General features: G+C 38.7%; 1 pseudogene; it reads left to right on the top strand.

Moving 5' to 3' along the window:
• The first annotated feature begins 2,584 nt into the window (after nucleotides 1–2,584).
• LOC101319743 (synaptotagmin-like protein 3 pseudogene) lies at nucleotides 2,585–32,098 on the top strand (annotated as a pseudogene).
• Nucleotides 32,099–60,948: the final 28,850 nt, after the last annotated feature.

Below are 60,948 nucleotides of genomic sequence, written 5' to 3'. Positions count from 1 at the left end.
CTCCTCCTAAGCAGCTCCCTGGGCTCTGAAAAATTGGTAATAATTGTCCCTACTTCTTCTCTTGTGCACAGCGTAGGGTGCAAGGGGTCCAGAAAGAGAGTTTAAGTACCTACAGCTGTTGAGATCAATGCAGTAATGAATAAAAAACAAAACAAAAAAATCCCTCAGCAAGTCAAAATTAGCACCATTTGTGAGTGATCCTTGTTGCTTTAAGATCATTTTTAAAGGTCTTTACAACTTTCATTGTATAAAGGACTTGTGTTCACAAAGAAAACTATTGATTATTGACCAAAACAAAAAAATAGGCTTTTCTGTTAGCGGTAAAGGTTCACTTTCTCTCTCCTGAAACTACCAGCCTAGCTAATTATTTCTTTAAGGTGTTTCCTAGAAGAAACACACAAACTCCGTAGAAGTGCTTTTGTTCATCAAAGGAAGAAACAAGCAGTCTCACAAAAAAGTCAAAACTGCTGTGTTCCCAAGTGATAATTTCCCACACAAAGCTTAGTGCTGTTGGCAGCTGCAATGAAGACAGGTGAGATGTGAGCATGCAGAAAAGAGAGAGAATCCAAAAGCTCAAAACATGTTATTAAAAAAGAGAAAGAACTTGAAAATGTACGTATTTTATTAATAAAAATACACTCTAGTATCCAGTGTCTAGATAACTATACTTTCCTTTCTGAAATTTAAGCACATTCAGTAATCTCCTTCATAGTCTCTCTTCTACCTGCCTATGCAACGTCCTGAAGGATGAAATATGGCATGGCTTTGAGGTCATTAGCATAACAGAAATATTCTGCTAAGTGTTTCCCGTAACTCTTTACAAAATTCCACATAGAATGCTGCAAATGAAATTTATATGGAATAATTTAGACTAATATTTATTTTAATCTCTCCATTCAAAAGGAGTTACATATGGATCCTTTTTAAAGAATGTTTTCTAATTAAACTAAGGACATAATTTCATATTATTTGCCAGGTTTTATAGGTTTTCCTTCCCCTTCATAATTAAAATATATAGGGAGCTGCAGGGGGAAAATGGTATTGTTGCAGTTAAGACGTGAGTGAATAGGAATTTTTAAAGATTGTTTTAAAACCATGAGGCACAAGCATTTGAAGTAAATTAGGTTCATTCTTTATTTATTATATCAGAATAAGATAAAGCAACACTGAATTGACTTTCCCAATGTTGGGGGGCCTCCAGAGCAAAATGTTACCTTGTGCTAAATCTATCATTACCTGCCTTGGTGTACTGTGTGAAGTCCTGTTTTCTTCAGAAGTAATTCACTCACTCTAGGGTCTGACTCTGTTGAAATCTGTGGATCTTTGGGGCCCCAGGGACTTATAAATGTAAACACATGGTACTTTGTAGACTGATTCATCAGGGAATGGTCCCTGGCTTACCCTAATTGGGTTTTGCCATGCTAATCTCTCTGGAAGGGTGATTTCAAACATATTTTCAGAAGGACATGAAACACATGGTTCTTTGATTACCATATTTGTACTAATGTCCATATGAAGGGGTTGCTTTTAATCAATGATGGTTTTCTTTGATCCATTGAGGTTATTCCACTGTAAATAATTTCAGGTCATCTCAGCACTTATTTTCTTCAACCTGAAACCTAGAGGTGAAATCATGAGTCTCTGGTACTTACACAGATCTACAGAAAGTAAGGACATATTTCCCTGTTACATTCCTGGAACCTAAATTATAATAGGTGTTCAAAACTATTGAATCCACAAAATTTTGATTCTTAAAAATGATTGTGGTGCAAAGTGTTTGATCAGAATGATTGTGTTCCTGTCCTCCCTTTTAGTTATAAGTTCCTATTCTCCTCCTCTGGCTAAGGAATCTTGATCCAGTTTACACCGGACCTCCAGTCTTAATTTCACTCCTCATAAATTTAGGGGGCTGCAGAGTTTGTAAAGGAAACGCTGTAAACGCTAATTTTCCAAAATCTTCAATCAACTTTCTCCTCAAGACTAGATCAACAGAATTCTCTTCAACCTTAGTTATTGTTTCAGTAATCTTATCAATACTTGTGTATATCTCAGTGACCATGATTTTAAATAAGCACATATTTATCACCTCCAAGAGTGATGTTTAATCTATACCTTCATTTGTTCTTTCTCCATTGTAGTTTGCTCATGGCCACTCACTTACCATTCCTTTTTCATCTTTATAATTGCTTATTATAGAGTAGTTCACACAGAGTAGCCATGCAAATCTACTTTTTGGTAGAAAATAGACAATTTAAGAATATGTAGTTTCTTGTATATAGTATCTCTGTATCACTTTTCTTTAGCCGTTTGTGTCTTATATTTATTCATTAAATTCACAAACATTTGTTGAGCGTCTATAAATAAAATAGATTTGGACTTATGAAGTTTACAGTTTAGAGGTGGATGCAGAGAGTTTAAAAAAAAACTATTATGATAGAACTTGATTAATGCTTTTGTAAGGGAAATTTAGGGGCTATATGCACACATGCCTGGGGCAGATCAGGGCAGGCTTCCATAAACTGGAACTCGAGGGATAAGTAAGAATTTGCCAGGTGAAGAAGTGTGGTGTGTTCTACAGTGTGTAATGCGTGTGAAGACCCCGAGGCAAAGAAAACATACTGCGTTTGAAGAATTGAAGAAGGCTGAGTGTGACTGGAGCATCACTCATGCACGGTTGATGGTGAGGCTGGGAAATAGCACAGGCTAAACCCTAAGCACCCTATAAGCCATGTTGAGGAATGTGGACACTTTGCTAAGGATAGCAGGAAACTGTTGAAGTTAAGTTAGAAGGTGACATAATTACTTTAGCATTTTGGAAAACTCACTTTGACTGCCGAACGGAGAATGAATTGTATGAGCCAGGATTGGAGGCAGAGACTAGTTAAGAGGTTAATGCAGTGATCTGGTCCAGGACAGAGAGAGAGAGAGACAGAGAGAGAGAGAGAGAGAGAGAGAGAGAGAGAGAGAGAGAGAGGGAGAGACAAGCATCACTTGGACTGGAATAGGAAAGAGAAATCAATTTGAAGAATGATGTATTTGGGAGAAAGAACTGTCACGATTTGTTTGGATGAGTGAGAGGGGTTACTCAGATTCAGAGCTCCATGTTTGCCTGAGCAAATAGGTGAGAGATCATGTGATATTTTTGGCATTAATAAACACAGGAGTTAGTACTGGGTTTTGGTTAAAAATGATAAGTTCTGTTTTAATCACGAGAGTTTCAGGTGTCCATGAGAGGCAGAATGGAAATGGTGTGTAGTCAGTGGTTAAAAGCCAGACTCTGGAGCCAATCTTCTTGGGTTTGAATCCAGGCTCTTGACACTCAGTAGCTGTGTGATCCTGAGCAGCTTATTTACATTTTTCAAACTTCAGTTTCCTCCATAAAATGGGAATAATAATCCCTATTCATAGGCTTGTCATGATTGTAAGATTGAGAAAATGAAATTAGGTACTTCAAATACTGCTGGGTACAGAGTAAGTGCTATGGTAAGTGTTAGCCATTATTTTCATTGTTGTTGTTGTTATTGTGATGGAACATCTAAATGGAGATGTCTAGCGGGCAGCTCTATATTTAGTTTTAAAGATTGGAAAGATATCGCTTATAAGTAAGTACATAGCTTATTCAATATCTATCATATACTGGGGGAAAAAGAGCCCTAGAAGAGGAAATTCTAATAGTTATTATTAACCTCTTTGCAATATAAAAATGAAATTCATGCAATATTAAAATGTTTTGAAATTTCTGAACAAGAATGTCTTCTAGGAAGACAAAATTGCAAATTGTTATTTTTCTTGGTTGATAAGAAAATGTAGTTCAGTGTCATACTACTTGGACTAAAATAACAAGTTTTAATATTCTGCTAATCAGATTAACCCAATCTGAAATAACTTTGATATGTCCATCAGAAATAATGTAATCATATTGAACAAAACCATGAAATTATAAAGAGTAATTTGGTTGCACAAATTTGGGTTTCTGGAAGGACATCCGTGACAGTTTGACAGATAGTTTCTCTGTATTCTGGGGTTGGACATTATACTTATTCATACCATGGCAAGCTCTGATTTTCTGGGAAGTGTAGTTACTTTGATTTGAAGGTTTTGATTATGATTGAAGTGGTCCTGAATGAGCCCAAATGGAATTTAGATTTTTATGGGAAGGGGTGACGACGTGTTGTAGTAGTTGGTAGTCAGACAGGTGTTTATTGGCATGAGTTGACTGCCAGGGCCACTATTGCTTTAGGCTGAAGGATAATAGTAATGATCTTAATGAAGGTGAACATATTTTGAGCACTTACTCTGTATCCTGTGATATGCTAACATTGAAATTATATGACAATTTTAATGTTCACTGCATCCTTAATTTACAGATGTGAAGAGAGGTAAAGTGACTGCCCAAGTTCACACAGAGGTGAAAGGAGGAGGTAGAAAGAAGCAGTAGGTCTGGGAAGGAGATGGAGCTGCAGGGGAGAGTCAACGAGAGCAAGGGGAAGATCAAAGAAGTTGAGAGAGGAGGTCAGGAGGAGTGGACAAGCAGATGAAGGAAGAGTTGGGTGTTGTCCGAATACTTATTTGGTCACATGAACTGATTTTGGGGTCCAGGTGAAGATGTTAATGAAAATGTGAATTATGATCAGAAGCTGTGGGAGCTTTCAGTGGACCCAGGGGATAAAGAATTCTGTCAGGTGAGCAGCCAGTGTGCATGGACTCATTTATGAATACAAAGGAGAGGCACTCTGAGGGGCCGGTAACAGGGGAGCGTCAGAGATCCATGTTTATTGATCTGGATCCCAACACGGAAGTGAAATCTGCTTATAAATGTGAAATGACTTCTTTAGAGCCTGGGGACTTTGAGGTTATGTGATGACAGAATGTCAGGTTTGATTTTTCGTGGCAGAGCCGTCCATCATTTTCTGCTGTGGTTATTTATCCATTGCTGTATAACAAACTACCCCAAAACTCAGTGGCTTTAAACGACTTTTTTATTATATCTTACAGTTACGTACGTTAGATATTTGGGCCAGACTTGGCCGTATGATTCACCTGCTTTTGTGACGTTGGTGGGGTCATTTTGTATACTCAGCTGGTAGTTGGGTTTGTTTTGAAGTTCCAAGATGGCTTCACTCACATATAGTGCCTGGGAAAGAATGAATGGAAGCGTGGCTCCAGCTGAGACTGTCGACCAGAGTGCCTACATTTGGCATCTCCAACATGGTGAGCTCAGGGAAGTTGAACTTCTTACATGGCAGCTGGCTTCCCCCCAGAGTAAGCATTTGAAAGACCTAAGTGGAAGCTGCAAGTCTTATGACCTATCCTTGGAAGTCTCAGAATATCACGTTCTCCACACTGAAATTGGTCAAATACACCAATAAAGCCAGGTCAGATTCAAGGAGACAGAGACATGAAACTCCTCCTATCAATGGGAGAAGTAGCAAAGAATTTATAGCTGTATTTAATGAATCACACATCCCTCACTCCAATTAGATAACTGGCAAACAATTTCAATTGATTCAAGAGTCTGAAGACTTCTGGGCATCGTCACCATCATGCCTGTAAATGCCACTCACAGTGCAAACCTCATCAGCACTGTATGAACAGCATTATCTTATTTGAAGACATACCTGGCTCTCCCACGGCACAAAGTAATATTTTGCTGCTGAAGGCTAGGTGGTACTTTAAAGTCAACCGAGGTCAAGATCTGTAATAATAGTAATTCTGACTGACTCAAAAGGAAAACAGAGAATCATTGCCAGAAAGATCTATTTGGATGAGGTTTAGACAAGAGAAAGGCAGGAATTTCTGAAGCAGCTGTGTAACTACAACTAGGAGCAGACTTGTCATCCTGGCAAGATGATGGACATGATCATCCTTTGGACATGATCTACCAAAAAGGCACCTACATACAGTATACACACATATGAGATTTTATGGTATTGCGATATCACAGTGCTAACAACAGTAAGCGTGTGATAGGTTTTAGAGAAATGAGTGTACATGTATGTGTGCATACTTTTGCACCCTTTAGCCAAGCAAGAGTACTGGAGTATCACGATTAAAATCTGGATTTCTTGGGCTAAAGTATGTCTTCACCGCTAACTGGCTGTATAACTTTGGGCACGCTGTCTAAACTCCTTGTGCTTCAGTTTCCACATGACTAAAGAGGGGGCAGTAATAGTACCTAGTTTATAGAATTGTAGTTCAGGTAAATAAGATAATCCATGTAGACTGCTATAGAAAATTACCTGGTACACTTAATGAAAGTACATTTATTAAGCAAAAGTTTAATAAATGTTAGTTCTTATAATTACTTTTTAAGAATGAACAGCTGATTTCTGGGGTCAGCTTAACCTTTTGTGGATAGAAGGGTCATTAAATCCATAATGTGCTTGTTAGTACACTTTCAAGGGATGATCTCACTCATTTACAACAGTCAACTCACAACAGGGTCTGACCAAATCAGAATGAATTTTGAAATGTTTTGTCATGTTCGTGCTCTCAAGCACAGAGGTACCTAAAAATCAATGAAAAGACAGATATATACGGCTGTTCAGAGATGAGAGGGAAATACTTCTCTTAATAGATAATGAAGAGAGAAAGTCTCTAAGGTGCAGAAAATGACAATTATATAAAGACACATCCAGGAAGTTAGTTCCTAACTAATGTTTCCCAAAATACAGGAATTAAGCTGAAGTTAATGGGTGTATTTGATCTACCACTAAAAGCAATGTTATATCAAAGCTACTTAACTAAAAATGAAACGATATTTAAAAAATTAACTGTTGCTTCTGGGTCATCGCAGGGCACCGAGCTGATCTCCCTGTACTATGCTGTTGCTTTCTACTATATTTTAGCAGCATTAGGATGCAGGGTGAAATGGAGTGTATGTGGTAATATAGGACAAATATTTCATAGAGTGTAGCTTATTGATAATCACCACACGATCCTGTGTGATTTACATGCCTCTTAAAAATATACAGGAGAGAGATGAGGGGAAGATGGCGGAAGAGTAAGACGCAGAGATCACCTTCCTCCCCACAGATACACCAGAAATACATCTACACGTGGAACAACTCCTACAGAACACCTACTGAACGCTGGCAGAAGACCTCAGACCTCCCAAAAGGCAAGATACTCCCCCACGTACCTGGGTAGGGCAAAAGAAAAAAGAATAAACAGAGACAAAAGTATAGGGACAGGCCCTGCACCAATGGGAGGGAGCTGTGAAGGAGGAACGGTTTCCACACACTAGGAAGCCCCTTCGCGGGCGGAGACTGCATGTGGTGGAGGGGGGTGGGAAGATTCGGAGCCACGGAAGAGAGCACAGCAACAGGGGTGCGGAGGGCAAAGTGGTGAGATTCCCGCAGAGAGGATCGGTGCCGACCAGCACTCACCAGCCCGAGGCTTGTCTGCTCACCCGCCAGGGCGGGAGGGGCTGGGAGCTGAGGCTAGGGCTTCGGTCAGAGCGCAGGGAGAGGACTGGGGTTGGCGGCGTGAACACAGCCTGCAGGGGGTTAGTGCACCACGGCTAGCCGGGAGGGAGTCTGGGGAAAAGTCTGGAGCTGCCGAAGAGGCAAGAGACTTTTTCTTCCCTCTTTGTTTCCTGGTGCGCGAGGAAAGGGGATTAACAGCGCTGCTTAAAGGAGCTCCAGAGACAGGCGCGAGCCGCGGCTAACAGCGCGGACCCCAGAGACGGGCATGAGACGCTAAGGCTGCTGCTGCCGCCACCAAGAAGCCTGTGTGCAAGCACAGGTCATTATCCACACCTCCTTTCCGGAAGCCTGTGCAGCCCGCCACTGCCAGGGCCCCGGGATCCAGGGACTACTCCCCGGGGAGAACGCACGGCGTGCCTCAGGCTGCTGCAATGTCACTCCGGCCTCTGCCGCCGCAGGCTCGCCCCGCATCTGCACCCCTCCCTCCCCCCGGCCTGAGTGAGCCAGGGTCCCTGAAGCAGCTGTTCCTTTAACCCCGTCCTGTCTGAGCGAAGCACAGATGCCCTCCGGCGACCTACACACAGAGGCGGGGCCAAATCCAAAGCTGAGCCCAGGGAGCTGTGAGAACAAAGAAGAGAAAGGGAAATCTCTCCCAGCAGCCTCAGAAGCAGCGGATTAAAGCTCCACAATCAACTTGATGTACCCTGCATCTGTGGAATACATGAATAGACAACTAATCATCCCAAATTAAGGGGGTGGACTTTGAGAGCAAGATTTATGGTTTTTTTCCCCTTTTCCTCTTTTTCTGAGTGTGTATGTGTATGATTCTGTGTGAGATTTTGTCTGTATATCTTTGCTTCCACCATTTGTCCTAGTGTTCTATCCGTCCATTTGGTTTTCTTTAAAAAAATGTTTTTTTCTTAATAATTATTTTTTATTTTAATAACTTTATTTTATTTTATCTTACTTTATTTTACTTTATCTTCCTTCTTTCTTTCTTTCCTTCCTTCCCTCCTTCCTTCCTCCTTCCCTCCCTCCCTCCTTTCTTTCTTTCTTTCTCTCTCTCTCTCTTTCTTTCTTTCTCTTTTTCTCCCTTTTATTCTGAGCCGTATGGATGAAAGGCTCTTGGTGCTGCAGCCAGGAGTCAGTGCTATGCCTCTGAGGTGGGAGAGCCAACTTCAGGAAACTGGTCCATAAGAGACCTCCCAGCTCCACATAATATCAAATGGCGAAAATCTCCCAGAGATCTCCATCTCAACACCAGCACCCAGCTTCACTCAAAGACCAGCACTGTCTACAGTGCCGGACACCCTATGCCAAACAACTAGCAAGACAGGAACACAACCTCACTCATTAGCAAAGAGGCTGCTTAAAATCATAATAAGTCCACAGGCGCCCCAAAACACACCACTAGACATGGACCTGCCCACCAGAAAGACAAGATCCAGCCTCATCCACCAGAACATAGTCACTAGTTCCCTCCACCAGGAAACCTACACAACCCACTGAACCAACTTTAGCCACTGGGGACAGACACCAAAAACAACGGAAACTACGAACCTGCAGCCTGCAAAAAGGAGACCCCAAACACAGTAAGATAAGCAAAATGAAAAGACAGAAAAACACACAGCAGATGAAGGAGCAAGATAAAACCCCACCAGACTTAATAAATGAAGAGGAAATAGGCAGTCTACCTGAAAAAGAATTCAGAATAATGATAGTAAAGATGATCCAAAATCTTGAAAATAGAATAGAGAAAACGCAAGAAACATTTAACAAGGACCTAGAAGAACTAAAGATGAAACAAGCAACGATGAACAACACAATAAATGAAATTAAAAATACTCTAGATGGGATCAATAGCAGAATGACTGAGGCAGAAGAACGGATAAGTGACCTGGAAAATAAAATAGTGGAAATAACTAATGCAGAGCAGAATAAAGAAAAAAGAATGAAAAGAACTGAGGACAGTCTCAGAGACCTCTGGGACAACATTAAATGCACCAACATTCGAATTATAGGGGTTCCAGAAGAAGAATAGAAAAAGAAAGGGACTGAGAAAATATTTGAAGAGATTAGAGTTGAAAACTTCCCTAATATGGAAAAGGAAATAGTTAATCAAGTCCAGGAAGCACAGAGAGTCCCATACAGGATAAATCCAAGAGAAATAACGCCAAGACACATATTAATCAAACTGTCAAAAATTAAATACAAAGAAAACATATTAAAAGCAGCAAGGGAAAAACAAAAAATAACACACAAGGGAATCCCCATAAGGTTAATAGCTGATCTTTCAGCAGAAACTCTGCAAGCCAGAAGTGAGTGGCAGGACATATTTAAAGTGATGAAGGAGAAAAACCTACAACCAAGATTACTCTACCCAGCAAGGATCTCATTCAGATTTGATGGAGAAATTAAAAACTTTAAAGACAAGTGAAAGCTGAGAGTGTTCAGCACCACCAAACCAGCTTTAAAACAAATGCTAAACGAACTTCTCTAGGCAAGAAACACAAGAGAAGGAAAAGACCTACAATAATGAACCCAAAACAATTAAGAAAATGAGAATAGGAACATACATATGAATGATTACCTTAAATGTAAATGGACTAAATGCTCCCACCAAAAGACACAGACTGGCTGAATGGATACAAAAACAAGACCCATATATATGCTGTCTACAAGAGACCCACTTCAGACCTAGCGACACACACAGACTGAAAGGGAGGGGATGGAAAAAGATATTCCATGCAAATGGAAATCAAAAGAAAACTGAAGTAGTAATTCTCATATCAGACAAAATAGACTTTAAAACAAAGACTACTACAAGAGACAAAGAAGGACACTACATAATGATCAAGGGATCAATCCAAGAAGAAGATATAACAATTGTAAATATTTATGCACCCAACATAGGAGCACCTCAATACATAAGGCAAATACTAACAGCCATAAAAGGGGAAATCGACAGTAACACATTCATAGTAGGGGACTTCAACACCCCACTTTCACCAATGGACAGATCATCCAAAATAAAAAGAAATAAGGAAACACAAGCTTTAAATGATACATTAAACAAGATGGACTTAATTGATATTTATAGACATTCCATCCAAAAACAACAGAATACACATTTTTCTCAAGTGCTCATAGAACATTCTCCAGGATAGATCATATCTTGGGTCACAAATCAAGCCTTGGTAAATTTAAGAAAATTGAAATTGTATCAAGTATCTTTTCTGACCACAACACTACGAGACTAGATATCAATTACAGGAAAAGATCTGTAAAAAATAGAAACACATGGAGGCTAAACAATACTTAATAATGAAGTGATCACTGAAGAAATCAAAGAGGAAATCAAAAAATACCTAGAAACAAATGACAATGGAGACACGACGGCACAAAACCTACGGGATGCAGCAAAAGCACTTCTACAAGGGAAGTTTATAGAAATACAGTCCTACCTTAAGAAACAAGAAACATCTTGAATAAGCAACCTAACCTTGCACCTAAAGCAGTTAGAGAAAGAAGAACACAAAAACCCCAAAGTTAGCAGAAGGAAAAAAATCATAAAGATCAGATCAGAAATAAATGAAAAAGAAATGAAGGAAACGATAGCAAAGATCAATAAAACTAAAAGCTGATTCTTTGAGAAGATAAACAAAATTGATAAACCATTAGCCAGACTCATCACGAAAAAAAGGGAGAAGACTCAAATCAATAGAATTAGAAATACAAAAGGAGAAGTAAAACTGACACTGCAGAAATACAAAAGATCATGAGAGATTACTACAAGCAACTCTATGCCAATAAAATGGACAACCTGGAAGAAATGGACAAATTCTTAGAAATGCGCAACCTGCCAAGACTGAATCAGGAAGAAATAGAAAATATGAACAGACCAATCACAAGCACTGAAATTGAAACTGTCATTAAAAATCTTCCAACAAACAAAAGCCCAGGACCAGATGGCTTCACAGAATTCTATCAAACATTTAGAGAAGCGCTAACACCTATCCTTCTCAAACTCTTCCAAAATATAGCAGAGGGAGGCACACTCCCAAACTCATTCTACGAGGGCACCATCACCATGATACCAAAACCAGACAAGGATGTCACAAAGAAAGAAAACTACAGCCAATATCACTGATGAACCTAGATGCAAAAATCCTCAACAAAATACTAGCAAACAGAGTCCAACAGCACATTAATAGGATCATACACCATGATCAATTGGGATTTATTCCAGGAATGGAAAGATTCTTCAATATATGCAAATCAATCAACGTGATACACCATATTAGCAAACTGAAGGAGAAAAACCATATGATCATCTCAATAGATGCAGAAAAAGCTTTCGACAAAATTCAACACTCATTTGTGATAAAAACCCTGCAGAAAGTAGGCACAGAGGGAACTTACCTCAACATAATAAAGGCCATATATGACAAACCCACAGCCAACATCGTCCTCAATAGTGAAAAACTGAAAGCATTTCCACTAAGATCAGGAACAAGACAAGGTTTCCCTCTCTCACCACTCTTATTCAACATAGTTTTGGAAGTTTTTGCCACAGCAATCAGAGAAGAAAAGGAAATAAAAGGAATCCAAATTGGGAAAGAAGAAGTAAAGCTGTCACTGTTTGCAGATGACATGATACTGTACATAGAGAATCCTAAAGATGCTACCAGAAAACTACTAGAGCTAATCAATGAATTTGGTAAAGTAGCAGGATAAAAAATTAATGCACGGAAATCTCTTGCATTCCTATACACTAATGACAAAAAATCTGAAAGTGAAATCAAGAAAACACTCCCATTTACCATTGCAACAAAAAGAATAAAATATCTAGGAATAAACCTACCTAAGGAGACAAAAGACCTTTATACAGAAAATTATAAGACACTGATGAAAGAAATTAAAGATGATACAAATAGATGGAGAGATATACCATGTTCTTGGATTTGAAGGATCAACATTGTGAAAATGACTGTACTACCCAAAGCAATCTGCAGATTCAATGCAATCTCTATCAAACTACCACTGGCATTTTTCACAGAACTAGAACAAAAAATTTTGCAATTTGTATGGAAACACAAAAGACCCCGAAGAGAAAAAGCAATCTTGAGAACGAAAAATGGAGCTGGAGGAATCAAACTCCCTGACTTCAGACTATACTACAAAGCTACAGTAATCAAGATAGTATGGTACTGGCACAAAAACAGAAATAAAGATCAATGGAACAGGATAGAAAGCCCAGAGATAAATCCATGGACATATGGTCACCTTATCTTTGATTAAGGAGGCAGGAATATACAGTGGAGAATGGACAGCCTCTTCATAAGTGGTGCTGGGAAAACTGGACACGTACATGTAAAAGTATGAGATTAGATCACTCCCTAACACCATACACAAAAAATAAGCTCAAAATGGATTAAAGACATAAATGTAAGGCCAGAAACTATCAAACTCTTAGAGGAAAACATAGGCAGAACACTCTATGACATAAATCACAGCAAGATCCTTTTTGACCCACCTCCTAGAGAAATGGAAATAAAAACAAAAATAAACAAATGGAACCTAATGAAACTTCAAAGCTTTTGCAGAGCAAAGGAAACCTTAAACAAGACCAAAAGACAATACTCAGAATGGGAGAAAATATTTGCAAATGAAGCAACTGACAAAGGATTAATCTCCAAAATTTACAAGCAGCTCGGGCAGGTCAATAACAAAAAACCAAACAACCCAATCCAAAAATGGGCAGAAGACCTAAATAGACATTTCTCCAAAGAAGATATACAGATTGCCAACAAACACATGAAAGAATGCTCAACATCATTAATCATTAGAGAAATGCAAGTCAAAACTACAATGAGATATCATCTCACACCAGTCAGAATGGCCATCATCAAAAAATCTAGAAACAATAAATGCTGGAGAGGGTGTGGAGAAAAGGGAACACTCTTGCACTGCTGGTGGGAATGTGAACTGGTACAGCCACTATGGAGAACAGTATGGCAGTTCCTTAAAAAACTACAAATGGAACTACCATATGACCCAGCAATCCCACTACTGGGAATATACCCTGAGAAAACCATAATTCAAAAAGAGTCATATACCAAAATGTTCATTGCAGCTCTATTTACAATAGCCCAGAGATGGAAACAACCTAAGGGTCCATCATTGGATGAATGGATAAAGAAGATGTGGCACATATATACAATGGAATATTACTCAGTCTTAAAAAGAAATGAAATTGAGCTATTTGTAATGAGGTGGATGGACCTAGAGTCTGTTATACAGAGTGAAGTAATTCAGAAAGAAAAAGACAAATACCGTATGCTAACACATATATATGGAATTTAAGGGAAAAAATGTCATGAAGAATCTAGGGGTAAGACAGGAATAAAGACAGAGACCAACTAGAGAATGGACTTGAGGATATGGGGAGGGGGAAGGGGAAGCTGTGACAAAGTGAGAGAGTGGCATGGACATATATACACTACCAAACGAAAAATAGATAGCTAGTGGGAAGTGGCCACGTAGCACGGGGAGATCAGCTTGGTACTTTGTGACCACCTAGAGGGGTGGGATAGGGAGGGTGGGAGGGAGGGAGACGCAAGAGGGAAGAGATGTGGGAACACATGTATATGTATAACTGATTCACTTTGTTATAAAGCAGGAATAACACACCATTGTAAAGCAATTATACTCCAATAAAGATTTTTTAATAAATTAACTGTTGGAAAAATAGCCTCAAAAATTTAACTCACTAGCTACAATCAAGAAAAAGCTTAACACCAATTGGTGGGTCCTTAGCTTTTAAGAATATATAATTAAGTTTTATTACCTTATAAGTGATTTGGATTAATTATGTCCATAATAGGCTGATGTTTATTCTCCACTTTAAGGGAGGAGATGGCAGTTTCATAGAACCCAGTCATTTATTGCAATCCTCAGCATTTCGTTTCCTGCCAAGGCAAATCTGCTACAAAGCCCCAGTTCCTCTTAGGAATTACTGAAATGTGACAGGTGTTGATTTGCTGGTATCTTTCTCAACACATCCAAATGAGCTAAACAAAATGACTTTTCTACCCATTTAGGCAGAAAAATAAATGGGGGCACCAGCTAATGAGGGGGGATGTAGAGTTAGCTGGACTCGAAGCATTCCAAGCTGTTGGCAGCTGGAATCAAAAGAGGAATCCTGCAGACAGTTGTTCATGTTTATTGCTGAATGTGAAATTAGAAAGATGCTTCATCTTCCCCACAGGTGCAAGAACATACAGTTATTAATTACAGCAAAACATATTTATTGACAACCCCAAGCATACAAAATCCCACACTCAGCAAATGGCTTCCAAAGTTCATCCAAAAAGCACTTTAGAATCAATACAAAAGCACTGCAGGGTTGACACATCTGTGTCTAGTAAAATACTGTATCCTGGAAGCATGGCATAGACTCTCTTATTATTTATATAGTTGAACATCAGCAATGCTTTCTTTGTTCTTGTAGGAAACCTATAGACAAAAAAAAATCCCCTAATTTCCCATTGTTTTGATTGGTAGGATTACAGAATATTAGAAAGATTGAACTGATTTTGCTTTTTTTTTTAGAGGCTTTAAAAACAATTTTATCCCTTCATTGAGCCATGGGACTGATTTACTCATTTGCTCATTTACTAATTTAATAAAGGTCTATTGAATACCTATTATGTGGCAAGTACTGTTATAAGTGCTATGGAGAACATACATAAACAGGTAAGGATTTAAAATCTTATAGAATCTATATTATGAAGCAACTAAAACATACTATAAGAGAGTATTTGATCAAATGCTGAATTGTAACCAATGGACCTGACTGTAACCGATAGACCAGAGCCACCTTAATTCTGAGAAGGGTAAGCACTTGAGAAATTTGCAGAGGAGGACATCCTGAGTGAGGTTGCCTACAGACACTGAATGGACACACATATTTTATATAGTTCTCTTTTTTTTTAACTTGTCTCATTCCAAATAGAATTTGAGACAACTTACAAAAATGCATGCAGGACAACATGATAAAATAAATTAAAAAATAAAACAAAATAAAATAAAATAGAGATGGAAAAAAATGACACCATGCAATGATTCTAGGGCTGAGCTCAGGACTCCAAATATGCACCATAAATTTCAGTCTGGCTTTTGGAGATGGGTCTCAGATTTGGTCCTTTGTTTCTTGGCAGCAAGGGATAGAAACAAGATAGGGTACAAGAGATATATGATCCCAGATCAGAGCACACAAGTTGCTAGTTGCTCCTGTATATAAATATGTAAGATAAATAACTCCTATAAATCCTTTAGAGGAATACTGTAGGGTATAGTGGATTAAATCCTCAAACTTGTATATGATATAAACATTAGATTTTATGGCTGATTGTAGGTCATTACTCTCAATGTAGGTCATTAGTCTGATAATCTAGCTTTATTTATTCAGTTAGGAAATACTCAAAATACTGAGCATTTGCCATGTGCTGGACTCTGCACTCTGAGATGGATAAGGTTTCAGAGATGATGTACTGTTTGAAAATAGCCGATAAAACAAACAAATCACTAAACTTGTTTCAAATAGTGGTAAGGGTCATGAAAATTATACAACAGGATTATGTGATGGAGAATAACTAGGAGGATGAGGAAGCCTCTCTGAAGAACAATAATTGAAGCACATTTAAATGATGGGAAGGAAACAGTCATGACAAGATTAGGAAGAAAGTTATTAGAGAACAACAATTTTTAGGTTTCAGAGAAAGAAACAGTTCTGGTGAGTTGGAGAGATAACAAGGAAACTGGTGTGGCTGGACTATAGTGAATGGGTGGAGATGGGATTAGAAGGCATAGTAACCTGTGGTAAGACATATGGGTTTTATTCTAAGAGCAGTGGGAACCAGGTTATAGGATTTGGAATGTCTATAAAAATGGGTAATTGACATCCTCTTTGAGTTTTATTTCCTGTCAAACAATTAAAAAATATTGAACATTGGATGATTTGACCATATCTTCTCTGGCAAACCCTGGAAATTAGAAGAAATTCCCTTAAGGTCAGGACTGCGACTCACTTCTACTTGTTATCTGAATTTGGGTAGAATATTTGACAAGCCATATGATCTCAAAGCATTTTTTACTGTCAAGTCTATTTCAACAAATGAATAAAGGGGCATTCAAGTTCCTCAAATTCTATGACAGATAACTATATAACATGGTCATAACCATTTTATTCTGAGAAAAAAGAAAAGCCAAAGCAGGTGTTGCCAGTTGTTCACAGTAGCCATAAAAATATCAACAAGGCAACAATAGAATGCTTAATATTAATCAAAGACAATTTCTGATATATCTCCAAGATAAACTGGTTAGAAATATATACCCCTAGGTAACTAAATGAATTGACCTATGATATAAACTTCTTAACTATAAGCCAGTTAAACTTTGCTAGTGTGCCAATTGATTTTAAAGCTTTCAAGTAGGTGTTATTAAGCCATACTTTCTGTCAGTAATTAGATGACAGAATCAGTTATCCACTGAGTCCACTCTTAGTTGATGACAATAAAACACATGATCAGTATATACAGATACTCCCTCTCCCAAACTTTTGGTCTTCTCTTGGGGTAGCGAGGAGACTGATCTTTCTCACCAGTCAAGTCAGCCAGTGTAGACAGTTTGCTTTCTATAACCTGGGTCCTTGAGTCTTTTTGATAGAGAGGGTTGCCTTGGAAATAAGAGTTTGATAATTATTCTCAAGCTGTTGACAGCCTCATCAAGCCAGTTGAGAGGAAGGTCAGGCTGGGCAACAATAGAATTTTAGATTATATCCCAGGAGCAATGGGAAAATGTTGATTTAAACAAAATACCATGATCAATTTACTTTTAGGATAAGTAGTTTGTGCACATGGTACATATGATGAAAAAGTATGTCATCCGGCCACAACCGTCCCCCAGGATAGTCATTTCTCTTCTCCAGAGCAGGGTAGACAAAAGCAATAACAGATCTGCAGAAGAAAGCAGACAATGACTACTTGACCCTTTTATGCTTTTAATTACTGTATGCGGCGAGCCGTTTCTGACCGGCAGAATAACGAGCCGCCACACGCAAGATTCTTCTCGTATCACACTTTATTGGAGCACAGCTTGGTTGAAGAAAGATGGAAGGAAGACCCCGCAATCCTATAGCAGTCTGCTTATATAGGGATTAAGAACATGTGTCGCTCTGTGATTGGCTTTCGCCGATGGTGCGATTTGTGAGCCAGCATCGGATAGGTCGCTACTTTAAAACCTCATTAGTATACTTAGCGCAAGCGCAGTGGCCACAGGAAGGATGACTCAGCTTATTTCAGCTTCCTGCCGCGTAGCAGTTAGCTGACCGCGCCCTACATCTCCCCCTTTTTTATTTATTAGAACACCAAGCGGAATGTAGCCCGTACAAGTGTTCACCTCATGATGTGCTCACTGTTCGAGGGCAGTTTTTCCGTTGGCATGTCTGAGACACCTTCCTGCGTGCAATGCCAACAAGGGCTGCAGGGTGCAAAGGCTGACTCAGAATAATGGCTGATTCCCTATAGAGGTGCAATGGCAACAAGGCCTCTCTGTGCAAGGGCAATCAGGACAATGGCTGACTCCCTATAGAGGTGCAATGGCAACAAGGCCTCTCTGTGCAAGGGCAATCATTTCGAATTATTCAGGGCGGAGAGCCAGGCTGCGGGAGAATCTCCTTCCTTAATAGCCAGAAGTGCCTGAGTGAGCAGGACCCTATCTCGATGTGCCCTGATGCGCACACGACAGACCAACCAGAGACACAGCATAATCCCAAATACACAGCAGACTCCAAAGATTCCTACCCCCACCCACTCCCCAAAGGAGGAAAAGGCAGAAGAGAGCCAAGAGGCAAAATCTCCAAAGGCAACGGGCTCCAGCCCGACAGCACTCAGTTGCACAATTTGAATAATCCTTTGTGGAATTCCAACTAATACAAAGACTTCGATTAAGCACAATTTGAATAATCCTTTGTGGAATTCCAACTAATACAAAGACTTCGATTAAGAATCATCAGGAACATCCAGCTCAGCATCTTCTCTGAAGTTTTCTTCAACAATTCTCGTCAGTCTTGATGGCACCCAGATCGGATCTTGATCCAACGGTTACCACTCCGTGTGTCGAGTTCTGAATCGGTCCTCCATGCAGGGCGCGAAGTTCCCGGGTTTCGGCACCACTTGCGGCGAGCCGTTTCTGACCGGCAGAATAACGAGCCGCCACACGCAAGATTCTTCTCGTATCACACTTTATTGGAGCACAGCTTGGTTGAAGAAAGATGGAAGGAAGACCCCGGAATCCTATAGCAGTCTGCTTATATAGGGATTAAGAACATGTGTCGCTCTGTGATTGGCTTTCGCCGATGGTGCGATTTGTGAGCCAGCATCGGATAGGTCGCTACTTTAAAACCTCATTAGTATACTTAGCGCAAGCGCAGTGGCCACAGGAAGGATGACTCAGCTTATTTCAGCTTCCTGCCGCGTAGCAGTTAGCTGACCGCGCCCTACAACTGTAACTTTGAAATATGATTTAATAAAAGACTTGTCTCTTCTTGTTATACTTCAACTATTATAATGTCCCAGCTAATTCTTTTTTTTTTTTGTGGTACGCGGGCCTCTCACTGTTGTGGACTCTCCCGTTGCGGGGCACAGGTTCCAGACGCGCAGGCTCAGCAGCCATGGCTCAGGGGCCCAGCCGCTCCGCGGCATGTGGGATCCTCCCGGACCGGGGCACGAACCCGTGTCCCCTGCATCGGGGGGCGAACTCTGAACCACTGCGCCACCAGGGAAGACCCCAGCTAATTCTTGATGTTAGTTTTTCTATATAAAGTTTACCATATCTTGTTCTAAAAGTTTGCTTTAGTAACTTTGTTTTTGAAGTATAACATATACACAGAGAAGTGCGCATATCATACATATACAGATTAACAAATTTTCACAAAGTGAACATACGCATATAATCGTCACCCAAACCAAGAGACAAAATATAACCAGCTCCCCAGACGTCACTTCCGGTCTACCTCCTCACAAGGGTAACCATTACCCTGTTACTAACACCATAGATTCATTATGCCTGCTTTTGACTTTACAGAAACAGAATTGTATACATATATTCTTTTGTGTCTGGCTTCTTTGGCTAAAAATATGGTAATAATACTCATCCACATTGTTTTGTGTAGCTGTAGGTTGTTCATTCTTTGTTAAATCATAGTCTGTGGTGTGAATATACTATTTCTTTTTTATCCATTCTACTATTAATTGGTGTATGGATTGTTATTGAAATAGTTGTTTTATTGGCTATTCTGAATTATACTGCTGTGAACATCCTTGTCCATATCTTTTGGTGGATATGAGTTATGTTGGGCTTTTATCTGAAAGGAGAACTGCTGAGTCAGAGAGTGTGCATACATTGTCAGCTCCTGTAGATACTGTCAAGCAACTTTTCAAAGCTGTTGAAACTGTTACACTCCCGCCAACAGTAAATGTTTTATTCTCTCCACACCCTCATCAACACTTGTATGTTTTTAAATTTATTTATTTATTTTGTATTTTAACTCTCCTGGTAGATGTGTGGTGATGTTGTAATATGGTTTAAATTTGTGTTTCAGTGATGACGAATGAAGCTGAACAACTCTTCATGTTTGGTCATTAGGACACCATTTATTGTAACTGCTTGTTCAAATCTTTTATCTATTCTCTATTGGGTCATCTTCTTTTGTCTTACTGATTTACAGGAGCACTTTATATATTCTAGATTTGAGACTTTTGGTGACTATAGTTGAATGTATGTGTTTGTGTTGTATTACAAATTTCTCCCATTCTGCGGTTTGCTTTTTTCAGAATTTAATGAAATATTTTGATAAATCTTAAGCTCAAACTATTAAATTTAACAATATTTTACTTTTTTTAAACATCTTTATTTATTTTTGATCAGACATTTTGTACACCATTTCAGAATTTTTTTTTTCTAACTAAATGTCATGATGTGTTTGCCTTAAATTTAGAAACTTTATATTTCTCCCTTTCACATTTACATTTACAATCCATCTAAAATTTATTTTTGCATAGAGTATGAAGTAGGAGGTAGGGTTTATTGCTTTCCCAGCCTTGCTCTTTGAAAAAACTGTCCTTTCTCCAGTGTACTGCTTGTCTTTTTTTATTTAATGAGGTCATCTTAAATTTATAAATTAATTCATTAAGCTTTGACATCGAAGAATAAGGATTGCTTTTCCATTTATCCTAGGCTTCTTTGGGTCTTTTCTAAACCTTGAAGTAACACTTTAAGGTTTTTCTACATAAGGATCTTTTACTTCTCTTAAGCTTGTTCCTAGTTATGTTATTTTTTTTTCATGATCACCTCCATAAAGAACATGTTCTCTTCCATTACACCCTCTAATGGACTTTTATTTGTATATATTGAGGCTATTATTTTCACATATTGATTTTGTATCCAGCCATCTTAACTGAAGTTTTTCATTATTTATAGTTATTTTCAGTTGCTTGAGTTTTCTAAGTTTTCATCTGCAAATAATTACTTTTCCTCTTTCTGTTCACTTTTCACTTTTTTTCACTCCTCTTTCTTCTAGTTATTTCTCCAAAAGAATTATAAATAATAATCGTGATAGCTGATGTATTTGTGTTTCTGATCTTAAGGAGATGCTTCTAGGCTTTTTCCATTAAGCATAATCATGTTAAGAAAAATATCAGTTACCTCTTATTGTATTTAGACTTTTTATATCCATATTAATAAACAAAATTAGACTGTGGTGTTCGTTTCTGTTTTATCTTAGTCTGGTTTAATGTCTCTGATATACTAAGAACTTAAAAATTAAAGGCATGATATCAATCCAATGTGAAGTTGTCCAGCACTGGCACCTTTTTGTGGAGGAGGGGTTGACTTTTGAACATCATTTAATCTAAAATAATTGTTCTATTTAGGTTTTCTATCTCTTTTTGGGTTATTCTTGGAACTTTATATTTTTCTAGGAAAGTTATTCATTTAATTTAGGCTTAGAGTAAATTTGTTTAGAGTTAAGCAATATACCTCCATGTTTTAAAATTTATATGTGGTTGGATCCCCATTACTATTCTTTTGTGTATTTGTGCTTTCCCCCATCCTTTGTTTCTTCATTAGATTAACTAATAGTTAATGTGTTGTATCATTTTTTCTTCCTCCCATTCACAATTAACCTACCCAGATTTATTCATAGTTTTAAATGTTCCTTTTTTCCTGTCATTGAGTTCTGCTATTCCCTTGACTAATTACTTCCTCCAATTTTCTTAGGTTATTTTGTTACATTTTGTTTGTAACATCATTCGCTGATTGATCTATTAATTTATTTTTATTCTTTCTCTATAATTAATATGTCTCCAATGCTAAGAATACTACTCTAAGCCACCATTTTATCTGAATCCCATAGGTTCTTATTGCAATTGTTTTAACTTTAGTTATTTCCTAACAAATCTGCAATTTGAGTCCTGATTTTTAAATCAAATAATTCTGTAATAAAAAAGCCCTACATTTCCAAGTATTTGGATTTTAACTGTTTTTGAGTTTTGTTATTAATTCCTAGACTTATTGCATCTTGAAAAAAAATCACATTGTTTGCTATATTTGTGCTTTTTAAATTTTAATGAACAGTTTTTTGTGTCTTTACATGTGGTGAATATAATTGAATTTCCAAGAGTATATACAAACAAGGTATGTATAGTGACTGATTTTTTTTAATATTTTTCACTTGATATATCATGGCTAGAGATAGGCAAATTTATTTTTGTGTATTTCACTTATTGTCCTTATAGATTTTATGCTTTGAATTTTAATGCTCTATTTAGTACAAAAATATTCAGGGTGGGATGATCTTTATTGCATATTGTATATCATATTTTGTATATGGCATATTGTATTGATATGGCATATTATCATTAAAAATGCCCTACCTTATTTTATTACTTTTGTCTTTGTATTCAGCTTGGTTAGCTATTATGATTATGGCCAAATTTTGATTTTCTTATTTTTATTTATTTACTGATTTTAAATTTGCATGTGCCAGGTAAGTCTTTGTTCATAATTTTGTTTTCAGTCTTCAAAGTCACATTTATTTAAATGCACATGCATTTATTTTATGTAGCCAACAGTTAGGTTTGGTTTTTATGTGTCCACTCCTGTTTTTGTTGTCGTTGTTGTTTTGGGTTTTTTTATTTTTTGGTTTTTTTGGTAAGTCAACCTTTTCTTTCAGAACACTTTTAGAGTTACCCAAAAATAGCAAAGGTTGTACAGGAATTTGACATATAATTTATACTCAGTTTCCCCTATTATTATCATCTTATATTAGTATGGTATATTTCATTAATGAACCAATAGTGACATATTATTATCAACTAAAGTCCATACTTTATGCAGTTCCTTAGTTTTTACCTAATATTCTTTTCCTGTTCCAGGATCCTGCTGACCTAAAACAAATAAACTGCCAGCTATTCCTCCTGCAAAGCAGGGTTTATTTAGAATCAGCAGAGGATTGTAATACAGGGTCTGCAACCACGGCAAGCCACACACAAGTCCAAGCACAACAAAGGAAGACCTCTTTTATGAAGAAGAAAAGGAAATTTACAAGGTTATAGTAAGTAAAGAATCCATGGCTTTTCATTAGCTGAGTGTTGCTGGGAAAGAAGAGGAGTATTTCTTCCTGTTTTTGGACTCTGCTTTCACAGAGCTTGAGTGCTTCCCCTTCTGGTCTCTCAGCTCTGTTTAATTGAGGCTTCTGTTTATTTTTTACAGTCCCATCCAGGATACCAGGTTACATTTACTTTGTCTCCTTAGGTTTTTCTTGGCTGTGAGATTTTCCCAGACTTCCCTTGTTTTTGATGAACTTGACAGTTTTGAGGAGCACTTGTCAAATACTGAAAGTTCTTCAGTTGGGATTTATCTGAAATTTTCCTCATGATTAGAGTGAAGTTATGTGTTTTGGGGAAAAGATACTACAGAGGTGAAGTGTCATTTTCATTACATTGTATGATGGGTATGTACTATCAGTATTAGGTATGACTGTTGATGTTAATATTGGTTCCCCGACTGAGGTAATTCTTGTCAGTCTTCTCCATTGTAAAATTACTCTTCATTTCCCCCATTCTATGCTGTACTTTTTGGAAGAAAGTCACTATGTGCAGCCCATATTTAAGGAGTGGGGAGTCATACCCCATTGCTTTGAGAGCAGAATATTTATATAAACTATTTGATATTCTTCTGCAATGAGTTGTCTCTTCTCCAGAATTTATGAATGTAATCACTTATTTACATAAATATGGGTTCAGGTCTTTTCATGGTTTCACACTGTTATGGGTTAAGTTGTGTCTCCTGAAAATCTATATGTTGAAGTCTTAACCTCTAGTGCCTCAGAATGTGACTCTACTTGGAGATAGGGCCTTTAAAGAGGTGGTTAACTTAAAATAAGGCATTTGGCGTAGGTTCTAATCCAATCTGACTGATATTCTTGTAAGAAGAGGAAATTTGGAGAAACAGAGTGGTACCAGGGATGTGAGGACATAGCAAGAAAGTGGCCATCTGCAAGCCAGGGAGAGAGGCCTTAGGAGAAACCAGATCTGCTGACACCTTGATCTTGGACTTCTAGCTTCCAGAACTGGGAGAAAATAAACTTCTGTTGTTTAAGCCACCTAGTCTGTGGTACTTTTTTATGTGATCCAATCAACCTAATACAGATACTTCATTTCATTTATTGCTGAATATCCATTTTATGGGCATACCACAGCTTGTTTATTCATTGGCCTATTGAAAGACATCTTGGTTGCTTTGAGTCTTTAGTGATTATAAACATTTGGTGCTATAAACATTCACATGCAGGTTTTTCTGTGGATATAGAATTTTAAATCAGTTGTGTTTCCTCTGCTTCATCCCTGATAGTTTTCCTTGTTCTTAAATCTGCTTTGTTTGAAATTAATATACTGCTTCCGCTTCTTAAACAGTTAGTATTATCATGAGCTATCTTTATTTTTTTTTATATAAATTTATTTATTTTTGGCTGTGTTGGGTCTTCGTTTCTGTGCGAGGGCTTTCTCTAGTTGTGGCAAGCGGGGGCCAGTCTTCATCGCGGTGCACGGGCCTCTGACTATCGCAGCCTCTGTTCTTGAGGAGCACAGGCTCCAGATGCGCAGGCTCAGTAGTTGTGGCTCATGGGCCTAGTTGCTCCGTGGCATGTGGGATCTTCCCAGAGCAAGGCTCGAACCCATGTCCCCAGCATTAGCAGGCAGATTCTCAACCACTGCGCCACCAGGGAAGCCCCAAGCTATCTTTATTTTTAACCTAAGTCTTTATATTTAAAGTGGGTTTCTTGCAGACAACATATATTTCAGTGTTGTTTTTATAGCCATTCTGAAAATCTCTGTCATTTCATTGGTATATTTAGATCATTTATATTTAAAATGATTACTTTACTAGCTTTGTCTTTTAACCTTTATACTTGCTTTTAAGTGATTGATCTACTACCTTTACTATATATTTGCCTTTCCAGTGAGGCTTTTTCTTTCTTATGTTTTCTTATTATTACTTATTGCCTCTAATTATTAATTATTGCCTTTAATTATTGCCTTTCTTATTATTAATTATTGCCTTTCTTATTATTAATTATTGCTAAAAATTATTCTTTTTAGCTTAGAGAAATCCTTTAAACTTTTCTTGTAAGGATGGTTTATTGGTGACGAACTCTTTTAGCTTTTGCTTATCTGGAAACCTCATAATCTCTTTCAATTCTGAATGACAACATTGCTGGGTAGAGAATTCTTCATTGGAAATTTTTTCCTTTCAGCACCTTGGATATATATATCATGTTACACTTTCTGATCTGTAAAGTTTCTGCTGAAAAATCTGGTGATTGTCTTATGGGGTTTCCCTTGTACATAATAGTTGGGTTTGTTTTTTTTTTTTTTTGCTGCTTTTATAATTCTCTCTTTACCCCTAACTTTTACCATTTTAATTATAATGTGTCTTGTTGTATTTCTCTTTAGGTTCATCTTTTGGAACTCTCTGGGCTTTCTGAGCCTGGATGTCTGTTTCCGTCTCCAGATTAGGGAAGTTTTCAGCCATTATTTCCTCAAATAATTTTTCTGTCCCTTTCTCTCTCTCTTGTCCTTCTGGGAAGCTAATAATATGAATGTTATTCTGCTTGATATTGTCCCAGAGTTCCCGTACAGTATCTTCACTTTTTAAAATTCTTTTTACATTTTGTGGCTCTGTCTGGGTAATTTTCATTGCTCTTGTAAGGTCGGATCTTAACAAACGGCACCGTGAAACAGAGGAAAGCTTCAAGTGAGCTTTATTAGGAAGCGCTCCCGGGTGAGGTTCACTGGTCCGAGAGAAAGGGGCCAGAGAAGTCGCGTCCGGTACTGGATGAGGGGGATTTTTATTGGGGTAAAAGCAGAAGGCGGCTTGCAAGGGGAGGGGGTGGTTTGCTATACAGGGTAATTCCTTATTTGGTGAGGATACAGCAGGGCCAGGTGTTGTTGGTTGGTCTGTTGTGGGGCGTAAGCCCATTTTCCCTTCCCGTCAGCCCCATTGTTTTCTGGGCAGGAAGTTAGAGTTTCTTGTTGATTCCCAGAACAGGTGAGGTCGTTATGTCCCAATGCCTCTCCTACCTCATACTGGTCGATGTTTTCTCTTACCCCCCGGGCCTCCTTTCACCCGGGCCTACGGACCTTACAGCTCTGTCTTCTAGCTTGCTGATTTGTTCTTTTACTTCATTCAGTCTGCTGTTGAATTCCTAAAGTGTATTTTTCACTTCAGTTATAACTTCTGTTCTATATTTTATTATAGTTTCTATCTCTATGTTGAAGCTCACTGTGTTCATCCATTCTTCACCTAAGTTCAGTGAGCAACCTTATGACCATTACTTTGAACTCTTTATCAAGTAGGTTGCTTATCTCCATTTCATTAAGATCTTTTTCTGGGGGGTTGTCTTGTTCTTTAGTTTAGTTTGGGATTTGTCTGTCACCTCATTTTTCCTAACTCTCTATTTATATGTATTAGGTGAAACAGGCTACCTCTCTCAGTCTTGAAGGAGTGTCCTTATGTAGGATATTATCTGTGGGGCCTGGAAGTGAAGTCTCTCTTGGCCACCAGAGTCAGGCACTAAAGAGATGTCCCTTGTATGGGCTGTGCATACCTGCCAGCTATAGCAGGGCTGCAGCTTCTGTGTAGGGTGGGTGAGGCACACAGTGCTTGCCTGGCCTAGTTGTGGTGTGGCTGCTACATGGGGTGAATACGGGTTTGGGGCACTCACCCAGCTGGGTTGTGGCATGGGGTGGGCAGAGCACGTGCACTGGTGCTAGCAGGTTAGAGAGAGGGCACCAAAAATGGCACTTGCCAGTTCTGTCATGAGCTAGTTAGGATGAGATTACAAAAATGGCACCCACCAGTGCTTCCATCCCTGGCGAAAGTCCCAGCAGTTTCCTGCTTCTCCAGCAGCAGCTTTAAATCTGTAAGTAGACTTCCTTTCCTTATGTTCTAGGCATTTTCAAACTGTTGCTTTTGTGCTGGATATCAGTGCAAATGGAACAGTTCATGAGCCCTTTAAGAGAGGAGTCTCCATTCCCTACAATGCTATGGTTCTCCTGGACTTAATCCACATTGATTTTCAAAACTGGATATTTTGGGTGCTTGTCTTCTGGATTCAAGGGTCAGGGTGCCTGATGTGGGGCTCGATTCCTTCACTCCTTGAGGGAAAGCTTTATATTTTTGGTGTATCTCTTGATTGTAGGTCACTGCTCCTGGGGTATCATTCAGGGTGAGGCTGTATCTCTGTTTCTCCTACCTGTCTCCATGTGCCTCTTATCCTTTGTTGTAGACACACTGTTCATCTACTTTTCAGGTCCTTTTCAGAGGAAAATCATTCCATATGTAGCTGTATATTTGTTGTGTCCATGGGAGCAGCTGAGTTCAAACCCAAAATATTTTATTTTATCTACATTTATCTCATTTCTGAGTTCATGATCTAATGACCTATATCATTTTACTTCCCAGAATGAACAGTAAGAAGTTAGTCTATATTTCTGTCTTTTTAGCCCCTTCTGTCTATGAAATGATTTCCATGGATTACATCATTTTTCTTAGGTTATCTATTGTTTACCTCCTTTAAATAAACTTATACTACTTATATAATTTTCTGTTTCAGTAATATATTTTATATTCTGTATATGAAATTTGAAGGAATCAGTCTTACACACTTCTATCTCCTTCTTTTCCCAGTTATCATTTCCATCATTTCCAGTTCTAAAATTCTTCTCCCCAAACCTCTTCTCTATAACTCCTACTGTGTTTTAGCCAGCTTGTTTTCTTTTCATTACTTCTCTGACGGATTTGATTTTTTGTGATTCTTTTTATTTCTTTCCTGAGCTCTGAAAGATTATGTTTCATCTCACTCTGTTGTTTCACTATGTTTTTTTCTGAGTTTTTGTAATTCTTCTTTGAGCTCTTTGATTACTCTACTTGGCTATATTGAATTTATGGCAATATGCTTGGCCTACATTTTTATCTGCTTGGTGGCAATATTTTTTCTAGTTATTGTTTTTGGTCTGCCTTTTGCTTTTTCTGTTCCTTCCTTCTTAAAAAGTATTTTTAAATGATTTTGTCTGTGCTGTATCCTTTTAAAATTATTATAATTCACTTTTTAATCACATTTGAGTCAGCTATTTGCACTAAGCCTATGTGGGAATGTGTGTGGGCAATAGTATAAGTGGCAGAGATTAATTTGTATATGAGTTGTTTAGGCTTTATTTGCCCTCCTGTTCCCATATAATCTATTGTCTTTTCAGTTGCCCAAAATGACTGGAATTAAGACTCTCCTTAGACTCACCTGCAGAATATTTTCTGTAAAGATGGCATGCCTGTGTCATCTCATTCTGTAGTACCAAATCTAATCTTGGGAAAGTCCAGTTCCCAGTCCATTTGTTTTGTTCCTATTGCTCTAAATAATGTACATCAGTCAGTATCTCAGCAGGCTGGGTAGAGGAGAATGAACTATCAAAGGGAACTGAGATGGCCAGTCACAGCAAAGTAGAAGGAAACCCTGGAGGATCTGTCGTCACAGAACTCAAGGAAGAAAGTATTTTAAAAAGGAGAGAGAGGCCAATTATGTGAAATGCTCTTAGGAAGTCCTGTAAAATGAAGAATTAAAACTTTCTTTGAGTCACAAAGATTATTTGCATTATTAAAATGTGTTTTCATTGGTGGTATAATAGAAGCCATACTGAAATGGGTGAAGAGTCAATAGAGAGTAGAGATACTAAAGGCAGAGAGCTCTTTACAAGAGTTAGGGGAGAAAAGAGACAGAAGAATAGGTTAGGAGAATGTAGGATCCAGGGACACTTTATCTTTCTTAATTTTTAAGGGAATGATTAAAGCATGTTTAAATAGTAAAGGGTAGGGTCTAAGAGAGAGATAGCAGAGAGGCCAGGGAAGATAACCTCTAGCCGTGGAGTTATAAGAAGGTGGCAGGTAAGGCCCTTTTTAGGAGGAGGGATATTTCCTCCATTTTCAAAGTAGAAAAAGAGGTGAATCCAGGTGTCTATGTGAGTAGGTCTGTGTATTTGGTGATGAGAGCTGTGAAAACTTCCTTATCATGTTTCTAATTTATTAGCAAAATCAGAGAGAGTGTCATCCATTGAAATTCCAGAGGATAAGGAAGGATCAAAATTTAAGGAGAAAGCAGAAGACTTGAAATGATTATTGTGGAGAGTAGGAAAGCTAGTCAGGCAGTCCTAAGGGCCTTGCTGGGTTGGGAAACCATAAATGTGCCCCACTGTGTTATTTTTCTCCAGCAATTTGGAACCATCTAAAAAAGAAAGATTAAAGGTAATGACCCTGGCATCTCAAGCCTGGCCGAAAGAGTTTCTGTGTTGTCTCTCTCCAACGTACTTTAATACTAGACCAAAGAGAAGCTAGTTTGACCTCTGTAGAACAAACTCCCTTTGTTGCTTAACTGAGGAAAATCATGTGGTAGATTCGCCATGTAAGGTATTTCTATTCTCTTAAATAAAAGCTCCCCTTGGAACAGTGATTGGTAAGGCCAACAGGTGGATTCCAAAGTAAGAAATCAAAATCCGCCTTTCATTGATTTTTCAGTCATTTGCCTCAATTCTCTACTTCAAGTTCAATTTGGAGTGCTTTTTACATACTAACATTGTGTCTAGCTGCATGATAGTCACGATAGATAAAGAAACATGAAGCATAGACTGTTCTTCAAGGAATTCATGATGTTCTGAGAGTTTACTTTTAAGAGACTATTATTTCTTAACATTCACATCAAAACTTTGAAAATGTGTTAACTCTTCAAATATTAAATTTACATGTATAAATCTAAAACTAAATTATTTCTAGAGCAATACATTTTAAAATATACTGTTTCTGTAACACATTTGACTTAGAACTTTCTGGCTTTGTTAGTATTCTGGTAACATTTCTCCTTTAAAAGAGTAACAAACTACATTTATAGAGTTGAAGACATTATTATATGGATATATTTTTTAAAATTAGAGACAGTTCAAATTTTCCCAAATTCTATTTTTTTAATCTGTACCAGAATTTGAACTGCTTAATTTTCCCTTACTTCTCATACAATGCTGAGGAATGTCACAAGTGTTAAAAAGAATTTAAAATAATGTTCTCATGAGGTGATGAATTGTAAGCCACACTTGAGTGTGTTGAAGAGTGAGCAGGAAGTGGTGGAAGAAAAGATAGCAGACAATGATTTCCAGGGGGAAGAAAGTTAACTCCTTTATTGAATCTTAAGTACTGGTGTGCATGAAAAATTTTACTGTGTATATCTAAGCCCAAAATACAGAAAATGAAATGAAACCTGTCATTTTTAGATGCTTTAGGTCACCTATTCAGAATTACTCAAAAAGAGAGATGCTATAAATCTTTTTGTGCAAGAATTGCTTTTGTAAAAAGCACGTGTGGGTAGCTTTCATTTAAGACTAAAATATTTTGACAGAACAAAACTTCAACTAGAACCACTGTGAGTGATTTAAATACATATATTGAGATATAAAATGGCACTAATCACATATTTCAGCTGTCAAAATCCCTGGCAGAGTAGATTAGTGAAAAAAAGAAGTTATAAAAGAGCAAGAGAAAAAAATCTAAAAGGGAAAAAAAGATGGTTATAAATGCAACAGATTTCCTCTGAACATTCCAATGTTTTCACTAAACAAGTCAAGAAAGGATAATTTAAAATCTCTACAAGAGGATTTAGAAAGTCAAAATAGATGTGAAAAAGATCATACACGTGACAGCTAAAAGAGTGGGGAGAAATCCCTAATAATTTTTATCTAAGGTCTTTTAATCTCGTTGAATTTGAATGAGATTCTAACTTGGAGATGTTAAGAAATCTAAGATCAGACTGGTTTCTCCTATTGATATTCAGCTGGAAGTGTAAGTCATACATAATTTAAATAAAGAATAATAAATCCATTTGAAAGGGCTAGATCAAACTCATAGAGATATGTATTATTCTCCCAGAACTTTACAGACTCCAAAGGCAAGAGGAAGACCCCAGAAGTCATGCAGTTCATTTTCCTGTTCTAAGAGAGCTCCAGAAAGACAACTTTGTTTCTTCTAACTAAATTTGCAGAGAGGCAGTTGGTATACTGCTCGTCCAAATTCCCCCATTAAATTTTGGTTCAATGATTTATTCTCCATTGTCTTCAACATCTTATTTATTCAACAATTAGCAAAAACCTAGCATACGCATCAGGGCCTGTAAGAACCTTGCCTATGGGGAGGAAAAGAAGAAAAAGTGCAATCCTTATGTAAAGACCTATCTGCTGCCTGACAGATCCTCCCAGGGAAAACGCAAGACTGGAGTCTAAAAGAACACGGTGGAGCCGACCTTTCAGGAGACCTTGAAGTACCAGGTGGAGCCTACCCAGCTGGCGACCCGGCAGCTGCGGGTGTCTGTGTGGCACCTGGGCACGCTCGCCCGGAGGGTGTTTCTTGGAGAAGTGATCATCCCTCTGGCCACGTGGGACTTTGAGGACCGCACGACCCAGTCTGCCCATTGGTATCCGCTCCAGGCCAAGGCAGAGAAAGACGAAGACAGTGTTCCCACGAATAACGGAGAACTTGTAGTCCGGGCCAAACTGGTCCTCCCTGCAGGGCCCAGAAAGCTCCAGGAGGCTCAAGAAGGGACGGGAGATCAGCCATCACATAACGGTCAGCTCTGTTTGGTAGTGCTGGGAGCCAAGAATTTACCTGTGCCTTCAGATGGTACCTTAAACTCATTTGTTAAGGGCTGTCTCACTGTGCCAGACCAGCAGAGGTTGAGACTGAAGTCCCCCGTCCTGAAGAAGCAAGCCTGTCCCCAGTGGAAGCACTCCGTCGTTTTCAAAGGGGTCACCCCTTCTCAGCTGAGGCAATCCACCCTAGAATTAACCGTTTGGGACCAGGCCACCTTCGGCGTGAACGACCGCTTGCTGGGAGGCTCCAGGCTTGGTTCCAAGGAAGAGCCAGCGGGCGGCACAGACTCGTGCTCACAATCAAAACTCCAATGGCAGAAAGTGCTTTCCAGCCCCAACCTGTGGACAGACATGACCCTCACCCTGCACTGACCGGAGGCTCCGGGCGCAGTGGGTTTTCAGGTGCCGGGGCCTAATGGTCGGCTGCGGGGCTGGGCGTGCGGGCACGGGGGTGGAGGGTGGCGAAGGGCCCCGGGGGGTGTGAGCTCTCCCCGTCTACAGCCGTCCTGCTGCTGAGATGTTCTTCCACATTCCTCTATGAGTATTTAGACGGAACCATTATCGATGTTACGTTAGTTAGGTCTCAGGTTGGTTATCTGTGCTTTGAGAGATGTGGAAAATGACCCGATTTCAATAAATGTTCAACAGTTAAAAAAAAAAAAGTCAGATACTGTAGTAATCCCTGAAGTAACAAAGGTAAATAAGAGGAGCTCTTTCCTTGGGAAACTGACTGCTAAGTGGAATGAACTGGGTGCCCTGGAGGTATGGGGAAGGGGCTATAAACCAGATGGAGGGGCCTAAGCAGTGTATTTGAACTTAGTCTTGAAGGTGCAGTATAAATTAGCTAGGAGAAAGAGTGAAAGCAGAACATTTCTGGAAGAGAAAAGAACACATGCAAAGATAAGAGGGTGTGAAGAGTGTGATGGCTTCCAGAAGCTCCACATACAGTGGGTAAAGGCTACTGCAGGTAGGAGGTGAGGCTAGAGTAACACTTTCCAAAATATCTTTTGAGGAATATTAATGCTGCTAGAAGCACTGAAAAAAATTCTTTCCAGACTTAGTAGATAGAATCTGATGGGAGTTCCCAATAGAAATTGTGGGTTCCGGAGGCTGTAGGAAGGTTTGGTTGGGAGGGCAGGCAAGGTAGGGAGTACTGGAGGCAGAAAGCTTGGAGCAGTATTGGGATAAAAGTCCAGGAAAGGAAGAAAAAACACAGAGGAGCTTACATCTGGAGCAGTGGCTCAGGAACACGAGGCTGAGGGTGACGTCCGGGGCTTTAGTTTCTATCAGTACTAGATGGAGGCACCACGGAGATATTATCCAAGAGTATATGATGCTTCAAGTCTGTGCTCCAGTCAGGCTTTGTCCACTGAGACTTTCTTGCAAAATATTCAATGTTTTGCCTCCTCAAGTGATGTGGTTACCTACCCACATGCCTGGCTTCCTTTATACCTTCTTTCTGAATTGGATGTCTATAGGTAGGTCACAAACTATAGAAAGTTTCCTCAAGGACAGGTTGGAGTTTCAAGGACTCTTGTTTAGCTCTGTCAGCTCTTTACTCTCCTAATTTCTCTAGCACACCCTGTTCATAATCCAGTTCTTTATTCTCCTGCCAGCCCCTTGAGAATCGTGTAATTCTCAGGCTCACTTCAATTCAGGATGAGCGATGACAACTTTGCTTTCCCTTTTGACAACTCTTTGAAACTACAGTTTCATGCTGTGGTCGTATCCTTGATGGCATCTAGATATAGTCTTTTAGGTTGAATGCTCTGGTAGGATGACCAGTTTGTCCTTGTTTGTCTGTGGCTGAGGGGTTTCTGGGATGCAGGACTTTCTTTGCTAAAACCGGGAAAATCCTGGACAAATGAGGAGAGTTGGTCAGGCTAAGTCACTCTGTCTGTCTTACTCACCACTATCTCCCAGCGTAGTACCTGCCACATGATAGACCTTAAGTATTTCAAATAGATACTAGCTTAATTAATTGAACACTTAGATTTACCAGGTATTTGTATGCATTATATCATTTTATCTTTTTTAAAATAGATCTTTATTGGAGTATAATTGCTTCACAATACTGGTATAATACAATACCAATGTGAATCAGCCATATGCATACATACATCCCCATATCCCCTCCCTCTTGCGTCTCCCTCCCACCCTCCCCATCCCACCCCTCTAGGTGGTCACAAAGCACCGAGCTGATCTCCCTGTGCTATGCTGCTTCTTCCCACTAGCTAACTATCTTACATTCGGTAGTGTATATATGTTGATGCTATCATAAACAAGACAAAAAGACAACCCTCAGAATGGGAGAAAATATTTGCAAATGAAACAACAGACAAAGGATTAATCTCCAAAATATCATTTTATCTTGATGGAGGAGAATCTCTATTTATTTTACATATGAGAAACTTGAAACTCAGGAGGTTATCATCTGCCCAAGGCAACAGAGTTAGTAGGTGGCAGAGTTATGTTTTGAACCCATATCTGTGTGATTTTTAAACTTGTGTTATTTCCAGAATGCAGAGGCGCCTGTGTAACAGTCCACCATCCACCTGCTTAAGGCTTTGCGTTAGTGCTGAGCTTTGGGAGCTGTCAGAAACAGGCTCCCAGGGAATGAGAAATGTTAATGGAGTGCAGCACTTTGTAAACTCCCAATAATAGCTACTACCCTTTTCTCTCCAGGTCCCTTTTCCCCAGGGCAGCTTGTTATCTACAAGAAACATGAATTCGTGAGAAAGAGAAAATTCCAAACTATCAGCATGAGTTAGAAGCCAGACATTTGTAGTTACCTTTATCTTTGTGCACATATCATTAAACGAATTGCTTTAATAACCCTAAGCCTTCATGTACTCTTTGAATAAACAGCTTTTATAACTGAAGTCAAGATGCTGTAAGGATAAAAGGAAATATTTCTCCTCTGTGTTTACTTACAGGTATCTTCACCATGGAATTTGCGCCTTATGTATTTTCTACTGACCATCTCATGACAATAGTTGGCATATGATACCTTCTATTCTGGAACACAGTAACTCTCCAATCACTCTAATTTCTCTTTGTAGTATAGATTTATAATGCACTGTTGAACGTTCTTAATAGAATATTATTGTCAGATTATTTATTATGGCAGCTATTATTTTAGTATAAAAAACAAATGTACTCATAATTGTAACCGGTATTGTGATTAATGAATGCATCATTCTTGCACCGCAGTAACATATTTGCTCTTTGTTAATCAAATTTAAAAGGAAATGGAAGAAGGAGTTATGATATGACACCTACTAAAGATGAAACTGATAATGGATCTCCAGGTCAGTGCTTCTCTTTCCTGTATACGAGCAGTTTCCTTGATATGAATTATTTGTGTAGTCGGGGATCACAGTGAACTGAAATGTACACAGGGTCACACATTCATCATTAATTAAATAATCCAGTGTGAAAAGTTCCCTTTTTTAAAAATAAGCAATGAAAATGAAAATAACTGAGCCATGAACACACAGTCAATGGTTTCCCTAATATGTATGTTTTAAAACTCTTCCAAATTGTCAGTTTTGCTTCCCCAGGGTGTGAAGTGTAGGCAACTCTGCAATTTGTAGATTAGTTGGTTTAGCAGACTAAATTTTTTAAAAAATGTGTCTATACCATAGCTAGAATATTCACTAATAAAAATGAGAGCCTAATGTGGAAAGTAATAATTGATTATCAAAATGCTTTAAGCAATATTTCCATGAGTAATTTGAAGGCCAATAATTTGTAATGTCAAGTCAAAACAAAAATACCTTTGTTGCTGGAAATTGGGCTGTTTCACAGTTTTCATTTTTGAAGGAAGTGAAAATATTCTTATTTCTACCACCAAGTACAAGAAGCTTTGGGCAACTAGTGTGAACACTATGAGTAATAAACCTGGTGTATGATAATCTGAAGACCAATATGGTGGTCATTGCTTTAAAGAGATTCAAACCACTCATTTGGCATACTTATTATGTCTTATTCTCTCTCTGTCTCACTATACCTCTTTTACTTAAAAATTTCTTTTATTTATTTAGTTCTGTTGGGGCTCAAGGCAGGCCACCCACAAATATGCCACAGTGGCATATTGATTATTTTGAATTAAAGTTACTTAAGAAACGGCCAATGCAAGAGGGACACTCTGACCCTTCTTTCTATCTCCCTGAAAGCAGGAAATAAATCTCTCATGTGAAAGGAGGTAGAAGGACACCTTTAATGCCAGAGATAGGGAATTCAGGCCCAGAAGACTGTATAAACAAATCTTATTACTTTAATTTACCACCCAAGCCCAAATTCTGTCTAGATTCTTCACTAATTGAGCATCCAAATCCTAAATTTCTTTGTCCTGTCAATTTCTCTTCTGTTTATTGTTTTTTTATCTAAAAAGTACAAAAGCTGCCTGCTTTGGACACTTCTTAGGTCTCATTCCTTTGAGACCTCCCTGTGAATTAAAATTTGTTTCTTTTTCTCCTGTTAATCTATTTTGTATCAGTTTTATTATTAGTCTAGCCACAAGAACTCAAGACAGGTAGAGGCAGAAATTTCCCCCTCCCCATCAGTTCCTAATTTTCCATCTAATATTTAAGTAACTTGAGTGACAAAAGAAATTTTATCTGACGTCATATTTCTCATAAAGTCCAGCATAATAACTCACATCTCTTTGTCACTTATAAATTTGTATTGATTGCTTGATCTATAATTTTGGAATAACTGTGTTAAGAACATAGAAAGATTGCTATCGAGACAAGCAAAATAAATTGATGTGACATATCTCAAAGTTAAGGGATTAATCAATTATACTTCAAATTTGATAGAAGGAATAATATCCCACTAATTACCAGAATTTAATGATCCATCCTTGCCCTCAATTTATTGCTGCTGCCATGAGCTAGGACAGGGCCTGATTGCGGAATTGGCTGTGGTTGGCTAAACACAGGCTTCTTACTGATGCCCAGTGAGGTTCAGCATTTTGCCATATTTGACAAGCATTATTTCTATTTAAAAGTCTTGTTTAAGTTGTTTTCACAATATTATGATCATTTCAGGAACCTCAGTGCTTTAGAAGAGTTTCTATAACTTTGTTTTTCGATGGGGCCTAACTTAGGTTATTTTCAAAATGTAAACAGATAAATATCAATTAAGTGACATCCGGCACCAGTTTGGGAGTCAGATGACGAATGACTGCTGGGAGGGAGGAGTTCAAAAGAGTAAGCCAAGAAAGGACCGTACTGCTCCCTGTGAAAGTGGGCTTTCTGAATGGCCATAATCACGTGAAAGGTACAAGGAAAGTGTAGAAGTTTCTCTTTTCTTCTATGTGCAGGAAAGAATATAGACGTTCTGCATGCAAGCAGTTTACAAAAGCAAACCAACTTTTTTCCCTAACTAATGTGGACACTGTGTCTGTGGCTGTGACAGAAGTTAAGAGACCCCTGCACATTCAAACGCTGAAGATGGTTGAGCGTAAACTTCTGGAGAGGTTTTTAAGCACAAGTTGTGTAATGTGTGTTAAAAAAAAGAAATGTCTGAGGTCTTTTTAAATTTTTTCCCTTTAAAGTAATTACTAAGAAATACATCCTAGGTCTTTATTTGGGAAAGAAATCTTTCTCTAAAGGAATTACGTTTCATTGCCTAATATCCCTTATATTTACTTGCTTTAATAAAGAGTTATGTTTCAGTACCAAAAGATATATTCCAATCTCTTTTCTTAAATATAAATGGCCAAACTGCCTTTTTAAAAAGCACAGATATGGTATGGTGAGAAAAAATTGTGGGTCCAATGTCTCTGAGTGGTAAATAGCCTAATTTTAAAAGTTGACTCTCCTAAACTAAAAACACAGCATAGAAGCATGTTGTATGACTGAATAGAATTACTAATAATGAATTAGGCCAACCATTGATTTGGGAACAGAAGGGACAATATGGATTTTATTTACTAAGCCTCAGAATCTTTAGAGGCAAACCTCACATCACTGAGCAATGCTGAACCTATCAATTCCTGGCCATGTATTCACCTAGCAACACATACTTTATTACTGAAAAAAATCTGCAAAGAGGTTAATTAAAAAATTTTCTCTCTCTCCACCACACAACTAAAGGAATACTCTAAAAATTCTCTGGCAGAAGCACAAAGTTTTAGGTAAAATTCTAATAGGGTAAATATTAATATTAAGTTCATTAAGGAAGGTGACTGGTTGCATTGCCAGTTCTTAAAAAACAGCTGAAATATAATTTACCTACCATACAATTCACCCATTTAAAGTGTACAATTCAATTATATTTAGTAAATTATATTTAGTAAGTTCACAGAGTTGTGCAACCATTACCACAATCAATATGAGAAAATTTTAATGACCCCAAAAAGAAACCCCATAACATTTAGCAGTCCCTTTCCATTTCTTTCCAACAGCCTCAGCTGTAGGCAGCCACTCACCTTCTCTGTCTATGGACAAATTGTGGTCTTTCGTGAGTAGCTTTTTTCATTAGCATAATGTTTTCAAGGTTCATTCATGTTATAGCATGTATCAGCATTTCATTCCTTTCTTATTGCCAAATAATATTCCATTATATGAATATATGGATCACATTTTATTTATAAATTTACCAGTGATGGACATTTGGGTTGTGTCTACTTTTTTGGTTATTATGACTAATGCTATGAACATTTGTGTATGTGTTTTTGAGTGGAGGTATGTTCTGTTGGGCTATACTCCACAGGCCTGCAAGCCTGGTAGTTGCCCAGTCCTGAGATTGAAAAAAGATCCCAGAGGCATGGACAGAGACATCAACAGTTTATTGGACAGGGGATTTTATATGTATGAACCAAAGGTCCTGGAATGACACCCTGCCGTGGATGGCAGAGGGCAGCAGAACATGACAGCAATCTCCACTACTTGGGGGAGAAGGAGGCTACCATTTACAGGGGGAATTGATGTCAGGGTGGCTCATCAGTTACCAAGGAAACCAGCAGCTGGGGCAGGGGGCAAGCACATGGGCAGTTACTAATTAAGCTCTATATAAGAGGATTGGATCGTCCTGTGAGTGAAACAGGGCCTGGTCAAGCAGAGGATGTACAGAGAGCCAGAGAACAGCCATCCTGAATGGCCTAACTGTACATGTGGCAACTAAGGAATGTCGCTCACTACCCAGTTCTACAAGAATTAAGTCACTAGCCACTGCAGGCGTTGACCTACAACACACCCTGAAAGGAATTTAGTGGGAGATCAGAAATAAGGCACTCTGCTCTGGGAAAACTGTCACAACAGAACCTCAGATAGTTAGATATTTTCAGGAGAAAATGTAATGAACTTGGATTCTTGCATCTTCCCATACTTAGAAAAGCACTAAAGCCATTAACTGATATCTGTTCCTTGGCACTTCAACTGAGATGTGTGCTTGATTTCACATACCCCCTTGGCCAAAATCACATATACACTGGCCTCTCCCCACCACTCCCCTCTTTAGAGCAGTTTCTCAGAACGATCAGAGAGGCTGTCTCCTGGGCTACAGTCCTCAGGAAGTCACCAAATAAAACTGAAACTCATGGCTCTCACATTGTATGCTTTTATTTCAGTTGACATATGCTTTCTTTTGTGGGGGAGGAGTATATAACTAGGAGTGGAGTTGCTAGATCATATGGTAGCTGCATGTTTAATCTTTTGAGGAACCATCAGACTGTTTTCCAAAGTGACTACACCATATTGCATTTCCATCAGCCTTCTATGTGGGTTCCAACTCTGGATACTGATATGTCCCTCCAGGACTTGCTGTGGGTGTTGATGTTTGTTTATTTGTATTTTTAGTTGCTTGGCGGCATATTTCAGTGAAATCTGTTTCCTCACAGCATGCTGCCTCAGAGGATGCAGCCTCCGGCCACACACAGTTACCCTGGGATGACAATGGCTTTAGCTGATCTCTCTCTGTTTTTCTGATCTTTGTTAAACTGTCTGCCTCTGATGGTATCACATCTAGCTGCCAGCCTCCTCTAATTGCTGGTTGATTGTTCTACTGTTTTCAGCAATGTCCTGGGGTGTAAACCGCTCCACAGACCAGTCCAATTAAAGTCCATTCTCTGCAGGGGTAGTTTTTGAAGCTTGCCTTTCAGGTTTGTTCTGACCCCAGAAGGGATCCTCCTAGTTGTCTCTTTCCCTGGTGCTCTTTGTTAAACTCTACCTGGTCTATGGTTTAGCTTGTTGCTTTCATGGCGCTCTGGGCCTCCTTTTAATTGCTTACCACAAAAACCTCAGCACCACTGCTCCAGAGCTGGTGGCAAGGACAGTAACCCACTTCTCAAGAGATGATATTCCTTCTTTACAAGTGGGCCGCTGTGTGGGGCATTAGCTTCTGGTCTTGGCTAGCGTCTTCAGGTGTAGAAACTGTGCCCTATCTACAAGCGAGTAGAAGCAAGCCAATCGGGAACCAGTATTCTTGATCTGATGCACCTGGAAGACGGCTTCCGCCATTGAGTGAGAGCTGGGTGGAAGAAGGGCGCGCAAGACCACTCAGTGACTCTTGCCTGGAGTATGGCTTCTGCAACACGGAGCTGGAGCATGAGACATACTGGCACCCTGCCCTGCCACGGGAGGTAGCATGACCCTGGCGGAAGAGATTCCTGTGTTCTCGGCTGAACCTGCCGTAGTGGAGCTACGGTCGTGGTGAGCTGCGGGAAGGGAAGGTAAAGGCTCAAAATGCCGCAGACTCTCTCTTTCCTTACCAAGACTGCATAGATTTTCTTAAGGGTTTCTCCATTTGCTGTATGTCTTTAGGGCAATATCCAGAGACCTAAAGTTTTTTTCTTTCACTAATTTTCACCAGTTATGGCTGTTTCACCAGAGATAGGGTCAACAGAGCTCCTCATGTGCCGTTCCCGAAACGTCTCTATCCATGCTCTCTTGAGAAGAATGTGCAATCCGTATAAATCTCAATTTGGTTAAGATAAAAAGAAAATTCTAAAAACTGCAAAAGAACAAGGGGAATCACCTACAAAAGGCCCCAAATCAGTTTTAAGTCACACTTTTTACAACAGAAAACTGGTTGCAAGGAGATCGTGGAATATTATTGCAGTACTGAAGGAAAAGAAAAAAAATAAACCAGCTATTTTTTCTCTCACAGTGTCTGTAGGGCAGGAGTACAGGCTCAGCTTAGCTGGAGTTTCTGCTCAGGGTCTCAGTCTGTCTCGGTTCTAACCAAGCTGTAGGCTCATCAGGGCTTTGGCTGAGGGAAGTTCTGCTTCTCAGCTCCCTCGGGTTGTTGACAATGCATCTCCTTGCAGCTGTGGAACTGAGGTCTCCGTTGTATTGCTCACTGTTATCTCGGGGGGCGGCTGCTCTCAGCTAGTAGAGGCCCCCCAGTTCCTTACTATGTGAGCTTCCTCACGGGCCGTCTCACAACATGGCAGCCTTACTTCAAGGCCAGCAGGAGAAGTTCTCTCTCCAAACTTCTAAGCCAGAGTCTTATATAACATATTCATAGGAGTGACATTGCATCACCTTTGCTATATAAAGCAACTTCATCAAAGGCTTGACATCTTATCACTTTTGCCATAATATATCATTTAGAAGCACTAGAAGGTTCCATCTGCACTCAAGAGCAGGCAATTATACGAGGGCATGACTCATTGGGATCACCTCAGAAGGTGACCTCCAAATTTCTATACTAGCAACATTTCAAAAGAATATTTAATACATGCCAGCATACAAGGTTTTATTTAATTTCAGGATAGTCAGTGGCGGGTTACCAGTTGAACAATCAGTTCACAGAGAAGAGCTGGCTGAACATCTTCCTTCCAGACCTCCTTGGTGCAGAATTTCTTTCCTCAGGGCAGTGCCCCAAACTTCATGTATTGCTCTGGAGGCTCTGAAGGGAATCACAACATCAGATTACAATATACATTATTTATTTTCCATTTCTACTTTACATTCTGTGGCTTCAGCCTCCAAGCAGCAGGGTACATACATCCTTGGAAACTGTTAGTTCTAAACTTAATCTTAGGACTTCCCTCGCGATGCAGTGGTTAAGAATCTGCCTGGCAATGCAGGGGACATGGGTTCAAGCCCTGCCAGGAAGATCCCACATGCCACAGAGCAACTGAGCCCGTGCGCCACAGCTACTAAGCCTGCGCTCTAGGGCCCATGTGCTAAAACTACTAAAGCGTGTGCACCTACAGCCCATGCTCTGCAACAGTGGCCCCCGCTCGCCGCAACTAGAGAAAGCCCACACACAGCAACGAAGGTCCAATGCAGCAAAAAATAAATAAGTAAATAAATAAATTTATTAATAAATAAACAATCTTAAAAGTGGGAACTTTGGGAGAGGAACGTTGTGAAGAAGCAGGACTAGATTAGCCAAGGGGAAGATTTTAGGAGACAAATGTATACATGAGATAAGAACAGGAACAGCAAGGGAACAAAAGGGCAGACTTTGTAATCTTTATAGTTCAGTAGCAAATCAAAAAAGAAATAAAATCAGCTCAGTTGTTGACTCACACCTGTTTTTAAATCAGGTAAATCAGTTAATGAAATGTTAAAAAACGTCTAGAAGGTGTGAGGAGAATTCAAGGCTAAGACATTAGTCAAGATTACACGATGAATTTCATCCTATAGTCAGCAGTGAATCCAACGAAAAACTACTAAGGCAGCCAGTGACACAAAAGGGCTATTTCTCTATACAGATTTTTGGTTTTTTGGTTTTTTTTCATTGTTCTGTCTGCCTTTCCACGTGGTTCTAGTACTTGGTGGACTGCAGGTATATGTCAGCCCAGAGGCTGTTGTTGGCTTTGATTTCCAGAAGCTGAGTAATAGTCTTCCTAAGTAAGCAGAAGTTACCAATAAAATTGACTCTAATGGGTGCTTGGGGTGTCATTATTACACAGCTGCAGGCAATAAGCCAAGAGAGGAACAGATGATGTACATCTTGAGATCAAGATAAGAGGTGGTGCTTGGAGCTATAGCTTAGTAGAAATTTCAGCGTATTTATAATACTTACTGTATTGAATATTTGTGGTGCATCAGCTGAATTGATGCATCAGTGTAAAGAGAGCCATCGATCTGATGCTCAAAAACACGTTGGGCAGAGGCTGACAACTCCTAAGTATAGAGTCTTCTAATATGTCTATGCCAGTCACTGATGTGGGAGAACCTTATAAGTCAGAAAATCTGCTCATTACCTTTCATCTGCTTAATCTGTTCACTGAATTTTTTTTTTTTTTTTTTTTTTTTTTTTTTTTTTTTTTTTTGCGGTACGTGGGCCTCTCACTGTTGTGCCTCTCCCGTTGCGGAGCACAGGTTCCGGACGCGCAGGCTCAGCAGCCGTGGCTCACGGGCCCAGCTGCTCCGCGGCATGTGGGATCTTCCCGGACCGGGGCACAAACCCGTGTCCCCTGCATCGGCAGGCGGACTCTCAACCACTGTGCCACCAGGGAAGCCCCTGAATTTTTATTTTAAATTATTATTATTATTTGATTTTAGGATGAATTTTCAGAACCTTATGTGACCTGCAAGACTTCCCATTAGTTTTTCTTTAGTCTCTTTTCAGCCCTTGCTTCCAGTGCTGCAGCCTTCCTGGATATTATTTTCCTTCAAAGTATCTGACTCATTCTGGCTTGGGTTTTTGCATACATGCTGTTCCTTCTGCTATCAGTACTTTCTTTCCCTCTCCTTTATTGACCCTACTTATTGTTCATCTTTCAGGTTAAATGTCCCTTCCTTGAGGGGGCTTTTCCCCATCCTTGCAGTAAAATTAGTCTCCCTGATGTATGCTCTTAGAACTCCTTATACCTCCTGTGGTCCATAACGCTTGTAATGCTGCTCAGAATGTATTCATTCTCTAGCTTCCCTGCTAGACTGAGAGCTCCCTGAGGGCATGTCACTGCTGTGTCTTCAGCTGCTAGTAGTGTTGGGCACCCAGCAGGCTGCTTTGTATCTACTGCTCTGGTCAAGTGATGAAAAGAAGGATTTGGGGCCAGAAACAGCCAGCCACGAGTTGAATGCAGACTGCCACCATAGACAGGCTACTTAATCTCGCTAACCTTATGTTCCTTCCCTGTGAAAAAGAATATCTTGCTTGCATAGTTTTCTGACAATTAAATTAAATGAACTCATGCATATCAATCTGTAGGAACAGCATAAAAACTATGGTTGATGAAGCACAGATAACTTGGTTGTGTCCTTTCCATGACATGCACCTCGTTTTCTTTTTTTGTTTTTATTTCTTGGTGAAAAATGTACGTATCCCAGAGTAAGGAGAAACATTTCACAATACACATAACTAATTTAATGCATTTTTGATACTTGTGGCTAGTGTCTGAGGTGCTTTTTTTTCTCTGGGTCATCAGCCTTTGTGTTGGGTAATTGCGGGTCGTAAGACCTACAGCTACTTCCTCCTACAGTCACATGTGGACAGTCCTGCCCTATGGTAGGCACCTCATCAACATGGGTGTCTTGTGTTATCCTTGTGCCATTGAAAGTTTCCTTCTCTGTTGATTTATTCTCTTTCAGGAGATTCACAGTGTTAGGAATACAGTAAAATATAAAAAAGAAAGTTCAAAAACTGTAAAAATTAGCTTTTAATGAAGAGTGTCTAGCATGTTGCAGGAACTGCAGAAACTCAATAGTAAAACAGGATCACCACGTGGATTCACCGAGACACTCTTTTTAATTGGCCTACTATTTTTATGTAGGTAATGTTCCTTTTAACAACCGCAAGAGCCAAGATTTACATAGCCAGGAACCATACTAAACACTTTCCATGTTTTAATCTTTGTCACAATATTTTTGGATAAAGGCTCTTAATATCCTTACATTAGGAACAAGGTACAAAGAGGTAAAAACGACTTGCTTAAGGTAAATTATACCATTATATGGTATAGTGGAGCTGGCATTCAATCCTTTACTACTTTGCTACTTAGCATGACATTTCTTGTCTCATACTCAGGAAGTATATTTCTCAGGTTTTAGAGGGACTCATAGTCACCTGGAAGCATTAATAAAAGAATACATTTCCCTGGATCTAATACCAAAGATTCTGATTTAGTAACCTGGGTTAGGGCTTAGAAATGTGTTTGTTTGTTTTTTTAATGTATATTTATTTATTTTCTTATTAGTCATCCATTTTATACACATCAGTGTATACATGTCAATCCCAATCTCCCAATTCATCATACCACCACCACCACCCCCCACCACTTTCCCCCCTTGGTGTCCGAACACTTGTTCACTACATCTGTGTCTCAATTTCTGCTCTGCAAACCAGTTCATCTGTACCATTATCTAGGTTCCACATATATGCATTAATATACGATATTTGTTTTTCTCTTTCTGACTTACTTCACTCTGTATGACATGCTCTAGGTCCATCCACGTCTCTACAAATGACCCAATTTCGTTCCTTTTTATGGCTGAGTAACATTCCATTGTATATAAATACCACATCTTCTTTGTGCATTCATCTGTCAATGGGCATTTAGGTTTCTCCCATGTCCTGGCTATTGTAAATAGTGCTGCAGTGAACACTGGGGTGTATGTGTCTTTTTGAATTATGGTTTTCTCTGGGTATATGCCCAGTAGTGGGATTGCTGGGTCATATGCTAGCTCTATTTTTAGTTCTTTAAGGAACCTCCATACTGTTCTCCATAGTGGCTGTATCAATTTACATTCCCACTAACAGTGCAAGAGGGTTCCCTGTTCTCCAAACCCTCTCCAGCATTTGTTGTTTGTAGATTTTCTGATGATGCCCATTCTAACTGGTGAGGTGATACCTCATTGTAGTTTTGATTTTCATTTCTCTAATAATTAGTGACGTTGAGCAGCTTTTCATGTGCTTCTTGACCATCTGTATGTCTTCTTTGGAGAAATGTCTATTTAGGTCTTCTGCCCATTTTTGGATTGGGTTGTTTGTTTTTTTAATATTGAGCCTCATGAGCTGTTTCTATATTTTGGAGATTACTCCTTTGTCTTTTGATTCGTTTGCACATATTTTCTCCCATTCTGAGGGTTGTCTTTTCATCTTGTTTATGGTTTCCTTTGCTGTGCAACAGCTTTTAAGTTTCATTAGGTCCCATTTGTTTATTTTTGTTTTTATTTCCATTACTCTAGGAGGTGGGTCAAAAAAGATCTTGCTGTGATTTATGTCATAGAGTTTTCTGCCTATGTTTTTCTCTTAGAGTTTTATAGTGTTCGGTCTTACATTTGGGTCTTTAATCCATTTTGAGTTTATTTTTGTGTATGGTATTAGGGAGTGTTCTAATTTCATTCTTTTACATGTAGCTGTCCAGTTTTCCCAGCACCACTTGTTGAAGAGACTGTCTTTCCTCCATTGTATATCCTTGCCTCCTTTGTCATAGATTAGTTGACCATAGGTGCATGGGTTTATCTCTGGGCTTTCTATCCTATTCCATTGATCTATAGTTCTCTTTTTGTGCGAGTACCATATTGTCTTGATTACTATAGCTTTGTAGTATAGTCTGAAGTCAGGGAGTCTGATACCTCCAGCTCCGTTTTTTTCCCTCAAGACTGCTTTGGCTATTTGGGGTCTTTTGTGTCTCCATACAAATTTTAAGACTTTTTGTTCTAGTTCTGTAAAAAATGCCATTGGTAACTTGATAGGGATTGCATTGAATCTGTAGATTGCTTTGGGTAGTAGAGTCATTTTCACAATATTTATTCTTCTAATCAAAGAACATGGTATATCTCTACAACTGTTGGTATCATCTTTAATTACTTTCATCAGTGTCTTATAGTTTTTTGCATACAGGTCTTTTGTCTCACTAGGTAGGTTTATTCCTAGGTATTTTATTCTTTTTGTTGCAATGGTAAATGGGAGTGTTTCCTTAATTTCTCTTTCAGAATTTTCATCATTAGTGTATAGGAATGCAAGAGATTTCTGTCATTAATTTTGTATCCTGCAACTTTACCAAATTCATTGATTAGCTCTAGTAGTTTTCTGGTGGCATCTTAGGAGTCTCTATGTATAGTATCATGTCATCTGCAAACAGTGACAGTTTTACTTCTTCTTTTCCAATTTGTATTCCTTTTATTTCTTTTTCTTCTCTGATTGCTGTGGCTAGGACTTCCAAAACTATGTTGAATAATAGTGGTGAGAGTGGAAATCCTTGTCTGGTTTCTGATCTTAGAGGAAATGCTTTCAGTTTTTCACCATTGAGAATGATGTTTGCTGTGGGTTCATCATATATGGCCTTTATTATGTTGAAGTAGGTTCCCTCTATGCCTACTTTCTGGTGTGTTTTAATCATAAATTGGTGTTGAATTTTGTCAAAAGCTTTTTCTGCATCTACTGAAATGATCATATGGTTTTTCTTCTTCAATTTGTGAATGTGGTGTATCACATTGATTGATTTGCATATATTGAAGAATCCTTGCATCTCTGGGATAAGTCCCAGTTGATCATGATGTATGATCCTTTTAATGAGTTGTTGGATTCTGTTTGCTAGTATTTTGTAGAGGATTTTTGCATCTATATTAATGGGTTATATTGCTCTGTAATTTTCTTTTTTTGTAGTATCTTTGTCTGGTTTTGGTATCAGGGTGATGGTGGCCTCATAGAATGAGTATTTTGAGTTTTTCTTCCTCTGCAATGTCTTGGAAGAGTTTGAGAAGGATGGCTGTTAGCTCTTCTCTAAATGTTTGATAGAATTCACCTGTGAAGCCATGTGGTCCTGGGCTTTTGTTAGTTGGAAGATTTTTAATCACAGTTTCAATTTCATTACTTGTGATTGTTGTGTTCATAATTTCTATTTCTTCTTGTTCAGTCTTGGAAGGTTATACTTTTCTAAGAATTTGTCCATTTCTTCCAGGTTGTCCATTTTATTGGCATAGAGCTGCTTGTAGTAGTCTCTTAGGATGATTCGTATTTCTGCGGTGTCTGTTGTAACTTCTTTTTCATTTCTAATTTTATTGATTTTAGTCCTCCCCCTCTTTTTCTTGATGATTCTTGCTAACGGTTTATCAACTTTGTTTATCTTCTCAAAGAACCAGCTTTTAGTTTTGTTGATCTTTGCTATTGTTTTCTTTGTTTCTATTTCATTTATTTGTGCTCTGATTTTTATGATTTCTTTCCTTCTACTAACTGTGGATTTTGTTTGTTCTTCTTTCTCTAGTTCATTTATGTATAAGGATAGATTGTTTATTTGAGATTTTACTTGGTTCTGAGGTTGGCTTGTATTGCTATAAACTTCCCTCTTCGAATGCTTTTGCTGCATCCACAGGTTTTAGATCATTGTGTTTTCATTATCATTTGTCTCTAGGTATTTTCTGATTTCCTCTTTGATTTCTTCAGTGATCTCTTTGTTATTTAGTAACATATTGTTTAGTGTCCATGTGTTCTTGCTTTTTACGTTTTTTTTCCTGTAATTGATTTCTAATCTCATAGTGTTGTGGCCAGAAAAGATGCTTAATATGATATCAATTTTCTTAAATTTACTGAGGATTGATTTGTGACCCGAGATGTGATCTATCCTGGAGAATGTTCCATGTGCACTTGAGAAGAAAGTGTAATATGCTGTTTTTGGATGGAATATCTTATAAATCTCAATAAAATCTATCTGGTCTGTTGTGTCATTTAAAGCTTGTTTCCTTATTAATTTTCTATTGGATGATCTGTCCATTGGTGTAAGTGAGGTGTTAAAGTCTCCCACTGTTATTGTGTTACTGTCAATTTCCTCTTTAGAGCTGTTAGCAGTTGCCTTATTTATTGAGATGCTCCTATGGTTGGGTGCATATATATTTATAATTGTTATATCTTCTTCTTGGATTGATCCCTTGATCATTATGTAGTGTCCTTCCTTGTCTCTTCTAATATTCTTTATTTTAAGTGTATTTTATCTGATATGAGTATAGCTACTCCAGCTTTCTTTTGATTTCCATTTGCATGGAATATCTTTTTCCATCCCCTCACTTTCAGTCTGTATGTGTCCCTAGGTCTGAAGCAGGTCTCTTGGAGACAGCATATATATGGGTCTTGTTTTTGTATCCATTCAGCAAGCCTGTGTCTTTCGGTTGGAGCATTTAATCCATTCATGTTTAAGGTAATTATCAATATGTATGTTCCTCTTTCCATTTTCTTAATTGGTTTTGGTATGTATTTGTAGGTCCTTTTCTTCTCTTGTATTTCCCACTTAGGGAAGTTCCTTTAGCATTTGTTGTAGAGCGGTTTGGTGGTGCTGAATTCTCTTCGCTTTTGCTTGTCTGTATAGCTTTTGATTTCTTGATCAAATCTGAAGGAGAACCTTGCTGGCTAGAGGAATCTTGGTTGTAGGTTCTTCCCTTTTATCACTTTAAATATATCATGCCCCTCCCTTCTGGCTTGTAGAGTTTCTGCTGAGAAATCAGCTGTTAACCTTATGGGAGTTCCCTTGTATGTTGTCATTTTACCCTTGCTGCTTTCAGTAATTTTTCTTTGCCTTTAATTTTTGCCAATTTGATTACTATGTGTCTCGGCATGTTCTCCTTGGGTTTTTCCTGTATGGGACTCTCTGAGCTTCCTGGACTTGGGTGGCTATTTCTTTTCCCATGTTAGGGAATTTTTTGACTATAATCTCTTCAAATATTTTCTCCGGTCCTTTCTCTCTCTCTCCTCCCTATCGGACCCCTATAATGCGAATGTTGCTGTGTTTATAGCTTTCCCAGAGGTCTCTTAGGCTGTCTTCATTTCTTTTCACTCTTTTTTCTTTATTCTTTTCCATAGCAGTGAATTCCACTATTTTGTCTTCCAGGTCATTTTTCCATTCTTCTGCCTCAGTTAATCTGCTATTGATTTCTTCTAGTGTAGTTTTCATTTCAGTTATTGTTCATCTCTGTTTGTTTGATCTTTAATTCTTCTAGGTCTTTGTTAAACATGTCTTGCATCTTCTCGATCTTTGCCTCCATTCTTTTTCCAAGGTTCTGCATCACCTTCATTATCATTATTCTGAATTCTTTTTCTGGAAGGTTGCCTATCTCCATTTCATTTAGTTGTTTTTCTGGGGTTTTATCTTGTTCCTTCATCTGGTGCATAGCCCTCTGCCTTTTCATCTCGTCCATCTTTCTTTAAATATGGTTTTGGTTCCACAGGCTGAAGGATTGTAGTTCTTCTTGCTTCTGCTGTCTGCCCTCTGATGGATGAGGCTATCTAAGAGGCTTGTGGAAGTTTTCTGATGGGAGGAACTGGTGGTGGGTAGAGCTGGCTGTTGCTCTGGTGAGCAGAGCTCAGTAAAACTTTAATCCTCTTGTCTGCTGATGGGTGGGGCTGGGTTCCCTCCCTGTCAGTTTTTTGGCCTGAGACGACCCAATACTGGAGCCTACCCAGGCTGTTTTGTGGAGCTAATGGCAGATTCTGGGAGGGCTTATGCCAAGGTGTACTTCCCAGAACTTCTGCTGTCAGTATCCTTGTCCCTTGGTGAGTCACAGCTGTCCCCCGCCTCTGCAGGGGACCCTCCAACACTAGCAGGTAGGTCTGGTTCAGTCTCTATGGGGTCACTGTTCCTTCCCCTGGGCCCCAATGTGCACAGTACTTTGTGTGTACCCTCCAAGTGTGGAGTCTCTCTTTCCCCCAGTCCTGCCAACGTTCTGCAATTAAATCTCGCTAGCCTTCAAAGTCTGAATCTCTAGGAATTCCTCCTCCCATTGCCAGACCCCGAGGTTGGGAAGCCTGACATGTGACTCAGAACCTTCACTCCAGTGGGTGGACTTCTGTGGTATAAATGTTCTCCAATTTGTGAGTCACCCACGCAGTGGTTATGGGATTTGATTTTATTGTGATAGTGCACCTCTTACCGTCTCCTTGCAGCTTCTCCTTTGTCTTTGCATATGGGGTATCTTTTTTGGTGAGTTCTAGTGTTTTCCTCTAGATGATTGTTCAGCAGTTAGTTGTGATTCCAGTGTTCTCGAAAGAGGGAGTGAGAGCATATCCTTCTACTCCACCATCTTGAACCAGTCTCCCTGTAAATTTGTATTTTTAAGCCATAATTCTAATGAGTTAAATGCAGGTGTTCCATAGGTCACTTTGAGAAGCATAGATCTATATAACCTTAAAACTCATTTAATCCTTTGAGTTTTTCTATAAGATAAGATATAAGATTGAAATTCTCAAGTGGTTTTATAAGAGCAAAAATCATTTTTATATGCTATAACATTTTTATCTTGATGCAGTTAAAACCAATCTTAGTTAACCAGATTAACTAGTACTACATTCAGAAGAAGGGGTCCCAGAGTAAATGATTATTGCAAGCATGTATGCTGGTGGGATAAGATTGTCCTTAAATTCTAGGAATCAGTACTCCTATCAGTGATATATTGTGGTTTGGGTCCCTCAGACAAACTTGACCATCATTGATGGCCATTCCACATGGCTCTCTTTAGTTCCTCTTCTTGGTTGCCAGCAAGAAAGAACTTGCACACACAAAAAACCCCCCAAAACAAACAAAAAACCCCACCCAAAAAATACAACCTGATAAAATGTATTTGGTTAATTCAGGTGAAAGAAATCCAGGGAGTATAAAATAATCCTGTTTATTATTATAATAATTCCCTCTGCTCCACTCTGAGAAATTAGGATGGGCCTGAAATGACTTGTTTGTGGTTGATTGTGCTATACCCAATACACTGTTTCCTCTTTAACCTCTTTTGTGTATTTTTCGCTAAAAATTACATCTCCAGTTAGGAATACAGCACCTGTCCTAATTTCAGGCTTTCCTTTGCCAAGTTGCACTTGGTGAATCCATGATCAGATTCTCCTGAGGCCAATCAGACTAATCAGCCTGCCCAGACTGACCCAATTAAGTTTAATTAGTTGTTTTTTATCTTTGAATTTCCTAGCCAGGTGGATTTTATGATTTTTATTAAACAAGGAAGAAGAGCTGAATCTTTGGAAGTAGTTGGCCTATCAGGTGCTTTCTGTTGGTAATAAAACTCCAAGAAATCTTAGGTCTCCATGAAGAAGTCAAAGGATACTAAAAAGCAATTTGACTACTTCTCTTTGGTTCTCTTTTAAATGGGAAGTGTTCCTGTCTCCAGGTGAACAAACATTAATCTCATCTATAGTTCTTGGCCAAGATTGTTTTACACTGGTGGACTGTACATGGCGGTCTAAGTCTCACCACTCCCCAAATGGCATCTTTTTCAACTTTTTTTTATTAGTTGGAAGTCAGCTGGATGGATTAGAATATAGGCAGTAAAGGGAGTTTCAAGGAAGTAGTGAAGAATCTAGAATCAAAGCAGAGGTAAGCCAAGAGGCTAGTTAGACAGAGAATAGGCCTCCTAAGAGATGTTGGCCTTGGAGAAAGTAAATGAAAATAATTGTTAATAATGGAGGAAAATAAAGGTTTTGAAGGGGCTGTGTTGAGCTAATATTGAGCTGTTTTGCCAGTAATTTTATACAGATATTACCAGTATTAGGTGCCAGGGCACTTGAAAAAATGTTTTACTTTAATTTTCTCAGATTAATTCTTACAATACTGTGAGGTGATTATTATTCATTTCTAATTAATAGACACCTAATTGATGACCATATATCCATGTAAGTGCTCATAGTTATCCATCAAAAGACACCTGTGATTCTCCCTTCCCTTCATGCTCCTATTCCTTTCCATCTTCTTTCTTCTCAGACTTCTCCTCACTTTCCTTATCCCTTGTTCTTTCATTGTGCCCTCGCCTCTTCTTTCTCTCCCTTTCACTTCCTTTTCTCCTTTCTCTCTCTCCCTCCTACTCTTTTCTTCCTGGTCCTTCTCTTCTGTATTCCTTGCCTCTCCCTTTCCCATCCTTTAACTCAGTGATTATCAAACTTTTCTGTGCATTGTATCACCTGGGGAGCTTATTAAAGCACCAGTTGCTGACCTCTACTCCCAGAGTGTCTGATTCAGTAAGTTTGCGTTGGAACCTGAGAATTTGCATTTCTAACAATTTCCAGGTGATGCTGCTGCTTCCGGTCCAGGGACCATACATTAAGAGCTACTTCTTTAACTGACATGATGCCCTGGTCTCTGCTTCACAGGTTAAATCAACAAAACTTTGGATCAATTTTAGGATTTGTTTGTGAAATTGCCAGTACTGTCCTAGGTGATGTCTGTTATCATTCTATGTAATGAAAATTGGTGTTACAAATACTTAAAAATGAATACTTGATAGCTGTTCTGATGCAGTATTATAATATTAATACTGTCAATCAGAATCACTTTCCAAATGGAAACAATTGGAGCTCCTAAATTGGGGTAATCCCTGAGCTGTATGTAATGCTGCCTCAGTGAGTTGTAGAGGCAAGAAAATCAGAAAAACATAAAGGACTGCAACATTTTTCACCTGATTTAAACAACTTCTAATTTTATGTCCAAGGTAATTGCTTTCTGAGTCTGTTTTTCTTTGTTTCTGCTGTCTTGTGCACTATTAAACTATTGCCCCCGATACATATTAAATATAATTTAGTTACCCTATCTTTGGGAAGAGATGCTAAAACTTAAAAGGACTACTTTCCTAGATGCTAGGCAAGAACTAGTTGTCAGGTTGCAGGACTACACTGGAGACGGAGTAAGGGTTAAGGCCGGGGGGTGCTGGAGGGGCACAGAATGATGACAGAATGGTATTGCTGGAAACGTTTTCCAACCCTAAATTTGAAAATAAAGTGCTCAGCAGCATTTGATTACTTCTTCCTCCTAGAAACATTCTCACATATTCCTTTCTGATACTCTTTGGATCTTATTGGGAACTCTTCCTTCTGTGTCCTTTGCTGGATCCTCCTGTCAAGCCTCTAAATGTTGAAACACCTTATAGTCTTCAGATCTCCATTCTGTTTTTACTCATTCCCTGAATGATCTTACACAGCCTCATATCTTGAGATAATGTATACATACTAATGCACTCTAAATGTATGTCTTCAATCCTAACTACTCCTCTTTGTCCATACTTCTATTTGAATGTCTATTTTTCATCTCTATCATGCCATGGTCATAAATAATGTCCCCATTTTCTTCTAGAAACTGTTTCTCTTCCAGTCTTTTCCATCCTAATATATTGCATTTCCACTTCCTCAGTTGCTCAGGCCAAAAATGTTGGTATCATTCTAGTTTCCTCTCCTTTACATTTCTAACCCATTGATGAATCCTGTTAGCTCCATCTTCGAAATATTTCTTAACCACATTCACCCTTATCCAAGCCACATTGTTCATCCCTTGGACTCCAGAAATATGCTCCTAACTGATTTCTCTGCTTCAGCCCTTCCCCCTCTATGATCTTCACAGAGCATCCAGAGTGAGCTTATAAAACATAAATTTTATTATGTCACTTTTTTGCTTAAAATTCTCCAATAATTCCACTCTACAGACTGGGCCCTCCATTATACTTGTTACAGTGACTATAAATGGCTTCATTTCTTGGCTCTCTGGTTCAGTTTTGTCACCAACTTAGGACTTTGGCATACTGCATACACGGTGCTACTTCTTGTCTCTGTGTCCTCTACAATGGATTCCTCTGCCTGGAATATTCTTTCTCCCTATTTGCCTAACACCTACTAACTCTTACATCTAGAGTACCTCATTCCTCTTCTTCCCTTGCATGCTTGGTTAGAGAATGCTTTCTTTGTTCCCCCAAAGCTCTATGCATGTCTTTATCTATTCATTGAGCACAATAATGATCGATTGTGCATTTCTATGTCTGTGTCCTCTACTAGGCTGTGAGTTTCTTAAGAGCAAGAGCTGAGTTTTAATCATCTTTATATCTCCAGAGCCAAACCCAATAACTGATGCATAAACATGGTCAGATGCTCAGTGCATGTTTAGTGAAGAAATTAATGAAAGAAGAGGCTGAACAGTAGTTTGGAAAAGAAAGCTGGGCAACTTTTCCCATGATTGTACCAAAGTGTAGAAGGATAACAGTAGATAGAATGGGTTTGATCACATGATATTATTAGGGTGGTCTAAAAAGTTAAAGGAAGTTTCATATGATGGATTCTCTCTCTCTCTCTCTCTCTCTCTCTCTCTTTTTTTCCATTATAACTTAAGTAGTAAGAACATCTACAAAAATCAAGAGGATTGGAAGTAGGTACGGCACATGAAACAACTAGTCTTTGGAATGGCCATTTTATAAAGTGGCTTGTTAGATTTCTTATAGGATTAAGTGACAGAAACTCAACTCAAAGTATAATACCTTAATTCTACCCACCTCTGCCCCACCACCAAATGAGTACTGTAAAGAACTGGGAAATCTATGGGTAGAGTTGGTATCAGAAACTCACATAATGTCAGATATTTTTCTGTCTCTTCTCCTCTTTTCTATCTTTGTTTCCCTCTGTGTTCTTTCCACCTTCTTTATCACTGTAGGATGTGTCTCCATGTGGTAGGAGAAATTAAGAGGCTGCAACCATTGCTACACTTGCATCATTCAGACTAACAGCCCAAAGGCAGGAGGCTTATACAGATAAAGTTTCTGTGAAGGCTGCTGATTGATCCAACTTAGAGTTTGTGCTCGTTGCTAGGCCAGCCACCACTGTGGAGATAGGGAGTCCTATAATGGGCCAGTCCAGGTCATGTGGTCACATACAAGGGTGGGTCATTTGTTGTAGAGTCAGGATCTCTGTTACTCACAAGAAATCCTAACTACAACACTGGTGTAGACAAGATGGAAGTACAGGGACATTTCTGCTTCACGGAATTTTTAGGGACTCAAGTTTATTCTCTCGTGTTGTTACAATGTGAAAAGGCTCCATTCCCAGGATCACCTCATAGTCTAAGGTTGCTGTTCTAGCTTCGACTTTCAAATTCATATTACATCCAGCAGGAAAGAAGGGTCACAGGAAAAAAAAAAAAAAGACAAAGAGCATTTGCCAAAGTCTTTCAAGAGTGTTCGAGAAGGTGCCTCATGAAGCTTTATCTCATCTGCTAAAACTTAGACACATGAGCTTTACAAAGAAGACTGAGAATTATAGTCTTTGTTCCAGCTGGCTATTATTTTGCTGTATTATTATGGAGGTAAAGAAAAACTTTCTCCTGGAAGACAATTAACAGTTCCTGCTACTATATCATATGAGGATTGCTAGTTCTACCACCTCCTGGGAAGATAACAGCTACCTACTAAAAATAAACATTCCAGTAAAGGCCTGAAGAAAGCTAGAATATTTCCCTCAATGTTTTATGTCATATTAACAGCCTTTCATTTTATAGTTTCATAGTGAACCTCACAACCTTTCTATTATAAAATCTATGCACTTACCACCTAATCCACATTGGTCTACACAGGAAAAGTTTGAAAATGAGACTTGTGCCCATGAATGTTAAGAAATTTGAAGTTAAAATGGTGGTGTAAGATTGTGTCATTTCTTGAACTGGTAATGATTTTTTTTTTTAACAGCTTTATTGGAGTATAATTGCTTTACAGTGGTGTGTTAGTTTCTGCTTTATAACAGAGTGAATCAGCTATACATATACATACATCCCCATATCTCCTCCCTCTTGTGTCTCCCTCCCACCCCTCTAGGTGGTCAGAAAGCACTGAGCTGATCTCCCTGTGCTATGTGGCTGCTTCCCACTAGCTATCTATTTTACATTTGGTAGTATATATTATGCCACTCTCTCACTTCGTCCAAGCTTCCCCTTCCCCCTCCCCATGTCCTCAAGTCCATTCTCTGCGTCTGAGTCTTTATTCTTGTCCTAACCCTAGATTCTTCAGAACATTTTTTTTTTTAGATTCCATATATATGTGTTAGCATATGGTATTAATTTTTTTCTTGCTGACTTACTTCACTCTGTATGATAGACTCTAGGTTCATCCACCTCACTACAAATAACTCAATTCCATTTTTTTGATAACCATCAATTTTATTTTATTTTATTTTTTTTAACATGTTTATTAAAGTATAATTGCTTTACAGTGGTGTGTCAGTTTCTGCTTTATAAAAAAGTGAATCAGTTATACATATACATATGTCCCCATATCTCTTCCCTCTTGCATCTCTCTCCCTCCCACCCTTCCTATCCCACAACTCTAGGTGGTCACAAAGCACCGAGCTGTGCTATGTGGCTGCTTCTCACTAGCTATCTATTCTATGTTTGGTAGTGTATATATGTCCATGCCACGCTCTCACTTTGTTCCAGCTTACCCTTCCCCCTCCCTGTATCCTCAAGTCCATTCTCTAGTAGGTCTGCATCTTTATTCCCATCTTGCCCCTAGGTTCTTCTGAAGAACCTCTGTGCTGAATTTATAAATCTAGCCTGAGGGGGAAAAAACCCGTATCTTAGTCTCTTCTACTATAACCTTTTCTTACTGCTAACTATAAAATTATCTATATGCTAAAGAGGGGAAGAGTATGTCACTCCAAGTTCATTATGATTATCTGTAAGTGCCATTTGGTCTCTTTTGTTAACCCTATAAATTTTTTTTTGGAGTTTCACTATCAGTTCTATCTCATATTTTTTTCTTTTTGTTTTAATCATGATATGGAGAGAATAGTATCTGCTAGCATGACAGAAGTGTGATGAGAAATGTTTAATGAGTTACCATTTCCTCAGGCTCAAATAATTCAGTGCATGAAGTGAGATGATCAGTCTACTCCACCTAACCTAATTAAATTTAATTAGTGCTTTTGTTTCTAATTTTTCTCATTCATGTAGACGTTACAATTACAAGCACTGACTTTCTATTGGATGCATCTCTACTACACAAATTGCTGAAAAGTAGAAAACAAGAGGTAAAATATGTTATTGGGTGGTCATTATGACATAAGAAATATTCGATCTTGGATTTTCTGAGATAAAATACATATATATAACTGAATCACTTGCTGTACACCTGAAACTAATACAACATTGTAAATCAACTATACTTCAATGAACAAAAAAAAGTAATTTTTGTGTGAGGACTGTAGAAGCTTAGCACTGCAGGAAGTTTGGAAGAGACTGTATAAAATTGTGATCTTTATCCTCATGGAAACTTAGTCTCATTAAAGAGAGTAAAGATTAAATGTTGCTGGACATTGACCACGCTCTCACCTTACTTGAAATAAAAGATGGTTTAGTCAAGTTCATCCAGACATTTTGACTTGGCTTCCCACCTTCCTCCATTCTGACCTAACCTTCTCTGTTGTTTTGTTGTTTGTTTTTTTGTTTAGTTTTACACCTGACTGAAGCTGTTGACTTGAAAGTTTATTCATATTACCCTTTCTTCATACCTTAGACAGTAGACATGCTCTCCTTGGAAATCTTAGAAGGATCCATGGAATTCAGGACGCATGGTAGAGAATTCCCTGGTGGTCCAGTGGTTAGGGCTCCGTGCTTTCACTGCTGAGGGCCTGGGTTCGATCCCTGGTTGGGGAACTAAGACCCCACAAGCTACATGGTGCCGCCAAAAAAGAAAACAAAAAATGAAACAGGATGCATGATGACATCAAGAAAATATGGGATAACATTTTAAAACATAACTCAAAGGAATAAACTTTGACAAGTTTATTTAGACTATATCTCTCTCTATATTATGTATGATCATTTATAATTACCTTTTCATGGTTTCTTTCCTTCTGATCATCCTAATAGCACCCATTCCATGATAAGCGATGAGGTCCTTGGCATAAAAGACAAGAGAAGTCAAAAGAGCAAGTCAACAAATGAAAACTTTGTCTTCATTTCAGAGTTATTTGTCTTGGGGTCTTTCCCAGGCATCTTATCCTTGCTTCATGAGCCTTTAAATACTCAGCCACGCCAGCCAGCCACGACTTTGCCATCTCATGTCGACTAAGGTATCCCTGCCAAGATGCTGCTCAGAGGAAAACTGTCCTTCTCAATGTCCAGAAGCAACTGACAGCCACCCATCTTATGGGGATCATTCTGAGCTTGCAACAGTTTCATCTTGTTTATGGTCCTTCCAAGTTCTCCCAGTTTTAACTCCTTGTGCTTTTGAATCTTTCAACTACTGTAACTGCTCTTATTACTTCCAAAGTAGTCAGACATTTTTCTTCTTAAATTTTTACACCTTCACTAAAATTCACTGATAAGAAATATGGAACAGCACAGGGGAGAACACCTTCAAGAGTCTTCTTGAAGATTTAGAACTCAGCCTCCAAGTTGGCACTAGAAGCTGTTATAAGGAAAACTGTTCACTTGGCATGACTTTTCCCAGTGAACACATCATGGCCATTAGTAACTTCACTTTTTCTATGTACTCATCATCCATTTGTTTAATAACTAGCACTAAACTCTGACCAGGGAACAGTGCCAATGTAAACCATTGGAATGTACAGAATTTAATAATATCTTCTTTCTGAAAATCAAGATATTTGACAGTTTGGTGTTATAATACCTCTTTTAAAAGTTTCCATAATTTGACGATTTAAAAAATGATTAAGCTCATCTACAAGTTTTGTCTATTTTCCTAAAAGGAAGCTTATCCATATTATGTCTAATTTCAGCTATCACTTAATAATGTTCCTACTTTTTCCATTTTGAAAATCATTTTTTTATTTTTAAAAGATAAAAGCACAATAAAATTATATTAATTTTACTTTCTCTCTCATATAAATACTATACTATTTTTATAAGCAGTTTTAAAATGCAGGAAGTTTTTCAATGCAAGGGTTATTATCCACTTATACAGAAGAATCTTACATGAATATTTCACAAGGAAACCTTTCATTTTTGAGTAACTTAGTTTACGGTACACCACTGAAATGAAAAAGGAGCAGAAAATGCAAAATATGTACTCCTTCCTTACTAAATTATTTATTATGCTATTTTTTTAAATATAAACTGGTGAAATTTGAGGGGAATTTGCTCAACTCTGTGTCACCACAGTTCTGCCTTTTAATTTCTCTTCTGATGCCATGTCTGGTATCTGCTTATAGACTTGTAAAATATCTTTCTTTTTCCTTCAAATTTCAATTTATAGACATTTGATTAGTCAGCAGATGTCCTACCTAACACGTTTCCCCAGTCTCTTTGGCATTTTTCCTGTCACTTGATAAATTCTTTACTCTGATGTAAAATTGATAAGAATTTTGGATTATTCATACTAACAATAACTACCTGGATGTTGGACTCTAACTCAATTTTTCTTTTCTCCAATACATACACACACACACACACACACACACACACACACACACACACACACACGTTCCATGAAATGAGCCCTCTTCTTGGGTTAGCTAACTAAATGATGGTCACTGCTTTCTCTTCCTTTTAGTACTGTTCTACCTCCTACTGACCTTATGGGTAGGGTATTAAATTGGTAGTTATCAACCCTTTAAGAACCATTTGAGAACTTGCTGGAAGCTGTCAGATCCTCATAGCAATGCACACAGATTCACTGGTGTACTATGTGTTGGAGGGGGACGGGGGTGGGGAATTCAATTTTTGGACTTCCTGAATAGTGTTTGTGGAAACCAGATGAAGTATGTTTGGATTAAAGGCCAATCCAAGTTGCTTTTGGAGGTATTTTTCACTCTCCTGAGACAAAGGAACACAGAGGTTGTGTGCTGGGTAAGTGTTAACACACTCTTTACTCTGTTGCAGAACAAAAGTCTTTACTGTTAGTCATGGTTATCACTACCAATAACAGTGGATAATAATGAGGAGTGTGAATATAGTCATCTTTCTTTTTCTCAAAAGGGTTTCACCTATGTGTATAAAACAGAGATTCTTGCCTGCTGGGGCCTAAGGAATTCCTCTTTACGTTCAATAGAGAGTACGTTTCTATGAGGTTTTTTTTTTTTTTCTTTTTACACCTTTATTGAAGCATAATTGCTTTATAATGGTGTGCTAGTCTCTGCTTTATAACAAAGTGAATCAGTTCTACATATACATATGTTCCCATATCTCTTCCCCCTTGCATCTCCCTCACACCCACTCTCCCTATCCCACCCCTCTAGGTGGTCACAAAGCACCGAGCTGATCTCCCCGTGCTATGCGGCCGCTTCCCACTAGCTATCTATTTTACGTTTGGTAGTGTATATATGCCCATGCCACTCTCTCGCTTTGTCACAGCTTCCTCTTCCCCCTCCCCATATCCTCAAATCCATTCTCTAGTAGGTCTGTGTCTTTATTCCTATGTTACCCCTAGGTTCTTCATGACACTTTTTTTCCCTTAAATTCCATATATACGTGTTAGCATACGGTATTTGTCTTTCTCTTTCTGAATTACTTCACTCTGTATGACAGACCCTAGGTCCATCCACCTCATTACAAATAGCTCAATTTCGTTTCCTTTTAAGGCTGAGTAATATTCCATTGTATATATGTGCCACATCTTCTTTAT

This window comes from Tursiops truncatus, chromosome 7 (assembly GCF_011762595.2).
Source record: "Tursiops truncatus isolate mTurTru1 chromosome 7, mTurTru1.mat.Y, whole genome shotgun sequence".
In the NCBI taxonomy this organism is placed as follows: domain Eukaryota; kingdom Metazoa; phylum Chordata; class Mammalia; order Artiodactyla; family Delphinidae; genus Tursiops; species Tursiops truncatus.
This window is presented reverse-complemented; position numbering and strand designations above follow the sequence as displayed.